General features: G+C 36.1%; 2 protein-coding genes across 9 annotated transcripts; one reads left to right on the top strand and one right to left on the bottom strand.

Annotated features, from left to right (window-relative positions):
- Positions 1–459: 459 nt before the first annotated feature.
- On the bottom strand, positions 460–3,931 carry LOC110445173 (filaggrin-like). Its single transcript, XM_021489637.1, has one exon. It carries the CDS (start codon positions 3,805–3,807, stop codon positions 1,720–1,722), a length of 2,088 nt encoding a protein of 695 aa, XP_021345312.1. The 5' UTR covers positions 3,808–3,931; the 3' UTR covers positions 460–1,719.
- A 26,165-nt stretch (positions 3,932–30,096) lies between these two features.
- Positions 30,097–47,998, top strand: LOC110445174 (serine/threonine-protein phosphatase 6 regulatory ankyrin repeat subunit A-like). 8 transcript variants are annotated; one of them, XM_021489642.1, is made up of 2 exons: positions 30,097–30,407; positions 46,355–47,998. In XM_021489642.1, the coding sequence occupies exon 2, from the start codon at positions 46,409–46,411 to the stop codon at positions 47,516–47,518; it is 1,110 nt and encodes a 369-aa protein (XP_021345317.1). In that variant the 5' UTR covers positions 30,097–30,407; positions 46,355–46,408; the 3' UTR covers positions 47,519–47,998. The 8 variants fall into 8 exon arrangements, with proteins under 8 accessions (XP_021345317.1, XP_021345319.1, XP_021345318.1 ...); XM_021489644.1 differs by lacking the exon at positions 30,097–30,407 and adding an exon at positions 33,464–33,551; XM_021489643.1 differs by lacking the exon at positions 30,097–30,407 and adding an exon at positions 33,584–33,657.
- Positions 47,999–72,089: the final 24,091 nt, after the last annotated feature.

Genomic DNA, 72,089 nt, shown 5'->3' on the forward strand with positions numbered 1-72,089 from the left:
AAGGATAAGATATTGTAGAGTCAGGGCCGGGGAGCGTGATTCACGTAAAGTTCCCTTAGTAGCATGTCATTTAGACAAAGGCCTGCGAATAGGCCAATGTATATAAGCAATTAACTTGGTAAAATGTGTGATTTATGTTTTGTGGGATTCAAATGTCTTTGATACGAGAAGCAACGCATATAGACACACATTGTACGTATTGCATCTAAAAAATATCCATTTTTGCGCTATTTCCATTACGATTTAAACTGCAAGAAAAATAAGTTTCTAATGGGATTTAAAATGAAAATCCTCAATTTATATGCAAATTAGTTTTATTATTTCTCCTAACATTAACCAATTTGGTAATATTATTTTTGGAAGTGTCATTGGAGGAGACTATACTATAACTGGATCATATGACAAGATTGTCCTAGGTAACGACTTTTAATTAATCCGTCCAGAGTAACACCCTCTAATTAATTAATCAAGACACACATCTATCTGAAGCTCGTTTAATTTGACACTAACACATACTGACAATATCAACCGTACGATCATGAGTACAAACAGTTAGAGGTCATCTCAGTTACAAATGATTTAGCGGTAAATCGTGTTAACTCAGTGCTTGTCTATAACTGTATATCAGCAACAGAAAATAGAACGGTTCTTATTTCTTAAAATTGTGAAAATGGACACGTGGAAGATACAAAATATCTTCGATGAAAATCTAACAATTGCAAAAAAAATTGCAAAGATACCATTGAACACTAAGACTTCAAACGATGTCCGATTTCGGTGATAGTACATTTTGGAAATACTTAGTTACACGAGACACAGAATACAGGTATATGCACTTGAAAAAGTTTCAAAATCAGCAAAACCACTAAGATTGTACAAGTGTGATGTTTGTTTATAGATAAGATACTTTAGATAGTTTTCACATTCGGAGTTTATCTTCGACATTTTCCACAGTTCATATGAGTGCTGTGTAAATAAATACCTACAATTCGTATTTCGACATCCAAGAAATACTTCTAGATACACTGTTTAGAGTCAGTTTAACTAAACCTGCTTATATTTCATATTTTAAAATGGTTAGATGATTTCTTTAACAGAATGCAAAACTAATTTACCAATTCAATGAAAACACAACCACTAATATTAAACTGCTTTTGAACAATGTGAACGGTTTTAAACTTAAAAAGTTTGTGATTTCGGGTCTAGCATCAGCAAAGTAAGTTGAAATATACAAAATACACAAAATAACATAGAAATCCAGATTATACATAAACATGGACAGGAAGTGGCGTACATGACGCATGCTCTTTAGTCAAACGCTAGGTTTTAAACCGAATTGCAAATTCTTTCTCTATCCGAAAAAAGGAACATTTTTTTAACAATGTATTATATATTCATATATCACAGAATTACAAAACTATAAAAACTACAAAATGGACGGACATGCTCATTAGTGAGACGTCTTAGAAAAGTACATTTCTGTACTTGACAGAGTATCATTACAGAGATCGTTCATATTGATTGAATAAGCTCTTTAGATCTTATCCAATCTATAAATGTTATACTCAAAAAACCTAAAAAGGAAAGATAAGAGAGAATGTTCTTTTACTTTTTCTTATAGACCTTTCGGACACGAGATAGCACTCAGTGTCTATTGTCCATGTGTTGGGGTTCTGGCTGTTCTTTAGGACTGTTTGCTAGTTGGAATCCTCTGTTTACTCACAGCTGTGTGAAGTCCTCATCAGACGACTGGTGCCCCACGATCGTCTGGCTGCCGAACTGACTCAAGCTAAGTTGTTCTTGGAGGTAGCCTCCGTCCCTGTTCTCGTATACAGTGTCTCTGCCCATCCCTGTGTGTGATGAACCATCCCTTATCCCAGGTTTAGGTGACGTCAATCTGCTCCCACGTCTGTGTGTTGTGCCGTCCTTATGACTGTCTGGGCGCAAAACAGGAGATTCGTCCCTGTTTCCAGGTGATACAGTCCTATTCTCGTGTCTTTTAGGGGACCTTTCTTTGTTTCCTTGGGATACATCCCTGTTACCTTCTCTTGGAGGGGATACATCCCTATTTCCGTGTCTTTGAGGAGAGCTGTCCTTGTTCCTTGTATTTGATGCTGATACTCTGCTCCCACGCCTGATTGTTGTATCAAAATTTTCCTGATGTCTAGGAGGGGACCCTTCCCTATTTCCATGGGGCCCTTCACTGCTTCTGTGAGATGTTTCCCTGTTTCCATATCTGGGAGGAGATACATCCCTGCTTTCATGTGACCCATCCCTTATTCCATGAGACCCTTCTTTGTGTCCGTAGGACACATCCCTGGTCCCATGGGACACGTCTCTGTTTGCATGTTTATTAGGTGGAGATACATCTCTTTTCTCGGGTCTTGGAGGAGACCCATCTCTGCTCACATGTCTTTGCGGAGATAAATCCCGGCTTCGTTGCCTATGAGATGCTGTACTGTCATGCCGATGGGAATTTCCGTCCTTGTGACTTTGCCTTGGAGGCGATCCATCCCTGTCATGCCGATGGGATGTTCCGTCCTTGTGACTATGCCTTGGGGGCGATCCATCCCTGTCATGCCGATGGGTTGTTCCTTCCTTGTGGCGATGCCTTGGCGGCGATCCATCCCTGTTATGTCGATGGGTTGTTCCGTCCTTGTGGCTATGCCTTGGCGGCGATCCATCCCTGTTCCAATGCCTCGGAGGAGAACCATCCCTGCTTCCATATCTGTGCGAGGTACTATAATCGTGGTCTTTGTGCGGCTTTCCGTGGCTATGATGCCTGTGGGATGTACCATGATCGTGATGTCTTTGGGAGGTTCCGTGTCTATGAGAGGACCCTTCTTTGTCATGATGCCTATGGGATGCTCCACTCCTTCCATGCCTGTGAGATTCATGCCTATCTTCATGCTTGTAGGACGTGCCATCTTTGCTCAAATGCTCTTCCTTTGCTTCCTCCCTCAGATTATGAAGAACAGCTTCATTATGCATTACTCGCCTCCGTAGCTCATCATTGCGTAGGCGCAGCATATCTTTTCGATCTTGCTGATCCTGGACGTTTTCTCGCAACAGATCATGTTCCTTCCGCAGGTCAGATAACTCCTTATCTTTAGCTCGCCAGTCTTCTTTGTCTGCCAGAGACGAGAGCAAGGTTTTAGGGTGGATATCTAGGGATTGGAGGAGCTCTCGTTTGCCTCTACTCTCCTCCCAATCGACCATCAGGTTTTTGAGGTCAGCCTTGTGCGCCCGACTTTGATCACCTCGTGCCTTCTGTATAGTATCGCATTTCTCCTCCGCACCGTCTATGTTTTCTAATATCTTTTCTATCTGTTCGTCAGCCTTTTTATTCCTCGTTTCTAGCAAACCTCGCTCCTCACGATAATCCCTGATCTTTTGGATTCTCATAGCCTTTTGATAGTCATCATCTTGCAATTTCATTGGAAATTGTTCCCGCTTTTCTAACAACCAATTCCTATCAAATTCGACTTCTTTTTTCAACCGTTCCAAGCGCTGTTCTTTCTCTCGAAGTTGTTCTGCGTCTGTTCGTAGATGGCTTCCCCATTTGTTTAGAGACGAGTCGAAATTGGTCAACATGACACCCATCTTCGTCAGGGTATCATCTGTTTCCCGCAGTTTGTTTTCGCCAAACTTAACCGTGCCGGAATATGCATCATAGATGTCTTTCATTAGATCGGTACTTTGGTGGAGTTGCTTTATACAGGTGTATATCTTGTCTGGATCCGTCACCTGAACACTGATATTCTGAGTTGGCGGACACTTAAGCAGGGATAGCAACTTTTTAGCCATCCTCCGACACTGAACTCACCGGTACTGGCCACCAAGCCGGCTTACCTGCTGTAAGGAAAGTATGTTCGTTGCACACTACTATGCCGCCGCCATTTATGTTGTTGTTGGTTGAACGATAATGACGTCACCAATATTGTGTCGTCCCCAAGTATTATGACGTCATAAAAATTGTGGTAAACAATGTCGATTGGTGAACGCATTTGCCTACAGGATACAAGGAGCTATATTTTTCTTGGCACAAATGGTGAGCTATAATTGCGATAAACAATTGTTAATGACACGTCATAAATTACCAGGCGTTTAACAACTTACATGTAACATAGTTTTTGTTTAACACTATGGTAATACCGAGTGGTTTTAAACACCAAGATACAAGATACAAGATACTTTATTTAACGTCGCATACAGGTAAACAAGGAACATTAGCTCTTGAAAGCTATCATTGCGACAAACATATGTAAAATAACAATAACGTATTATATTTCAAGTAAATGGAGATAATCTCATATATTAATAAAAAGCAGGAATAATCATCACAGAAAAAGAAAGTTTCCATATCCCAGGATTCTAAGTGATTTGGAGTCCCCTACCTAAAAGCATTAAATGTGATCACAGATAAGTAGTATTCAGAATAAGTAAATAATAGACATAGTTAATAGTGAATGAATACTTGTATATCACACAAGAATTACTTACGACTTGGATTAAAACACTATGAAATGGAATATACAAACATGGTAATATAGCAAAGAATAAAGATTGACAGAATATGCACTATTATAGTGTGAATTAAAAAATGATACCGAAATCAATTAACATTTTTTTGTAAAAAAAATATATTTTAGAATATATGGAATTAAAATACAAATAAGATGCTGTAAAAATATAGAATAGAATTAAAACATCAGAAATGAAATAAGACAATAAAAGTATCACACAATCCAAAATGTCAGGTGGCAGAGGTAACCAGGGCACAGTATGAAGTATCACTCTTTGCAGATATTGCAAAGGCAGATGGGGCCATCCCAGGGATGTACCAGCCACCGGAATTCTTTGAAGTTTTCAACTTTTCGGAAGTCATTTGGGAGACTGTTCCACACCCGGGCGGCCTCAAAAGCAAACGATTTATGTCCATACTTCACAGTGTTGACCTAGGCACCTCTGCAGTATTTTCCTTCCTGAAGTCATAATTAGACATCTGAATATTTACACGGTTATGAATATATTCAGGAGAAATTTTGTTTATGATTTTAAAAACCTCACAACCCATATCTTTAGGTAAGGTAATGTATCAAGGAACAAATATACCGAATTTGTAGTGTATGTATTGTATTGTAACTGTTGTATCTATTGTATTAATTAATAGAACAGTATAGATTATATATGCTAAACTAGTATTTTGACTAAAAGTAAACCAATTTTGGGAATAATAGATGACAATAAAGTTTAAAAGTTTAGTAGAAATTAAATTGAAATAACAGATTGATCACTTCAAGTGGTAAACACTTTATTGCAGTCCTAGCAGCGTTCAATGGAAATAACGACTTTGGGATCTGAATTTAACTACGGTTACAATATAAAATGTTTACAAGATGCAATAATCAATTACGTAGAAATAAACGTATACATCTACCTCGGAATTCCTACACTGTCACATTATCAGGCTGTCAGAGGTAAATAAATCATACAAAAAAAAAACTTAAACAGGCTGTAATTTCAAAAGGTTAGCAATTATATATTATTTAATATACCTTTAAGACGTTTTTTCGTTTACTTTTACCGCAATTACCTGGTTTAAATTGAAAGGTTTCCCAGGTTTATTCAATCATTCCGTACAGAACTGGACGTGAACAGGTAAGGGAGATCACCTGCCCGACTACATGTACTTTGGGGTTTCTCCCGGTATTCCCGTAGGCCAAGTGGTTAAGGCGTCTGGCATTCTGCTACCACTAGCCCTCCACCACTGGGTTGCGGGTTCGAGATCTACGTGGGGCAGTCACCAGGTACTGGACGTAGGTCGGTGGTTTTTCTCCGGGAACTTCGGCTTTCCTCCACCACCAAAACCTTGCACGCCCTTAAATCACCATAGCTGTTAATAGGACGTAAAAAAAAATCAAAAAAAGCTGGTATTCCGATTTTCTCTTATAGTAAGACCCTCTGCACACTTCCATTTCCACAGCAACAGTGATTGTTATAAGCGTGTTACTTAATTTGATCAAATGAGCACTCGAGACCCTTTTAGCGGTTCTATCACTTGTTGTAGCGCCATTGTTATTCCTAGTTTACGATATTAGTTTCCAAAGCAACCAAGGAGACACGTTGCAATGCCGGCGTATACATTTCTGAAAAATATGTTTTGGTAAATTACGTAAAAAACAAATCTGGGTAATGTAAATTGAGTTTATAGCGTGTCATTGTAAATCAATGTATACGGTGACATTTTAAAACATACCAAAGTTTTAAATGAACCATTACCTAAACATCAAATATCAAAGTTATTTGAAAATTTTCGTCTCGTGATTTTTCACCTTTGAACGTTAACTACTTCTTCTATTTCTTATGGACATTTACTTTGAGAAATGATTTTCCGCTGACATTCGGTTTCAAATATAATCTTAAATAACCGCGTTTTTAGTTTTGTTCAACGTCTTGACATTTAAATCAGCTATAGATCACATCTGTCTTTGAACACAGTGAAACTAATATATTACAGGATAAAATATCCCACGTATACAGCTTACAAGGTTCAGACCTTCAGCGTTTTTAGCTGTGAAAAGTTAATAATTCTTGATCTATTGGATAAACAATTTCACCTGTGATTAAAACTATAGATCTGCTCAAGGACAAACTAGTACATTTCTAATCCGAGTTTCCTTTCGCATTTCTGTTTTATGGCTTCAGGGAAGCGCTTTGGTATCGATATTCTTCAACGTGTCGGGAGTTTTCCTGACAAGGTGTGTGACAGGAGAAGTACAAGTAGAAATACAACGCTCTGTTAGAGCTACGTGATGTTTTTGTGAACAATTAATTAAAAGGGTAGTGGTTTGATGAGTTGTTTCTTCACACTGGATCGTCTATATCAGATACATATTAATAATCCCAGTAATCATTCCCTATATTATATCTATTTTGAAACGGGTTTAATAAGAAACTCTCGACGCGGACAAACCCGATATTTCTATTGCACTAAAGGTCAAGATTTCGGATTTATTTGAGATATTTTCCTTTTGCGTTTCACGATTTCTTTTCGTTTCCAAGATTTAAAAATGTACATATTGTTACCAATTGAAGATAAAAGTGTATAACAGTACATTTGTAAGTTCTGATGTCTTCTGTTGAAAGTTTTGTTCGCAGCATTCTAACACTATACATTTGTTTGACAAGTTTCGATTTTCTAATCTTTATTTATTAAGTTTAAACTAGATTATATCATTTTTACATTCAAGTAAATATGCTAATCCCATGATTATCGTTTATTGTTTAATTAATTTCACACATCCGTAGACGTAGACGAACGTTGTTTACGAGAATGATGTGCACGCTGTAGCGCACTTCCGGTGATCAGTCTACAGGACACACGGAGTTCCGGTACGCTTGACGTTCGTGATGAGTTTTATGAAATGGAGTGTGCAATAAAATGATGCAATCTACGCATATGGACACTCCCTGCTTTAATATAACTTTGGCATTACGGTATTGCAAATAAATTAATCTGTTATGATATTGATTTTAAAAATGGTTCTTTCCAAAAATCCCTACATCAGTCAAATTTCTAACAAAAGACATTTTATTATTTATCAAATTGAAATGTCAAGGACTAACAGCGTGATTATCACGAGATACAATATGCCAAGAATCTCGGAAGTGCAGTCCCATGACAAATTAAAGGTCACAAGTGTATTTTACTCTATACTTCATGCAGGTCTATGATGACGCAACCAAATGGATATCCTGGCCACCGTCTCTAGAATATTAAATAATTAAGAAAAAACTAACTCTAATAATTTTGATCACTTGGATGTCTGATCCTAAGTTCTAAACTAGGGGGAGATAAGCTAGTAGTAAAATGACTCCTCAGTTTTCTGTTTGCTTTCATCTATTTTCAACCTTTCAATTTTCAAACAACTATAATCCCGTATAAGGCATCGCCAACATGAGCTGTTTATGTGATACTCATTTTGAAATATTTTACAACAGTGACAACGGTTCTAATATAGTTTAGCGTTATGGTACACTTTACGTAATTTTTTTACCCTACTTATTTACCAGAGGCCTTTCCCCCCAATTCCGGGCCTGGAAATAACATCCTCGAACCCACGACGACTGGACTGCTATAGTAAATGTCAAAACTGACGGAGTTGAAAGATTCAATAAAGATACGGCTTCGGGAGATTAGTTTATATATATGAATTACGAACACCTGTACGTTTTAAGTAACAGTGGAAAAAGTTCTGATCGTGTTCGCTTGACCTGGCTAGTTGTACACGACTACTGTTGTGTATAACACACTAAGCTTGTACAACAGGCTCCAATACTTATACCGTCAGGTAACCAAGCACCAGCACGATCAAATTAACGCTCGAGGATCAACAAGTATAATAATTACACTCATGTATTAGACAGCATTAAGTATGAAGTTTCTTTTAGTTTTGATGATAATGTTAGCCAGAATGTACTATCTTGCACATTAAAGCTGCTATATATATAGGTGCTATCTCGCTTCAAACGTTTTAAAAGAACATTAAACCTGCAAATTAAGAATGCATGCATTCTATTGCATCTTCCACGTCAATACAACGTTTGCATAAGGCCTCTTCTATCCTTAATGGAATTACTCTCAATGGCGCTTAGCATTTTAGGGATTACAGTCATGCATTATGCAACGCAATCCGGATTGGTGGGATCTGCCTCACCACGCGATCCTCTCTAGCGCCTCTATACGTGTTGAAGGTTATGTATGTGTTCGTATCCTTGTGGGTCTGTATCTCCACCTGCTCGTTGTAGTGTCATACCACCTAATACCACAATGTTCGTCACATTGTAATACCAAACCCCGACTATATGACACTCTAGGTAGGTGTAATGAGCAGCAAGGGTTAAGTGTACTGTTGAAGGACAACCATATCCTCATGATCCTGCCGTTTGTGGAATCCTAACATATGAATTTGCGTGCAATAAACCAGGACACTACCGACTTCCGTCTTAATTGCCACTCCTTAAATATGTTTTGTATAGGTTTAACTCTTTCCGCAAAGTATTTGCACATCACGGTACTATAGTATAGAGCCTGAATATGTCACAATCTCACGAATCTAGATCTATATATGTCTACATATATAAGTATAATCCACAGAGACCCGAATGGCTTTAATGCGGAGATAAAACCATAGGTACCCAATAATTTATTTTACTAGGTATGTTAAAACCTACATTGTATCATGATGTGCAAAAGGTATTATTACATGTATACCTCATGACCTTTGTAACAGCGTGTTTGATTCGTTTATATTGATCACTTGACGTGTTACTGTAAATAAAACATCGTGTTTTGTCTAACGCGCTCGAGTATCATTGGTCATATTTCCCTTATTCGAAGTATCTCTAGTAAAATGTGGAGGAACCATCAAAATCGATTTCTGAGTGACTGAAGCAGACGACAACAATGGTACGTCATTTTGATCCTCTTTACTAACGTGTTATTGTTTTATTTTAGCATAATAACTTATTTGTTTCCCTCGTGGTTGGGAAAACGATTCTTTGTTTCCCCTCGATTAATTATTTTGTCATACAACAAGGAGAATACATGTATACAATGTAACACTGGACGTTTAAGGGGTTTCTTATAACAAGTGGGATCCATGTACAACCCTGGACGTTTAAAAAAATACAACCCTAATGTTATAAACACTGGTGTATAACATCAAACCCCAAAAAGCCGACTGGACAAGTATTACCGTTAGATTGGGGCGGGAATTTCACCGAATGTTGAGGTTTGAACTTCAAATATTACTTTCTGCACATCACGATAGGACCAAACATAGTAACGGTCACACATTTCATGTCATTGTCGGTGAATCTTCACCACATTGCACTTCTCTGTCTCTTTGTAGACGATATAAGATGTAGTTATGTTAGTTAATGTAGAAACATAAAGGAAATTCTCATTGAAAGAATCATAAGATACCGAATTGAAGAATAGAATGAGAAAAAAATAGATATAAATGAATAATAAAGAAAATACAAAAAAGTTAATGTAGCACTGGAGCGTGTAAAAACAATCCAAACACAACATTTGTTTTTGTGTTCTGGGAATAGAACCAGTAAAGCTAACAGAAACGGAAGTTCTGTGATGTTGATATTAATTCCGATTATAACGTTATTAAAAGTCAATTGTTTGATTGTTTGTTTTTGAGATAAGTCGGGAATTTCCAACGACTGGAAGCTGTGTACATTTCACATACCACTCTGTCCCAACAAAGAAAGTAGTTTTAGCCGCTTGATCACACGGGTAATGGAGCGTTATGACCCGTGACAAGGTCTGACAACACTTCAAACTGAAAACTGTAATACGTACAGCTTCGATTTTATCTTCAGTGATTGTCAAAAAATGGCGACTTATCTGGTGTTGTTTGATTTAACGCGACAACATTTAAGTAGCTGACCTCGTTTTGACTTAAGATCGGAAATAAGTTTAGTAGACTACTCTCCCGATCACATAATGATTTACAATTTGTTTATCTGGCGAAAACCAATATATTTTTTTATTTATTATACACATAACATTACGATTTGTCACCTGCAACTGGTTATGAAGTGATCTCGTCAATGACACGTCTCCATAGCCTTTTCTAAAAGACAACACAGACGTCGGACTGATAAGTCCGGATTCCGAGCCTAATGAAGCATTCATTTTTTTTGCAATTACTCTTGTGGTTTTACACCGTTGAAAGGATACAAACGTTACAGTAGTGCAGTATACCTTGCGCAGAATCAGATAGGGACTGTTTTCTATCTCGAGTTTCACTTGAAGCTGTCTGTCCAAGGCTAGGCAGATCTATATCTCAGTCGTGTTGCTTTGGAGTGTATTAAATGCTATCACTAAGCGGCCCTCGCTTATTTTTACGATACTCAACGAGTTATCTATTAATGTTTATTACAGTACAGGGGGTTAAGCATGGTAAAGTAATGATTAGATCTTTCGAAAGTTGCAAAACGTTGGTTCGAAAACTGATAAAATACCCGCAGAAAACAATGAGTTATTTTCGTAATGCGGTTCAATAATTTAGGCCGCGCTAAAATTTAATTCATATATTTGAAATTAAGTCAACAAATAATGAATCTTGCCTTTGATGTAAAATACTTGTCCAGGGTTGATTGAGAGGTTAACAGTTATACAACCGGTGAATTTTGATCAAACTTTATAAAAGTAAATGTGGGTCATGTGTTAATGGTTCTTAACGTCACACCTAGATTACCTCACCGGTAGTTAAAAAAATGTTATGCTGTCAACCTAGATCTTAAAACCTGTATATCATGTTTCGTTTTATACTTTTCTTTGTAAGTTTATTGAAAAGAGTGAAGTAATTCTTACCGGCTCCCCGGCTGCTTCGCTTTGAAACAAATGCAGACACTAGCAATTATTAGCTTGTTATAAAAATATGACTATCATGGCGAAGGCTAATGTGATCAAACAACACTAAACTTGCCGCTAGTTTCATTTTTAATCTCCTCCGGGAAGACCTACTGTAATTTAAATTTGTAAGAAGCGATTTTTTTCCGTAAATATTTCCCTCTCTTCTACCGGATGCAACAGCTGTTATTTACGTATTCATAACACAGGTGTGGAAATACAGTGTTTTCTAATTCATGATATTCGTTCACACTGTTACTACTAGACTTTGGCACACGATGCGCACTTAATCCTCACAATACGGTTACTTAATTTTAATACCTGATAGTAAGAATCGTGTATGCTTACCCATATCTACAAGTTCCTCCTCCAGAAATCAGAACAATTTTTTATCATTCTACCACATCGGCGATATAACGACTCATTTCATTGATTAATAACCATGTATTATCATTGGACAAGAATACACGCGCGTGATTGTATCATTTTCGAATAGACTCCCTGCATTGGAAGTATCAACCAGTGAGCCGGGTGTTTCTCGACTTAGGTGAATTTATGTAGCTTATCGATCCTTGTTTAAGAAAGTATGTGATTAGTTGATCTAATTCACGTTGTCTTACTGGCACTGTCGTAGTCACGTCTGTATCATCAACATATGTTTGCATGTTATCATGAAAAATATATCTAACTCTGAATCCGAAAATATATGAAAAAAAGTTTATTCAGACTTAAGTTGTCTTCGTTAATAATTTTTCAAATATTTTCTCCCCCTCATAACATTTTTAACTGCGCATTTGCTGAATATTTGATATAAAGTGGCAAATAGTACACTTGTTTAAAGTAAGAGAAACTATGAACGTATCAAACAGGGTTTTCACTTACATGTATTTCATAATTCATACTGTACCTTACCTAAAGGGCTGAGTGTGGTCGACAGGATCGCATTTCTTCACTTAGGTTTGAAGGGAATAAAACTCTCGTGGTTATTATTAATTTCCTTTGTATTCATGTTACACATTTAAAAGCTAACTATTTATGTCACCCTAACCCCCAACTGTAGTGTACGTTACACATGCAATGTAGTTATGCACCAGCTATTTCATAGCTAAGCATTTGTTGTGGACGCTTGTCTACGTGATATTTTTTAGTAATAAGAGTTATCTCCCGTCATTTGACTCTATTTAGAGTCTGACAAGCAGTCTTTACATTTTTTCAAAATTATACCTAAAATTTGTAGCTTTTGAACCTGAATGATTTATAAAATAAAAGCACAAACGCAGACACAACATTCCTCACCCTTCAACTCCAGCACACATCTATGAGATGAATTTCTGTTTTTCTTTTCCTTTATGGCTAGATAACTCAGCGCCACTTAAAGACAGGTAAATTTGATATACAGGTAACCCTGCCCTCATTAAAGGCAGGTAAATCATATACAGCTACTCACTAAATAGATAGGTATATTACGTGCAGGTAACTTTACCTTCATTGCCTGTCAATCAGACATCAGGAACGATAACTCTGACAGACTCTGTAGGAGAATATGGTGTCGATTTCAACACTAAGGTGAAAGACTCGATTGATTTATGTAACAAGTGTGTATAGCTTACACCATACAGAAATAAAGAGAAAATATCGAAAGTATTGCATGGCAGTCGCGACCCCAGAGAGGTTTTATGGACCTCCCAACCTGCCGTATTTCTTTTTAAAAATCATGATCCCCCACTTGGAAACCCCAAAATTATTTTGGAACCAACTCACCCACCACTCTCAGTGGTCTCTATAGTACACAACACACCTTCATCCTCTTTCTCTACTGGAAATGTAATGGAACGCAGTTAATTAATTATGGGTTATAGAGTAACACTGTTAACTCAAATTAACACAGTTACACTGTCCTCTAGCTATTATTAACATAGTTACGCTGTCCACTAGCCAGTTAACAAAGTGAAACTGTTCACTAGCTATAGTTAACAAAGTGAAACTGTTTACTAGCTATATTTTACAGAGTAACATTGTCAACTAGCTAAAGTTAACAAAGTAACGCTGTCCACTAGCTATAGTTAGCGTAGTAACATAGTCTGTTAGCTATGAGTAACATCATATCACTGTTCATTAGCTAAAATTTACATTGTAAAACTGTTAATTGTTTACAGTTAACATACAGATACTGTTTACTAGCTATATTTAATATAGAAACACTGTCCACTAGATACAGTTGAAAAGTAGCACTGTTCACTAGTTAGCTATAGTTTACATAGTTACACTATTCACTAGCTATAGTTTACATAGTTACACTATTCACTAGCTATAGTTAACATGGTAACACTGTTCACTAGCTATAGATAATTTCGTAGCACTGTTCACTAGCTATAGTTAACATGGCAACACTGTTCACTACCAATAGTTATTTTTTTAGCACTGTTCACTAGCCATAGTTAACATAGTAACATTCTCCTCTAGCTATAGTTTACATACTACATATGTAACACGGTCAACTAGCTATAAGTAACATAGTAACACCCTCTTCTAGCTATTGTTAACATAGTACCACCCTCTTCTAGCTATAGTTAACATTCTAAAACCCTCTTCTAGATATAGCTAACATAGTAACACCCTCTTCTAGCTATAGTTAACATAGTAACACCCTCTTCTAGCTATAGCTAACATAGTAACACCCTCTTCTAGCTATAGTTACCATGGTGACGCTGTCCACTTGCTATTGGTTACAAAGTAACACTGTTCACAACTATAGTTAACATAGTGACACCTTTCTCTAGGTATAGTTAACATAGTAAAACTCTCCACTAGCTATATGTAACAATGTAAAACTGTCCCCTAGCTATATTTTACATAATAATATGGTCAAGTAGCTATAGTTAAAATGGTAACACTTTCCACTAGCTAAAGTACACATAGGGAAATTCCCTACAGCTCTAGGCTTGTAAGGCAACCTAATTAATCCACATCTTTTACATATAGTCACTCAATTCACTATCTTTAGTTACATTTTGTGTAACATAGTAACACTGTCCACTAGCTATAGTGATCATAGTAACCCTGTTCTCTAGCTCTAGTGAACATTGTAACACTATCCTCTATGTTTAGTTGGTATAGTAGTATCATCCTCCGTCTATAGTAAATATAGTAATACTGTCCTCTAGCTATAGTGAACAGAGTAACACTGTCCACTAGACTATAGTTAACATAGTGACACCTTTCTCTAGGTATAGTTAACATAGTGACACCTTTCTCTAGGTATAGTTAACATAGTGACACCTTTCTCTAGGTATAGTTAACATAGTGACACCTTTCTCTAGGTATAGTTAACATAGTAAAACTCTCCACTAGCTATAGTCAACATAGTAACACTGACCACTAGCTACAGGGAACATACTAACACTGTCCACTAACTATAGGGAACATATTTACACTGTCCCCTACCTAGAATGAACATAGTAACACTATCCACTAGCTATAGTAAACATAGTACCACTGTCCACCCGCTCTAGTAAACAAAGTAAAACTATACACTAGCTATAGTGACCATAGTAACACTGTCGATTAGCTATGGTGAACATATTAACATTGTCCACTCGCTGTAGTGAACATCGTAACACTGTCCACTAGACTATAGTTAACATAGTGACACCTTTCTCTAGGTATAGTTAACATAGTAACAGTGTCCACTAGCTACAGGGAACATAGTAACACTGTCGATTAGCTATGGTGAACAAAGTAACATTGTCCACTAGCTGTAGTGAACATCGTAACACTGTCCACTAACTATAGTGAACATATTAACTCTGTCCACTAGCTATGTTGAACATAGTAACACTGACCACTAGCTACAGGGAACGTAGTAATACTGTCCACTAGCCATAGTGATCATAGTAACCCTGTTCTCTAGCTCTAGTGAACATTGTAACACTATCCTCTATGTTTAGTTGGTATAGTAGTATCATCCTCCGTCTATAGTAAATATAGTAATACTGTCCACTAGCTCTGATGAACATAGTAACACTGACCACTAGCTACAGGGAACGTAGTAATACTGTCCACTAGCCATAGTAAACATAGTAACACTGACCACTAGCTACAGGGAACGTAGTAATACTGTCCACTAGCTACAGGGAACATACTAACACTGTCCACTAGACTATAGTTAACATAGTGACACCTTTCTCTAGGTATAGTTAACATAGTGACACCTTTCTCTAGGTATAGTTAACATAGTAAAACTCTCCACTAGCTATAGTTAACATAATAACATTGTCCACTAGCTGTAGTGAACATCGTAACACTGTCCACTAACTATGGTCAACATAGTAACACTGACCACTAGCTACAGGGAACATACTAACACTGTCCACTAACTATGGTCAACATAGTAACACTGACCACTAGCTACAGGGAACATAGTAACACTATCCACTAGCTATAGTCAACATAGTAACACTGACCACTAGCTACAGGGAACATATTAATACTGGCCATTAGCAATAGTGAACATATTAACTCTGTCCACTAGCTATGGTGAACATAGTAATACTGTCCTCTAGCTATAGTGAACAAAGTAACATTGTCCACTAGCTGTAGTGAACATCGTAACACTGTCCACTAGCCATAGTGATCATAGTAACACTGTGCACTCGCTATAGTAAACAAAGTAAAACTGTCCACTAGCTACAGGGAACATATTAACACTGTCCACTAGCCATAGTGATCATAGTAACACTGTCGATTAGCTATGGTGAACAAAGTAACACTGTTCACAACTATAGTTAACATAGTAACACTGACCACTAGCTACAGGGAACGTAGTAATACTGTCCACTAGATACAGTTGAAAAGTAGCACTGTTCACTAGCTATATGGAACATAGTAACACTGTGCACTAGCTATAGTGATCATAGTTACACTGTTCTCTAGCTCTAGTGGACATTGTAACACTATCCTCTATGTTTAGTTGGTATAGTAGTATCATCCTCCGTCTATAGTAAATATAGTAATACTGTCCACTAGCTCTGATGAACATAGTAACACGGTCCACTAGCTATAGTGGTCGTAGTGACACTGGTCTGTAGCTCTAGGGAGCAGTGTAACACTATCCTCTATGTTTAGTTGGTATAGTAGTATCATCCTCCGTCTATAGTAAATATAGTAATACTGTCCACTAGCCATAGTAAACATAGTAACCCTGTCCACTAGCTACAGGGAACATAGTAACACTGCCCACTCGCTATAGTAAACAAAGTAAAACTGTCCACTAGCTATAATGAACATAGTAACACTGCCCACTCGCTATAGTAAACAAAGTAAAACTATACACTAGCTATAGTGAACAAAGTAACATTGTCCACTAGCTGTAGTGAACATCGTAACACTGTCCACTCGCTATAGTAAACAAAGTAAAACTGTCCACTAGCTATGGGGAACATAGTAACACTGCCCACTCGCTATAGTAAACAAAGTAAAACTGTCCACTAGCTACCGGGAACATATTAACACTGTCCACTAGCCATAGTAAACATAGTAACACTGTCCACTAGCTATAGTGATCATAGTAACACTGTTCTCTAGCTCTAGTGAACATTGTAACACTATCCTCTATGTTTAGTTTGTATAGTAGTATCATCCTCCGTCTATAGTAAATATAGTAATACTGTCCTCTAGCTATAGATTTTTTAGTAACACGACCCATTGCCTATAAATTGTATTGTAACATACATGTAGTAGATAGTTTGGTTGGGTTTTGGGATTTAAGGACGTGCTTTTATGTTTGTAATGTATGCGTTCGTGTGTATGTATACTGGAGGTAGTGTATGTTGATGTATTTGCAAATTGCCTATCTGTGATTCTGTGATAGCGCGGATCTGATGCAAACTTTAGAGTGTTAGCTCACTTAAATAACTGTTACGAAGGCACCTAGTACAGTATTCCATCCGGCCACCTTAAACTGACAACGGGTGAACCAGATGTTACGATAACCATAAATGCTGAATGTTAAGCAAGAAATAACAACTAAATGTACCATTTTTTAAGGACTTCAGTATGCCCCGGCCAGGGGACAGAACCCATGAATTGCCTACTCCACTTTGGCGCACGCTCAACACTGAAAACGTGATCAAGTATTGGTAAGCAAGGCACTAGGAAACAAAAAGAAGATCCAAAATTATACAATGGGTAAACAGATCAATTGTGGTATTTTCAATGTCTCCTTAGCAGAAGAAAGGTCCCCGATTTGAAGGGGCTCCCACATTAGTCGCCTTTTATGACGTGTTTTGGGACACAGCAGGCCTATTCTTTCTCCAAACCTACCGAGTAACACACACTAACTATAGATACTACCGAGTAACACACACTAACTATAGATACTATCGGTAACACACACTAACTATAGATACTATCGGTAACACACACTAACTATAGATAATATCGGTAACACACACTAACTGTAGATAATATCGGTAACACACACTAACTATAGATACTATCGGTAACACACACTAACTATAGATACTATCGCAGCACAGTCTGACTAGCTGTTACACATTAACATGGTGCCACTAGTTACGTTTATAAAACACGGGACACAAACTATAGGTTGGTCATTATGGATTATAAATTGTAATGTAGCATCTAGACACAGTTTCGCCTTTACTTCAAACTAGATGTTTCGTAATCTCAAATAAAAATATTTGGGAATGAAATTTACGATTCGAAAATAAATCACACGATTTCATTTGATCAAATTCTTTCAAGAAAGTGTTTCCGGAAGTCGGATAGAAAGATAATTAAGTTAAACCAGCAGACATCTTCTAACGGCCCAATAAAACAACGTCGTACCACTCGCTATCGGCGGTGATCAGGGATCTGGAGATTTAAACATGAAACGATTTAAAGCGTAAAAAATTCTCTGTGATAAAAAACTAAGCCATCTTATTTCCTGGATAAATATATTTGATACAGGGTTTACTGTTGACAGCATGCCTGACGTTCTTATCAAATTTTGAGATGCTTTTTCATTATTACAGTAAGAAGTGATATAACGCATGGTATAATCTTGCTACATCTTATCTATGTACATTTTAAGAGAACGGACTATTACATATGTAGAAAACGTTTATGTTTGGGAAAAAAAAATCAATAAAATTAATTGTTTTATAGATGTATAAAGACACCACGCTTAACACTAATAAAACTAGCAAATGTTCGCCTTTAAATCCACTTCAAGGCTGTCACAAGTTATACATCATCATATATCACAATTCCCGTCCTCCAAGGGGTTAACTTCTATTAGCTTCAATCGATGACATCAGATAATGTAATACTCTATTTAAACCACATGTGTAATAATATTTACTTTTAAGAACATTGGTTTCCCTTGATGCATTCTTATTGTTATGTATGTCTAAACGCCAGGAACCTTCTAGAAATACCACTATTGACATCAAATTCCAAGGTAAGTATTCCAATGCTAAAGAAACAGTTACAAACAAAGATATCAAAAATAAAACAAAAAACCATCTGAAACTATAAATGACTTATTTTATTATATAACGAGTTTCTGCTTCGCTGTGATTGGCCGATACCACGCTCAGGTTTTATTACAAAATGCGATGCTGACCAGCTGCGACTCGCAATCACCCGCGCGAGAATTGTCAACAATACAATCCGGTAACCTCGACTAAAAATAGCGACAGGGAATATCCTTTGCGAATGGCATTTTGACCAATCAAAACGCAGAAGTGTGAATCATCGGGCAAGAAACAATGGCAGACAGCAACAGGTAGACGACCGATAATGGAATTAAGGAACGTAAAGGTTAGGTAGTGTAGCAGATGATTCCCTCCAACACATCTTAAATAATATACTAAAAAAGGCACTGGATCAGTCTTAAAAGTTACCGGGATTACATAGAACAGAAAGAACACGAACAGATTTTGAAACTTTGTTAAAAAAATGTAAATTATGAAAACATATTTTGCATGTTATGTATCATGTTACAAAACAATCTTTGATTTTGTTTTAGGTTGACATGGGTATTATATTTCTGTGTGAATTTATAGTAAATTAATAAGTCTTGACAGACAAATAAGGAAGTTAAATGAAGTTAATTAGGTGTTGTGGCTCCCAATACACCTCATTTATTGATTCAATTTTAATAGATCCACGTTGACCGTCATCCACCTTACATTTACGCCTTTGGCGAGACTTTGCGAGGCTGAACTCCCCAACCCTTTTTTTCGGAAGTGACAATCGATTCAGTAAAGTCATAGAAAGTCAGGTCAGAAAAGCAAGGTGTGTCAAGATGCAAGTATAGCACGAAAATAAAAAGGAAATAGCCAGAAGTGACCATCAAGGCAGTTCAACAATTTGGTATAAAACGTTTCCTTTACCGTACCAGATACCTTACTCGAGTATGTGATGTTATCTGCATGTCGTAATTTCCTTATAGATTTGTTTTTTATTTATTAAACATGCTCATGGAGACAGCTTATCAGGCCCCGGGAGTCGTCCTCACATATCACGTGATTTACAGTGTTTACATGAATACTGCGTCACTACTTACTGCCGACGTCATTTTAGTTTGAATCTGACATCGATGTCCATTGCTGTCATCATATTAGGTATATTTTACACATTCTAAGAGCTGCCATGTTTGGTAATGAAACTACAGATATACCTTAACAATAGGTTATGTAATGTAATTTTGCTTGAGATGTATGGTTATATGTGTAGGCCCTCGTAAGAATGTTGAGATCTATATCAGATCAGCCCTTAGTTGATTACAAAGTTTACTTAGCTGTAAGATAAGCGTGAAGGTTTCGATTTTCTCATCGTGAACTTTCCCTTTCTCGACAGTGACATTGCTGGATCTCAACATTCGGTGTTTACATGTTGCAGTCGAAGTGGTAATCAATGCTTTCTCCAAATATCACGATTTCCGTTAAAGGTGTTGACTGCTGACAAGCTTGCGACATAGGGTTTCCAAATGCATGTTGGTGTACACTGTGGACAGGTTTTATGGTAGCTATCACGATCACATTAGGGAATATGATATTTCATTGTTTGATATGATGGTTGATGTTTTTGATTATGCTCATTAGTCTGTCTTGTTATTTCGTATTTTAGCCATGAAATATGTGACATTACTTGAATCGACCTAAATTTCGATGGTGGTTGTCGTTCATGAAACAGAAGGCGTTTGTCCTTCTGGAACACTAAGTCTCATTCTCCTTTGTTTCAAGGGTTTCTGATTTATAGGTTTTGTTGACACTCTCCCCCTCCTCCTCCTCTCTCTCTCTCTCTCTCTCTCTCTCTCTCTCTCTCTCTCTCTCAAACCTTTTTAAACAGAAACGAAGTAATATGCATAAACAAATTTAATCATCATTAAAGTGACGCATTTTGCAAGAGTATTATATTTCTTTACCAAAATTTCAGCATCCTAAAAACGTGTCTATTTTTGTTTAAGAAGAGGTACTTATGATGTCATGGACAAATGACCTATGCCAAGATATATCTTCTGCTGAATTGGAAGATGAGAAATATATATGTATTGCTTTCATAGTGATACACAAAAACGTCCAAGGGAATATCAAATTATATTCTGTTGTCTTTTTACTTGATCAACTAAAAAGGAAACCCTATATGATTTTTTGAAATATCTTCCTCAGTGCTGATTTTGTTTACTTTGTTCATACACATGTACCTGTTTTGATGTCAAGACATATTTAGTGAACTTTTAAAACCAAACTGTTATCAAAGCTACATCAGACCCAGCTGCTTTCTTATCCGTTTTCCATTCAATTCGTGTGTATTTCTATAACATCACTAAGACAATGCCACCAACATTAATATAACGTATACGTACGCTGGTGTTTATATCATGATGCGTTAAGATTTGCCCTCAGAACCACTCTGAATGGCTTACAGCCTTTTACGTTATTACGACATCTTAACAGAAATACATTATTTATAAGATTTGTAACGTGATCGAAGGTTTTTATTTCTGCGTATGTTTCGGAACAGTTTAGACGTTTTGACATTTGGTAACATTGATGAAGTTAAGATGGACGAAACGGCCATATTGTGCAGGAAATTTTGATCTTGTTCGGATCTTTTACATCGAGTAATAACTTCCTAGTATGTGTATCGGTTCATTGTTTCTATTGTGATCATGCAGATAACGTGAAAGAGAAATATAAAAAAAAGACAGGTTGAAGTTTTATTAATTTGATGGAATTGCTACAGGTGTCTTGGAAATGAAAACGAGGCTTCTCGGATTTCCAAAGAACAAAAATGCATATATAAAAGCTCTTCAAATTACGCTATCAACTTTGTAAAAATATTATATTCATTTTCATTCCAAAGGCGAATTTATTTGACAGATGAGCAGGAAGGAAACTTCTTCTCAAATTTCAGAGCCAAAGAGCGGATGAATAAACTTCATTGAAATAAAGGACCTTGTTCGTATGCCAACTGCTGAAGAAGGTAAAAAAAAGAAAGCTGCAAGCCATCAACGTGCCAATTCTGTTTTATCTTCTGATGGCTGTGGAACGCTGAATGCGAATATCAAAGCTTGACGCTAGTTTAATAACGAATTCGATATGGTAGAGAACTAATAATGTAAAATTTGTCCTAAACGCATAAGTGCACAAATCGTTGCTATCGGTATCAAGGATCTATCTTAACCCTCGAGAATTTAGATTTCAAATTTCGATAGATCGTCTACATCAGATATCTCAATAAAGAGGAAAGTAAAAATAAATAACTTTCATTCGCGTTTTTTTTTTATGATTAATATGAAGACAATTTATTTATAGGGTTGAAACCGTTCATTTACGCACACGAAAATGTGTGTTAATAATCCATTATGTTCTGTATTCTGGTAGAAACACTGGTGTAAATTCATGAGGCATCAAATTGTTAAAATAAATGTCTATCATTGATGATATCCTGAACTGAGGTAGTCTGTGTTGTAGTTACCACGTCCCTATAGCACGGAAAGCCAGATGTTGGAGGTAATTGACCGGAACTTCACGTGTCTGCTACCTCCACAAATACACTAGACAAGATTGGATCTCTACTTAAGTTTGATAGACACTTAGATAACTAAATTAAGCCGTACTAACCGTCCATCGTTTACTTGTACGTGTTAGACTATTGTGATGGCAGTACTATGCGCTCAAATGCAATGTTTGCTTGTAGGTATGTGAGCGATTGAAAATGCTGGTTGGTAATTTAAAATATTATGCTTGGAGACATGTTGGTGATTTTATTATAATAAACAATGCATAATAATTGAACAACCTTTAAAAGATATGGTCAAAGCGAAATTATGTGGAATGCTATTTTGAAAACATTTTACCAAATATATTTAAGTTCTCTACATCCAATATCTTTCTTTAATACAAATATTTCCTCGTCTTCCAACCTAGATCAGCCTATGTAAGTCGCATGCCTGATTTTGTTATTTGATTTTTTTTAAACATATTTTATTCAATAATGAAAAGGACAAGAAAGCAGTCGAAGCAAAAGTTGTTATTTATATCCAATGTACCAATGAACTATACCGAAGTATAAACTTTATTCTTTCTGTTAGAAATGGTAAACAAATGGTGAATTAGTAATATAGTAAGGCCTGTTTATAAAGGTCGGTACAGTGAGGGAACTATCGGTCTTAACAGACACAACGTCTTAACTAGCAGGTCCTTTAAATAGAAAACACTTTTTTGGTATCTTTAAGATGGTAGTGATAGTCCTCAATATAGGGTTCACTGTAGTTGAAAACGATCTCAAAAATATATTAGAAGTTAAAATCGTCCCAACGAATTTCGTTAATAGTATTCACAGACTTCAGGAGTTGATGAGCATTCTACACATTTCTTCATCAATCTTTTATTTCAAAACGTGAACAGACTCACATACATCAACTCCTCACGTTGATGTGTATGATTCAGCTACTGATGCTGGGGAGAGTGATATGGTGACTACACCGCCGCATTTTAAGCTATTTCAAGTACATCATTGAAAACACCACGGTGAATCCTGATAAACAAATTCCTCGATAAAAACAGACGGCAACGCCATTATAACTGTGTTTTCTTCTAATGACTTAGCCAATATTTTAAGGAATGCTAAGGTCATCATTGTTTATCTGACATCTTTCGATCCCATTCAACTTAACGCGTAACACCCCACGTGACATAAACAAAGTGATGCCTAATTTCATTCCAATATGATGCTGACGCGTCTAATTGCTTTGGCTATTAGCGCAATCTCTAGCCTTTGTAAAAATGTTCATGATTTTGTAACCACGACTGCATCCGACACTTTCATCAGAAATTAAATTAAAGAAGGACTTTGCATATGTTTGAAAGGTTAGAGTGAGTTGTCATTGATTCCTTGACTTGTTTTTGCTCATCAAATTTCTTTCTTTATCTTGAGTTTGCCGCCTGTATTGTGCTTTCTCATTGAAAAGCAGATATTTCAAAATAATATAAGTTTTTTCAACATAGTCATCCTTCGACAAACTAAACTATATCAAGCAAAAGGCACAAGTGCAATCTGTCTGTCCAAAAGCACAATTATCAAGACATCAGTGTAATCTGTCCGTCCAACAGACATTATTGTCATCTGTCCATCTGTCCGTTCAACAAATATCAGCGCAATTCGTCCGTCTTACATACATCAGTGTCAATTGTTTGTCATCCAACAGACATCAATGTCATCCGTCCGTCCTTTAGATATCAGTGTCTTCTGTCCATTCTACAGACATCTGTGTCATCTGTCCGTCCTTTAGACATCAGTGTCATCTGTCCGTCCTACATACGTCATTGTCTTCTGTCCGTCCTACAGACATCTGTGTCATCTGTCCGTCCTTTAGACATCAGTGTCTTCTGTCCGTCCTACATAGTCAGTGTATTCTGTCCGTCCTACAGACGTAAGTGTAATTTGTCCGTTCTACATACATCAGTGTCATCTGTCTGTTCTACAAATATCAGCGCAATTCGTCCGTCTTACATACATCGGTGTCAATTGTTTGTCGTCCAACAGACAAAAATGTCATGCGTCCGTCTTTAGATATCAGTGTCTTCTGTCTGTCATATAGACATCAGTGTCATCTGTCGGTCCTATAGACTTAAGTGTCATCTGCCCATTCTACAGAAGTCAGTGTCTTCTGTTCGTCCTACAGGCGCCAGTGTCAGCTGTCCGTCCTAATTACGTCAGTGTCTTCTGGCCGTTCTACGGACATCAGTGTCATCTGTTCGTTCTACAAATATCAGCGCAATTCGTCCGTCTTACATACATCAGTGTCAATTGTTTGTCTTCCAACAGGCATCACTGTCATTCGTCCGTCGTTTATATATCAGTGTCTTCTGTCCGTCCTACAGACACCAGTGTCATTCGTCCGTCCCATATACGTCAGTGTCATTCGTCTGTCCCACATACGTCAGTGTCATTCGTCCGTCCCATATACGTCAGTGTCATCCGTCCGTTCTACAGACTTTAGTGTCATCTGTCCATTCTACATACATTGTATGTCAGTGTCTTCTGTTCGTCATACAGACGTTAGTGTCAACTGTGTGTTCTTCGCACATTAATGGTATCTGTCCATTCTACAGACGTCAGTGTCTTCTGTCCGTCCTACAGACATATGTGTCATCTGTCCGTCCTACAGACGTCAGTATGTTCAGTTCGTCTTACAGACGTCAGTGTCAGCTGTCCGTCCTACAGTCATCAGTGTTATCTGTCCATTCTACAAACGTCAGTGTCATCTGTCTGTCCTACGGACATCAGTGTCATCTATTCGTGCTATAAAAATCCTTGGAGTGCTTCAGTGAATGCATGTATTTATGGTATGAACAGGTGTGAATACATCGTACGTTGTCATTCATCTCGTAGGGTTGATAATACATAGATACTAAACAAGACAAGGTTAAGATATTGGTCCATGCGGTAAACAATAGTAACCCAAGTACTGTTGTTTTATCGCATGGGCCGACATCTTGACCCGTATCACAACATGTAAGATAGGTTGATGAGGCATACGGTGCAAAGGCCTTTTAAAAATTAGTTATGTGTTATAAACTGGCTACCTACAACTGCTTCACGGGATACAAACCGACCTTTTATCTGATTCCGTAGAAATATCATGTGTATAATGTTCCCGACGATCGTGCATATACGTGTAATTAACACATGTTATTACCATATCCCAACACGAAAGAGCAGTGTACTGGAAATGAATACTAGAGGATAGCATTTGAAAATTGTCTTAGAGATAGCAATGCAATGCTTGCATGATGTGCAAACTGAGCTGGGCTGGCTGATTAATGTAATACTTGTGTTTGTATACCACAGACAGATAAATATAATACCTGTGTCTGTTTTTGAAACAATCTTCAATGCCGACTGTTCCTCACACTCATCCGGGTTACAAGAACGTTTGTAACACAGTTGAATGTCAAACATAGATAATGACACCAGCTCACAATGAATCTGGATATTCTTGTACGATTGTACACTTAACCTGACATAATGATCTCATATACCGAATAACTCTTTATAGAATCCGTTTAGGAACGCTAGTACTGCTGTTAAAACGTCATATCTGACATGAATAAAAAAAGCCGGGTACCTACATCAGCAGTGAAAATCCCACCTGGACTTTATCACGTATGAGCTGACACATTAAATGAATTCCTATTTTCTGTGTAAGAAAATTGGATTGATATCGGTCATTTGGATATTTGCCAACGAGCATTTTTGTCTGTGCTGATTGACCGTGTCGTCTCATCTTACAAATAATACTGCAACAAGAAACAAGCCCGTTACCACTTTTGCGTCACTATGTCAACAACTCGGGAGTATTTCTGTTTTTCCTGATTGAACAAGTCGTCTTATTTTGCAAGTGACACTGCAACATTTAACGTTTTTATCAAGAATCGTCAGAATCAACGTCATTCACCTGAACCACAATGTTGACCACTCGGATCATATTGGTCAGACCATTGGAACAGTGTAAACAGAAGCGGTCTTTATGTCAATGATAAGTCTCAGTCCAGTCAGGCATATTTGTCACTGGTAAAAGACATATGATTGGCTCAGAATATACAAGAAATGGGTTGTGTTTATTTGAACATTATCGATATTTTATTAAAAAAAAATGTATGACATTCTGGTACAAATATGTTGAGATTCATCTTTTAACATCAATTCAACACAGTTCAATTCAAACATATTATCAAAGATGTAGCATTGTGAAGCATAGGATGTTTGAACGGAACTATTTGTTGCAAAACATCATAAATGTTAAAAAGATGAATTTCTATTTTTTATATTTACGTTCAAAACAACAATCTTTTGAGATTTCTTTCTGTTCATGATATACGTTTAGACAAATTGTGCTACATGGCGGACCAGCCATTTTTGGAGGACCAAGATCGTGTTTCTATGGTTACCAGTTATATTACAGCTAGGGTAGTACAGCCTCTCCATACTATCTAGAGTTGTCTCTCTTTACGCCCTAAAACACACTTCTAACTTCAGAATGTTAACAACACTTTCTATCGGAACTTTAAAGGATATGTTTGTAAAAGCTGATGCAAATGTTAAACATCATGTTTTTATTCACGTTTACAAGAAGTATTACTCTTGTTACTCTCTTCAAATGATTCCCCCGCTAGTTGGAAGATCTTTATTGTCTGGTTGACATTTACAAACAGCGTATATAATAACATTATCTTCATTAACTTATGTTGTAGTTTATACATATTGGAGTTGCAATATTGTGCAAAACGGATGGTACATAAGGTTTATCAATTGCCTTGTCTTGACATCGCAATGTATTAATACTTCATACAAATTATTACTTAATGTAGCTACAACAAATTTTTTTTGTAACATCAACGAAGGAATCGGAAAAAGAAGGAAAAAGCATGAATTCATGTACATTCTAAATGGAATTAGATGAAATAAGAGTTACATATTTCATCATCATTATTCATCACAAGTCATTATTTATATAATCCTTGACCTGACTGGACCTCGAAACAATAGCTAGCAACAGTTCCCGTACTCATTGCTTCTGTGTCCTCCAAAGTCTTTCCGTGGATACCGCCAACAGGTCGTTCATAATTCAGCCGTTTTTCACAATATCAGAATTGTATGATATCAAAGTTTTACTTCTACACAAACAATTTACACGTGTTAAACGTGTCTCAACGTTTCAAGACCAAATGGTCCCTTTGTCAAGCTATATGGCTGAGCGAGCGATTTGTATTTTTACCTGTACAACGATGTGACGAAATTGTATATTGTTTATGTCACTCGACCTGGAACGTTTCGCCTATCAATAGGAAGCGTATACACACTGCATCAGATAGGTTACATCTAGGGTGTAGATACAGCCCCCTCCCCTGTTTTGTTTGTGGAGAAAGTAAAACTTTGATATCACATATTTCCAAACTGATGAATCTTATTGAAGATATCAGATTGTATGCTTTATTAAAATTATTACCGCTAATTTGTAGCATTAATTCTGTAGTTGAAATGCCATGATACAAGTACAATGGCGAATTCGTAATTAATATCAATCGTGATGCAGAGAATTTGGGGGAAATAAAACGAAATCAAAAGTTTTTCCAAATGGTGGCCCAAAAATATTTATTACTTAATTGTTACGTTTCATTCTGTACCTAGCACGATGTCTCATTTTCTCCAACGATTATGTAGGATATTAAGTTTTCGAGTGCTGAGGTTTTAAAACATTTTCCTTGTATTTTTGAATTATTTAATGATACAAAAAAGCAGTCCAATAGAAAGAAGAGAGTTTTGTGCAAAGGTAGAAAAAAGCAAATAAATACATTAATAAAAAGTTTTTAAATTTTAAATTTCGAACACGTATGTTCACTTTCAACTTTTGATGCAATACACGCGGATAATGACACGAAGTTCACCGATTATAAATAAGAAGGGATATAGTGGATTTGACATAAATTAGCAAGGTGTAAAAAATTAATTACAATCGAACTTTAAACACATAAAACACTTTCATGGAATAGAAATCCAGCCTTTCTAAAAGAAAATGAATAAAGAAAAGAAGAGGGAGTGGAACAATCAGGTTCTGTTTCCTAGGCGACACCCGACAAGATAATCTATGTCACGTTCACGCGATGTCATATTCCTTCCCAAAGAGAGAACATGAGTAGTGACGCCGTCTGTTAGACGAATACACTGTCAGCAAGTATGTAGCCAGGTGTTCTATTGGTACGCGTATTAATATGCTTCATATTGTTATGATAAGATCATTTTAATCCATTTAATAGTTAATAATCACCAAAGTTGAATTCTATAAACATTTGAGTATGGATTTGCCTAGAACTATTATTTTTTAATTTGCAAGGTACATTGTATAAAAGTGAGAGTATACATGATGTATTATTTGAGCTATGTAAATATAAAGATAATATAATGAGGTCTTTCATAGCCTGTTGACGTTAAGAAGGATTATGCTCGTTTTAAGCGGACGATCACCCAGTGATAATCCTTACCAGGACTTAGATGTATATTTTATATTTCTTATCGACCCTAAGCAATAGCGCCTGCTATATATTTCATATGTGAAAACAACATATATCAAAATCTATTTCCATTGTGCCTAAGGTTTAAGCTCGCATGTCCAATAAACTTGCAGCTCATACCGGTCATAGCTCGAAGTCCGTCGCCTGTCGTAATTTGTTAGTTCTTTATTTAAAAGACTTCAATTCCAGAACAGCTGATTGGGTTTCGAAAATAAATTTGTTTTGAGCATGCATTGATCAAAGGGTATTAGCGTTGAATAAACAAAAGATGTAGCATATTTCGACAGAAAAGCTGGACTCAACAGGAAACATAGTGGTAAATCTTCACTACTTCAGTACATATAAAAAAAAATAACCTAATTTTGATAGAAATGAATCCTGGGCTGATGTTAAATAAATTAGGAATAAAGAATACGCGGGTCAAGTCTATTCAACATTGTATGAATGAAGTTTGTGCCCTCTTGTGATGGAGTGGCGGTATCTTATGAAAGAAATACAGGTACAATTATATTTTTTTTTCATTATAGCTCTCAGCTTGAATTTATTTCGCTGTTTTGACATACATGTTGTACTGTCCTCAGCATGCTATAGGTAAAGAAAGTGTTAGTTATTTAGGTCTTCCTGCCTTCCTTTATCTTTCTGTATATTTCTGTCATTTTATATGACTCATTTTGAATAGTTTATATTGTGTAAATTAAAATCTCAAAATTTTAACTCTATCGGATATCCAATTTCTTTCATGATCTCATTTCGATAACAAGTAAGGTTCATCTAGGTTTTAGCTTAAAGTGAATCATCGAGTACGACATGTAATATATACAGAAAAGAAACTAAAAACGCACTTGTTTGGCATACAGGAGTGCTGGTTAGGTACAACTCTCAATGACTTCGTTTGTCCAAATATTCATTTTATCCATATCAATATCAACGACTTTTACATGCAATTTGGACAAACACCTAAACTGAACAATGGTGTACGTGTTACCGTATAGGTTTCAGAGTAAGATTTCATCGGCTTCAGTATCCCTTGTTTTCGCTGGCCGATGAGCTGGAGAAAGGCCAACAAGGCTTTAGGAAATGATTTATGCAGCAACTCACAAAGCTTGGATTAGTGTAAGAGGACAGAAAGAATGTAAACGAAAACAAGTCATAATCCTTCAAGACTCCACAGAAATGTTATCCGGAAACAACACAGTGCTAAACTTCACAAACTTCATTATTATAAAATTACAGATTTTCTGAACTGGTAAATATTTAACGAGTTTTTACTTGAACTTCTAGTAGTGTGGTATTCCTTTGGCACTCGTTGTAGTCTCCAACCGACTCAAGACGATTTATTTAGGAGAAAAGGATATAATCTGAACAACTGCACGTGAAGGGTAAGATTTAAATGCTCCTAATTGCATGTAAAGTGGAAGATTATCTCCAAATAATGGACAGAGAGGGAAACATTTTACTTCTAACACTACCTACATACGGTAAAGGGTAAGCGTTACCTACTTGCCTTAAGTAAAAGGAAACATAACTACTCTGATATTATGTAAAAAGTTTAATGCTACTTATGATGCACGTTATGGTAAGATTTCACTACTCATAATGTGGTATTTACGGTAAAGGGTAAAGCTTTACTTCCAATACTTAACGTAAATGGGGAAAAAATACAAATAAAACTAGGCGGAAAGATAGTGTTTCACTACTACTAATGTACGTTGTATATTAAACCACTAATACTGTAAGTAAAGTTTAAGATATTACCACTAATAGTGTACGTACGGGGTAATGTTGTTGTACATGGTAACACATTTTACTGGTAAAGCTTAATGCAGTTTGGTAAAATTTTACCCTTTTCTTGATTTATTTAGCGAAATCCTTTTTACAAGCTTTTATTTTATGTTAACAGTACAGTATCATTGCTCATTTTCACAAGAGATTAAAGTTGGAGTTTCTGAAATGTGCAAAAGACTGCGAATTCAAATGTTTATACATTTAAGAAAGAAGATAAAACATGAAGGTCAATAACAATGGTTTTAGTCTCTTTGTTTGAAATAAAATATAAATGGAATAGGAAAAAAACACTTAAAATTGTATATAGGGCAAACGTGCTAACGACTGCATTGTTTGGTACCAATAAATTATTTGGTCGAACGTCTGTGATAGCTTAGAACTTCTACACTGAAATGCTTCTTTATTTTGCTTGCTTCATTTGCTGATTAATACACGTATCTAGAGGTATGCTTGTCTTGGTTCAAATAGCTTCAGGAGTACATCACCTTCACGTTCTTTTCTACTGTAGGAGGCAGATGTGACTCTTACATAAGGTGCATGATTGCTTGAGAACTAAATTATTTCGAAAACAAGTGCTTTGATAACATAAACCGAGTGTTTAGTTTTATGGCGTCGCATGCAATAACGTGATTGGTTTATGAACCCCACTGTTACTTGTTCTGCCTAATTTAACATGTATACCGACTCGTGGTATAAACGACGGGCACGTTGCCCCTGGAAGATATAAATACAGGAAACATTACTAACTTCTCACGATATTTGGCATCTAGACGTTTAATAAAACATGGGTGGGCTTTACTAATAGCAAGTAAATTATTGTTTACTATCACAAATGAACAAAAAATGTCATCATGTATTTGAACCCTCACTTGCCTCATAGCAATCTATGTGTTGTGAGGAAACTGATGACAGGGCAAACCCGTCATTATGTATATAGCTAAGGATATGTACAATGGAAATTCGATCTATCTTTAACTAACGTCTGCGTAACATGAACAAATCGAATGTTCTCATCTGCGACTGAAAATGGCTTCCAGCAATTGAACACTTTTTATTACAATGTACTATGATGTTATTGGAAAACAAACTACAAACTATTATTTTTCTTCTTTCTAGTTGTTTGATGTAGAATAATGTTCATATAAGATTTCCAAAGTGTACCTTTGATCTAAACGGCACGAAAATACACAAGAAAAAATTATTTTAATAATAGTACTTATTGAAAAATCTAGAGCAAAGCTTTTCATTCACGTATCGTTTTGAGAAGTAAAAATTTAACCTAAGATATAGAAAAATAAATATCACACACACACACACACACACACGGTGAATAAACTCATTGATTTATCCACTCCTTTTCATTATACCAGACACCGGTAACTACCGATTACCTGTAATTACCTTTGACACCTGAGTAGGGAGAGGCCGTGTGGATTAGAGGTATCCACACGGAATATTGTAATCATTTAACCTTGGTATAATTACCTGTTTATAGTTATAGGTATGCTAGATATCTGTAATAATTAATTCCTTAGAACTAGTGAAAGGACATTGAATAGTGTATATAAAAACGTCCAGGTAAATGACAGGCCTTTTTCTGCACGATACTGTTTATTTGACTCCCTGTTGAACTAAAGAATATGTGAGTAATTATATACTACGTATTTAAAGTACCGTGAGTGACGTAAATCAGAACACTTGCCCATGACGACGACTTCGTTTACATGTATAATAATTATAACTACAGATGTTGATGTAAATAAATTTACAAAAACGATAGCTTCGTATCAGCGATCGATCAAATGCTGATGCTGCAGTTTCAGAATCATTTGGTTTGAAGAATAATCTTAACATAATCTTTATGCTTTTTCCGAAGTATCATCATCATCATCATCATCATCATCACAGCAAAATCTCGGTTTTAAGTTCAGCGGTATTCATTTAAATAACTTGCTAGTACAAAGGTGCCAAGACAATGTTTGTATGTAATTGGCAGTGCAAAGGGGTTAGGGCAATATATGTATGTAATTAGCAGTTAAAAAGGTTAAGACAATGTTTGTATGAAATTTGCAATTTGGAAGGGTAAATACAATGTATGTAAGCAATTGGCAGTACAGAGGGGTCAAGATAATATGTGTATGCAATTTGCAGTATAGCGGGGTTAATACAATGCTTTTATATAATTGGCTGTATAGAGAGTTCAGACAATGCTTTTATATAATTGGCAGTATAGAGGGTTCAGACAATGTATGTTATGTCAATATTTTTCAGTAGAGCCAGGTTAAAACAATGAAGCAATCATAACATATATATATGATCAAATAACAGGGAGAAAATATTATTTGTCATTAGAGTTTCTGATCTATCGCCTTTCTTGAAGATGCAACATATATCTAGACATGTGTATATAAGATCTGTCTGAGTACAGAACAATACTTGAACCACCCGACACGAGACACCTGTGTATTAGATAGCACGTGACTTAGAATATTGTTATGTGATACTCTAAAATGGAAACATATGTAAGATAAAAATTATTATTATTGAAACAAGAAACCCAAACTCATGTGCATCAAATCAGACCAGAGTTTGCAATCGATATCTCACTTAACGTCCCGCGTGGTTCTTACAACAGGTTTACATATGATATTCAAATATGAAAAAAACATGAGTTCGTGATTTGTTATAAACTTGTTTGGTAATGAACAAGGTTGGTGTCCTCAACTGCCAGATAACAGGTTTGTAATACATGCATTTTACAATTACGTAAAACACTGTCGTTGATAGGTGGTTATGCTACTGAAGTGGATCCAGTCGGGTGTAGTAACATAGCAAGACTTTGAGGTAAAGTTGATACATCTGTAGTTTTCACGGTGAAAGAATTCTCCCAAACAACGCACGTGAGCTTTTGTTTTCTACTTCTATATCAAGTTGTTTGATGTGTCACATAAGATCAATGCTTATGTGATGTTAAATACGTATCATTGCTTACAGATCCGATAAAACATTATAGGGATGCATGCTGTCATATATTATATTTGTATGTCTTCACGGCTCGTGTTATTAGTTTTGTATAGCTCTCACTTCATTCCATGCGTATGGATATCAATGTATATGTTTTATTCTACTTTTAAGAGTCCAGCTAACTATTTCAGCCAAAATTACAAATAGCAAATGGTCTGAAGACACTAAAAACTGTATATGACTATTGTTCCGAACATAATCATGCATGCCAGACGTTTTCTGCACTGAAATGTTTTGTAAATTATCTACCCTTCCTTTTTCACTTCCCTGCTACGTCCTCATTTGACGTTAACTGTTCCGAGATCGTTAAACTTCATACAAACAAAAAGTTATTGAGAGCACCATAAACCTAGTAGTCGATTTATTGATATGATAAATAGCATTTTCATTGAACACTTTTTTTTTTTTAATTTAGATATTACTTCTTTTTACGTATCTCTTGGGACCTGCTCAGTGGCACCGAATCTTACCTTAATTTCTGCCCCTTGATTATGTAAACATTTGGAAACAATAGCTACCAATTGATCTTTTTAAAGAATTAAACCCATACAAAGGGAACAGGTTATTGCACCATAAAGCCAATTCTTCCATTTAAACCTCAGCAGCGATACTGTTATACTACCGGTAAAAAGGGGGACAATCAAGAGGTTCCTTTAATAGGAACACGTAGGCCCAGTCCAGTTGGTATTCCAGTGTATTTTTTTTATTTTTCATTACATGGTAGCTAAAGAAATAAATGTGTAAGCGAACGGCATGATATATGTTGTTAATTTGTTACAAAAGATACATCAGATTTCAAATTTCAAAATTCAAAAAATGAACAATTTCAAAAATTAACATACTTTTACAGTAAGCGTATTAAGCTTGAAAACAAATAGATTGTTTGAATTTTAAGTCATTTTTACGATAGGTGATTCGAGACCAGATTTGACGGTAGATACAATAGAATGTATTGTATTGTGTGTATTACCGGCTGGTATTAAACACCGTATTATTAAATGTATGCCCCCCACCTGGCTTGAACATTAGAATACACAATCCCTACATAGGTACTTAACGAAAAGCACTGCATATGCATGAATAATTCAAGATTGTACCATCGATTCGGGAGACGTATTGACTTGGTATCACTTGACTTGTTTTCAATACGGCTCTATAGAGCAATGGTTTTTACTCCTAAGCAATCTAACAAAGCATTGTACCTCTCAACACAAGCCTGCTAAAATACAGCAAACAATGGAACAAAAGAAAGCATCGATATATCCCCGCTTAAAAATAATGGTGGACGGAATGAATAAAACCAATTTAATTCGTATTATAGAAAATTACAGTTCGATAAAACGATATTATGCAGGTAAATTTTTTGTTGGTTTCATGGATAACCGATGTTTCATACAGATTTCTCTTGCAGTTAAAGATATATAGCTAAAATTTAGATATTTAACGATATTGCTTGAACTAAAGGGATATTAAATGTCAAACTTGCAAATAAACAGAGAAAAAAACAGCAAACATGACAATATATAGAACTGCGAACTTATATTTTCTGCTTTTGCTCCTTTCAGTTTTGACTTTTTTTCTACAGTGTTCTTCATGTGTTCACAAAATGAGAAAAAATGACAAATAAATCATCAAAGCTCTTTCCCTTATCGATACCGAACCATTCATTAGTAAGAAACACCCTGGCAAACAATAGTTCGTTCTCTATTGCAAACGTTGTTCGTAGTATAGCAAATTAAATTTTCGAGATGTTTTTCACAAAATCGGATAAGATCGCAAAAACTTAACTAGTTACACTACGAACAGCGTTTGTAAAAGATGAGATACTATTATCCGTGGTGGATAATAAATGTTGCCAGCCTTTAGCAAAGGACTATACAACTTTACCGCTGTGCATCATACACCAACGATAGTATTCAAATAGAATATTGATGTTGACATTGTGTACATTATTCTAGTTTTGTTTGGTATGGTTTTATATTGTTTAACGTTCTATTCTAAACGACAATGACACGATAGAGTCGGGCTGTCAATACATACAACACAATGCGTCTACATCTGAGCATTAAACGTTTAATGTACACGAACCATTAACTATTTATTACATACAAGTTGTAAAAAGGTTACTCAACAATCGAAAGTCCTGCTTTTGTTGTTGATTTGTGGACCATCAAAAGACAGTACCGTTAAACATTTAACGGACTGGAGAAGTGGTTTAGATATTCTCATAACATAGTTGTGGCGTGCTATTTACAAACGGGATGTCGAGACATCAGAGTTACACGATAAGCCTATGATATTGAGCCCCTTTACGTTCTATTGTAGTGTGTGACTGGCCAGTGTTAATTACCTGCCCTAAGGAGCAATCGGTGCGGTTATAATGTTCTTTTTCGGCGATTGTCCATATCACATTATTAAATGATTGGCTTTGTTGTAAGTAATACACACCACTGTATAGGTATATATATCAAACGAACTGCCAAGTGCAGTGGGTCAGATTTGTATATATATATATATATAAACTGCACGTGAACACGACAAGCCTGCAAATCTACATAGCAACATATCCGATCAATGAACGTCTGTGATTGGTTGATCGATACGTGTCATTGTAGTTGCGCTGAGATTTGGTCAAATCTCGTTTTTGTATAAAACTTTTATATTTTGTAAGAGCTGAGTACCTTTAAACTACGCTGATATATAGCAAATCTGTCCAACGTTAAGAGTGGTCACGCACATGTGCCCACAAATTATCTCATGTATCACCAGTTCTAGCTTGTTATATCAGTATATGTGGGTACAAATGTTAGACATTTAAGTATCATTGTGGACTAGGCTATCTTGGCTGGATTAAAGTTGGTGACACTTTTGAACTAACATATAGAAGTCGTCGGTTCGGAAATACAGCCAAGCTGGATACCACATCAGATAAGGGGGGTAGCTCCCTCGCCCATATCGAGGTAAGTTACATATAGTGTTGCCTCTTTATTGTTTGGCATATAGGGCTTACCCTACATAGCATTGTTTTGATTATACATGTATATGAATTATTTTCCGGCCTGTATATTTCTGTTATTGTTATAGGACGTTGTTGTATGCTATAGATATGGTGTTTGGCACAACTGGAACATTGATAAATTACAAACAAATAGTACAATGATTCTATTGTAGCTGTTTTATACCTAAACATTCCTTAACATATGTAAAACGCAGCCAGTCGCCATTAACGTCTGCATGTAGCACCACAAAATGAAAAATGCCAGGAAGGGAAACAAGAAGCCTATTCCTATAAAGGAAGAGAAAAAACAAGAAGACTTACATTTAACGGTAAAATATGACGTCTTAATAGTTACCTTTCATCTATCATATCATTTCTTGCTATATTGTTAGTTGAGTAAATTATATAAACAGAGTGCGTATAGGCAACGAACCATCTGAAGTAAGAAATTGTCATGATATCGTACATCTTTGCTTGAATATAGTTCTGAAATATTAGACAAACTACATCAAATCTTTGATATACTCGATAGATTAAACATTAAATATACTTCGGTATTGATAAAAGATACATGAAACATGCATTTTGTACCATCAGCACGCAAAGAAGTACGTTGCATGACAGTGCATCGTGGACACTGAAGTTAGCCATCTAGCTCATTCAAGCTACAATTTCTATTCGGATGCTTATAGCGGTATTATGTTTGTGAAGACTTTATAACAATACATCTATATCCTCAGGCAAGGGATTACGTAGTGATGCTTGTAGAGTTGCCACTGTAAGAATTCTTCCATTTATTTTTTAGCATATGTGGCAAGCTAATTTTAATTATTTCTCGTCATGTGACATTTTATAGCCATGCGCTAATGCAATATTTTTAAGTACGTTTTATAAAGATCAGCAATTTAAATCTTTATTTAAAATCATTTACTAAACAAAAATATCTTGTGTAAAGTAACTTTATATATGACTCGCGTATTATAGAATGGACATTATGACCATCTTAATGTGTGACAACTGTACACTAAGTTTGTTATGAGCTTACATATAATGTATAGATATAATGCTAGCTTTTCTTTGAGATTGATAGATAATTCATTGTCATAAATATGTTAATTATACACCATAACAATAGCAGAATCCTATCAAGCTTCGTATAACAGGTTGGCCCGTAACATGAGATGCCTTATACCTGTAAAGGTCGATAGTAAGATTAGCTGGCTGTATAAAGTCATTATGTTAACGAAATATAAGTATATGTCCTGTAGAGACACAATACATAAATAACAATGGCAGTAGGTTACATACGTGAGGGACAGATTTCGGATCTATCACTTGAAGACGTTCTGAATACAGGTATGTTGTTATTCTTCTATATCGACCTGTTAATATAAAATGAATTCAATGTATATATAAGTATATCAGTAACAGACGACAATGAAAGAATAAATGTCGAATTTATCAGAAAACTTTGCTCAGTTTTAAAAAACAGGACGAATTTTACATTTAGACATTAGCAATCATTAAATATAACATTATTGGGAAACATCGGGCGAAACCAAGCTGGATTTCTTTAATGATTAAAATATATTTCGAGGAAAAAAATAGCAACTTTTCAATGATATTAATAGGCTAATGGATAGCGCGGTGTCTCCTATTTGGCTACTCATACATCACATGAACAACTTTATGTCATGATGAGATGAGAAATTGCCTCTGCATTGTGTATTAAAAAACTAATTCTAATGATATTTTCATCGCTGATACTTATTTCTGTTATCGATATGCAAACCTTTTAATTAGAATAGATGAGTATAACAACTGGTATGTCGATAGACTCCTGTTACAATCATCTAATCTAGTTATAGGTAAAATGTTTTGTAACCAGGCATGGACGTTGATAAATGGAACTCCACGGACACCTGTTGAAACAGGGTGATGTGTGATAATGTTAAATAACAATGCTTATTTCATTGATAATCTGATTGTCAGAGTTCCATTGACCGATCGTGTATTAGAACGTCAGCTGGAAACAACGATACTATGATCATATACACCATGAAAAATCAATCTTAATCTATTTGTGAGCCCAAAGGGTACATTAAAGAAATACAAATTTTAAAGCACGTTAAAGTCAAATATTGATTTCCTGTTGCATATTCACAAAGTATGGTGTGTATATAATTAGAACCACTTTCGTTTAAATGGAGTATCAACTTGTGGACTATATCAAATTTTAGACAAATAGAAGTTTCGACAGAAATAGCACAGAAATAATTGACACAAAGAGACAAATACCTTCAGTAAACTTCAGAAACAGTAACGCTAGATATTTTTACTGCATTGTCACAGTGTAAAATCATTAAAACAAACATTAGCTATTAGTATTTACACGTTTACTAAAGGAATCAAATCAATTATATGTGCCGTTTCCGATTCAATACAGATGTGTCCGACCTACACATATATGTTAAGTGTTGTATAGATAAATGTAAAGTCAGTTCAACTGAAGAAGAAATAGAAACCGCCCGCTCTTTAACCCGTAACATCTTTTCATTTCATTTAAACAAATGGTATTGTTTTATAACAAATGGATTGGAAAACAGGCTAACCTATATAAGTTTTCTATTGGTTACATCTCCCTGTATTTGGTAATGTTTTCGTGTTTCTAATTAACTGATAAGCAATGACATGTATATTAGGGATATATGTTAGTTACCTTACTTTCCATGGTTTTCGTTTCCAAAATTCCTAACTAAAACAATTGTCAAACAATATTTACGAATGGTGCTTAAAAGCTTTCTAGGTAACTGATGATAACTTATGCATTTTTATTTATATGCATGTGTTGCTATGTATTTTGGAAAGGATTATATTAAGTTGTAATAACTTGTGCCCAATCCATTTGTGATGATTGAAAATTAAATATAATTAAACTAAATATATGACACCTTTGAAATGTGTTGAAAAATGTAGGCATTGGTAAAAACTAGCTAATTCTGCATGCTTAGATCAAAGGGAGCTAACTCTTACAGAACTAACAGGTATCATTGTGTTGCACCATGTTGCCTTAAGAGGGTATATACAAACATTAATCAACCGGAACCAATCAATATAATTAGCCTAAAATAACGCATGTTTTTTTTTATCAAACTGCATCAATGATGAACCGCTCAATAAGCTTTTAACACCTTTTACGGTACATAATCATTAACAATTAAGTTTACTGTACATGCTTCTTAGTTGACTCTACGTACCCAGCATGAATGTAAACGGGTAAAATATATCAAATCACGTTTAAACTTTCAATATCATGATTGTCTTTAGAATTTCTCCTGATAATGTTAATGTTATATGCTTCGTCATCATGACATGCACATCTAATAAAAAAATATTCAAAAGAAAATCATTTAAACCCTCTTTTGCAATCCAAATTATTGCCTTTTTTAAGCACCTATCGTGAGATGGATCCCATATATATACATTATGCACGTGTATTTGTACCGCTAAGCCAAGTACTTATCATTTGTAGATAGTTGTTTTTCATTTGTAGCGCTAAGATAAGTGTTTATTATTTGTAGTGCTAAGATAATAACTGAACATCTGCAGCACTAATATACATTGAATTAACAGTTTGTATTGGTGAAATAATCAATTAATTTGTAGCGTTAAAATACTGTTGATAATTTTTAGTACTAAGATAATAACTTAACATTTATACTGGTAAAAAAACAACATAATCCATGTGTAGCGTTAACAAATTGGTCATTATTTGTAGCGCTAAGATAATATCTTATCATTTGTAGCGCTAAGATAATATCTTAACATTTATAATGACAAGATAACATTTATAATTTTGAAATTAATTAAAAATAACTTTGCCTCGAAAATTGAACTTTGTTAAAACTTGATGAAAACGTTTATTTCCATAACCATTTTTTATCAGCTTACTTCTTTTCACAAGCTGAATATTCAGACAGAAAGAAATTATAATGAACAAATTCTTAAAAATTTAGGTGATGCATATGATTGAAATCCCCTTAGCAAAGAAACACTCATCATTAAGTGACATTTAATACCGTGCAGTATAAATCAATTTCATACAGACATGTGCTTTTAAAATGGACATCAACACATAACAAAGGACCGATTTGCATGTACCTACTAACCGGCTCATCTATACATATTAACACAAGCGAAAATGACATCGTGAAATGAAAGATAAGATAAGTGGTTTTTTTGGCCACACGCTAGGAGAAGATAAGTGGATGTTTATCTCTTAACGTCAAATTGATTTCGTAATGGGTTCGTGTTCGTTTATCCTCTCATTTTAAAAAAAAACCACTTTTTTTAAATCACCGCTAATTGAAGACTTTCTAGACGTATGATGGTTATTCATGAACATTGACAGGTATCCGTATATAAACTATTACGTTACAATAAGCTGTATATCAGCTTTAGACTCCCGACAGCTCATTTGAGGCAAGATAAGATTACACTAAGTCATGAAGGGTATCCCTATAGACGTTTGGTCGATAGGTCACGTGTACCAAGGACAGTGGTCTAAGACAAAGCCAGTCACATATAGCAAGGACTTGTATATATATGTGTGTGTTACCTGCTTAATCTCTCACACCTGTTATAGAAGATATATGCTACACGAGCCGGGGGACTACGTGCATAAAAGTTGATTTAAATCTTGGATAAAGTCACATAAATGCATAATACGATGTAGATATATGCAACCTGTGGTATAGACATTTAAAACTCCGCACTGGGATTCATTTTGACTTACCTGTGTGTTTTGGACTTACCTGTTGATTAACATACCTGTACGAAATGGAGGGTGGAGGAGGTGTACATGTGGCTGTTAGCTACAGATACTCAAGTGCCAATAGGAGACAAAGCGTGGCCTCCTCTAACAAAACGGTAACGTACTCGCTGATTCTGATCTCTTTGTCGTCCGTATCTGATAAACAATAGATTATGTTGTCACATAATATATCAGGATCACACTACGATATTACGATTTAAACAAGTATACGATTTACCTGTATATTGTACATTTATGTATGCGTTTGGTCTCTAATGACTCAAAAGATAAAGTAAATGAAAAGATAAGTGGAAAGACCTGTTGATAAGTGCTCAAATTCACCGAAGACATAAGAAACCATGAATACCATGTATATGTTTTGTATGTTATTTGAAAGAATATTATGTTTCTTATGAATATTTATCATGAATAACCTTAGGATGTTATTGATGAGAAATAATCACCGACTGCTTTTTGTTTAAAACATTTCATATTGTGTGAAATGTCTGCCATAAAATAATAGGATTCAGAAGTACATATAAGCAATACGCGTGGATAAGAAAAGTATTTGATGCTGGATGACCAAAACGATAACGGCCAAATTCCAACTGTTGCTATTTACCGTATGTAGGTATAGCAACGATACACTGTTTGAGTCATTCTATAATGTATCCTATTTTATAATATACCTGACTTAATATCGGACATAAATCTATACACCGAGTATGCAGGCGACACGAGAAGTCCCTTACAACATAGTTATGTAGGGACATAGAAACGTACTGCGTATGCCTTCAACAGTCATTGTTAATAAATATGACCAAGGAATTCAAGGCGGGCAGTGGATATCATAGTCTGCGGATTTATAACGTTACACGGAATAGGATTACTGTATTAAAATACATCTGCTATTGGTTTACCTTTAAATATGGATTGAGTGTTCCTTTTGGGGGTATTAATTTTCTTTTATACAAATCAATGTATAGTTTGGGTTCGTAGAATATGCATAGAGTTCGTTCTGCCAATGTAATTACTGGGTTGAACATGGAGTAGCATACATAGACGAGTGTAAAAATTGTAATCGATATCTAACATGTAATTATCACATATTATAAAACCCCGTTCCTTCTCCTACTCTTAACATCACAGCTACCTACCTCTCTGTCACATTTTTAAAGTTTGAATACATTTGCAAAATTTTCTTTTAATCTTATTTTAAATTTTGTGAAGAATTTTCTTCAGATTTTTATGTCAATGATTGGATAACAGTTTTCTAATGGAGACCGTCACATAGGTTAGTAAAGTTTCTCTACTATGCTTGGTAATGTAATGCAATTCCTCCCACCACTCCTCAGAATTGTCTCCTGTTTTACCGGTAAAGTTTACCTCTATCGACCTGAATAGGATATGGTTTATCTGTCTTCTCCTCTATTATATCACATTATAGCACATTAAAGGAAATAATATTAACACGTTACGAAAGAAATACAAAATGACATGGAAGCCATGTTTTTGACAGATGAGTCTTTGTGCAAATCAAAAACAGATTACAAATGCTGAAAATAATTGTTTTCAAACAAACTTATAAAAGAATGGCAGAAAAAAAAGTTCCCCAACGGTGAGAGTATGCAAAAAAATCTTAATTATCTAGGTGAAATTCTGGAAAGTCGAACCCGAAGCTTAATGCAAAGCGTCGGGTTAGACAATCAAGATAATAACTCCTCTGTTTGTTAATTCTTTGTCTTACCTTAACGGTAGAGGACCATGCTATATGCCATTATTTACCAACTATACTTTCCTTTCCTGGGGCTGTCCTTTTAACTCTTATATCTAATATAACTTTGTTAAATTTCATTTTGACTTGCTGTGTGTTGGTGTCAATATGTAGAACTTGGCTTGTGATGGTACAATGCGCCTTCATTGTAATCCCTCGGGGAAAATATTGTCAATGTCAGGCGTTCCCATAACACAGAACTATGTGTATTACGATTGATCATGACCAAATGCACTAACGGTAACAATGACTACATATCTGATTTAAACGTATATGAAATATCGCCAAATAAAACATGTTTTCACTTTTTATGTTCATAAATGGATACCATCCAAAATTTCAAACAGATTTGTAATTGATTTTAAGGACGTTGCATCAAGGACAAAATTTAACAATATGTATTGACATTGTAATACAGCTACATAGATTTATTTGTAGACTGTTGCTTTTGTTTCAACTATCATCAGTGGTTGGTCCATATTGTCAGACGATGAAACTACATCCATTTAAACCGTAGCAACAGCATAAGTGGGGGATACATACAATCGGTAAGAGGTACCTGACGCATCATGGTGATAGTAGATCAACCAGCCATTGTTTTATACAGAGAACTATTGACGTGTTCCTTAGTTGTCCCCGTGAAGAACAGTATCGACCCAGCACACTCCAAACCTCTGATGCATTATCATTCAAATGGTAAATGGACAGCGCTTGATCTATAAAGAAAATAATGATTGTTAAGGGGAATATATTTAAATACTAGTAACAAAAGTGAGTGGTGGCTTTTATCAATTATTCACCGCCGCCATCACAAGTCTGTGAAATACAGTTTGTGGTCGGGTCCTGAACGGTTATGCATAATGGTTTACTCATTCAAGAACCCACTAGGTTCTATACCAGAAGCACAAGTACAGGTAGGTCACAATATTGCTGTATCTATGCTACTTACGAATATATTTTATTATGATGAGGATGAGAGGTAATAGAAAAGCAAATAATATTTGGTGATGACAATGAGATTCTAGTCAAATGCATTGTGTTTGCTTGTACAATTATTTGCTTAGGAAACTTATACTTAATTTGACATGAAACTTAGTTAAATAGAATCACGTCGATTTAAAAAACAATATGTTAGTACAAGTATCATATCTTAGATCAAGAGAATACTAGTATATTAAAACAATAGCTTGAGTGACAATATTAACATTATGACTTCTTAATGTTTAGGAAGGTCCAAAAAAGACTACTGTGGTTTAAGAATCTGTTTATGACTGACCTATCCTAAACTGATCATTATAAGATGACATGTTGCTTTGGTAACGTCAACGTGATCCTGTTGTTTTTCGTGGATTCGGTAATCATGCTAGTGAAAGTGACGTAATGACGTTACTGTCGTCATGGTGATATCATAATAAACCAAACGAATATTTCAATACTACTACTTGGTAAGGAAACTCTGATTTTAATGTTATGATAGTAAAATCTGGTTTATGGTAATACATTTGAGAGTGTTAAAAGTAAGGTACGATGTCGACTGACCAAATCGCCAAACATTTCGATCAATAATACATCGTTTAATAGCATTGCTGTCTTTATTAGAACAACAACGTTTAAACGTGCAAATGGTTTATAAACTGAAACTCATTCTGATGAATCTTATATCTGGCGGTTTCACTTTAATGTATCGTTTGAATTTTCAGTTGAACAGTTTGATTTCCGTTATATACTGGTGACGTAACACTCACATATCAATTCTATTTATAGCTGGTAATGGGTTTCGTATGTGAGTTGATCTGGACACTGGTTGTCAGACACTGGTTAATTTATAAAGGGTATATATCAATGGGACAGACAAACCAGCAGATATAGATCTGTTAAACGCTGTGTTTGTCAAGCTCGACCAGACAACATTCATACTAAGTCTTTATGTGCCATGCTCTATATTAACCAGATGCACAGTTCCCATGCTAGTGGCCAATATTTCTATCAAACACTTTAAGGTTTAAATTCCACGGTTGACCCACAGACAAATTGCATTTTAACGATTTCTTATTATGACTGTCTACAGGTAGAGGCGCTTTTGCTGACGTATCTTTCAAATGTATGTTGTTGTAATACATTATGTAGTCGTATTCCTAGCATTGTCTGCTTACCTTGTAAATGTGTGTGCCTTATTTTGGCTTACGTATATCACTCATGTTAATGCCGTTATAGATTTTGTTTAACTTTTGTAGATTCACTATGCATTCAATCAAACATTCTTATCAACAACAACAACAAAACAGAAACAACAAAAACAACAGCAACAACATTTTTTGTCAGATCTGAACTTGCACTGTACGTGCAAAAGACTTGGGAGTCAGCAAGCCAGTTTCAGTTTTTGAACCGTCAGGAGATGACAGTTTCCCGATTATTTATGTCTTATGTAGTTTTAATAATATATGATTTCGGAGCCGGCCAGCTTATCATTTTCAGTCTCGACCCTCCCACATGGATTCTTCTAACCCGTGTCTACAAACGGTTGTTATTATAATCTAATTACATTCAATAAGTAAATACAATTAGACAATGATAACAATGAAAGGAACGCTAATGTGGGGATAGATGGAGTAATACTGATAGTCGTCTCAGTATACTGTATTGCTTACGATAATAACAGAATTGAATACTTGAATGCAATTTGACTCCAACTCTTGAAATATGACTACATACAGGTAATAGATATCAAGAGGTAATAATGTATATCTCGTTACACATAAATCAAGAAGCATTTTTTTTTAAGTATAAAAATAAAATCTGGAAACTGTAAAACGATCTCAGACATTATTTTGTTTCTGGAGATCGTTTAACAACAATACCGAGATCTAAATACTTCCTTATTTGTATATTTAATTACAAATGATAAAAATATATTTCTGCTCCTATGTTTCAGGCGGAAACGGAAGTTAAATCCCAGACCTGTTCGGCCTCTCCCAACTCGACGCAGATGTTCCAGCGTCGTCCAATAAAAACGGCGCTTCATCAGGCCGTCATTGACTGTCGTCTGCATCAGGTGCGCCTGCTGGTGTCAAAACATGGCGTCAACGTTGACAGCAAAGATCTGAACGGTAGAACGCCGATGATGTTAGCCTGCATCATTGAGGAGGAGTTCGGATACCGAATGGCGAAAATCTTGTTGAAGGCCGGAGCTTTTCTGAACCTTCGCGATAATCTAGGAAGAACAGCACTTAGTTATGCATGCATGAACGGGAGGGAAGATATTGTGCGCATGATCATCCGAGAGGACGTGCTGGACATTAACGAGGCTGATAACGATGGCAACACACCGCTACACCATGCGGCGTCAAGCGGCAACCCGACCATCGTTACACAGCTCGTTGACTGTTTTGTGAGGTTTGGTTTGGATGTAGACACACGGAACAGTATGGGATATACGGCACTGTTACTTGCCTGTAAAAATGGTCATTTTGTGTCAGCACACGTGCTTATAAAGAAAGGCAGCGCAAACCCGAGTCTTCGAGATAACGAAGTATTTCTAAATGCGTCTGATTGGTCACAGCGAAGTCATGATGTCCAAAGCAAATTTGCTACACGGCGCGTTGCGCCCATGACTCCTGCGCCCATGTCATTCTCATTTTCGAGAGAATCGACCATGTACCAACGGACAACGACGCCGTCCTGTCATCATGTGAAAGGTCACCCAGATTTCTTCGCCACCTGGTCCGACAACGGTTTGCGACTTCCGGCGATGTTTTCCCCGAACGCACCGGCATTGGAAAGGAGTGAGACTTTCATAAATGGTAAAGACGCGCGTCAAATTGTTCTTAATGAGATAGACGATTACGAAACACAAAACCGGCCATCCTCGTTAAAGCGTTCTCGTGTTAGAAACCACCCACCCACAGCTAAATTACTAGCACTTAATCGCAGAAGCAAGACCACTGTGATACCAGATATGACAACCATATTTAGGATATATTCGGATCAGTACCAGCCCGACTGGAGAAAGAGGTCATCTTTGTCTAGAAACAGTAACTCACAGTTCTCCGTATACAGTTCTCGCACGAACTCTGAACTACCTGTGGAGGGCAATTAAATCAAACAGGATGCTTGGAAGTAATTTTTTCCGAGAAATTCAAAAAAGGGACTGATTATGTGATTTTATGAAATAATTTCGCATTGCTGAGTCATGGACAGTGTAGCTTTTCTGTCAATGTTTTTCTTTTGTCGGACGATGTAGACTTACATCATTTCGGACGCTGTCGGACAGTAACAAAGTCTGCTATATCAGGCGATGACAATTGAAATCAACAAGAATCGATCAATAGGTACCAGGATGACACGAACCCAACTAGTTCGATTAAAACATGTGTCACTGTACACATTTATTGTGTACACACGGCACTTCTGCGATGAAATCATCTTTATGTTTGTAACTTATGCCCACGTTCCACAGTCTGACATTGTTTGAAAAAGCTTTAGCACTGCTTTAAATAGTGCTTTGACACACTAACTGCATTTTCAAATTTATTTATTTATTTATTTATTTAATTAAAACAGACAATATGTGAACATGTATAGGTATTGTATTTTTTTATTACCAGAAACAATGACATTTCTATTTATAACAGACGGTCATGTGTGTTTATGTATTGTGTGTTTACTGGACATTAAGGCTGCGACCATGCATTTGATACCATGTATCCTACTCTAGGAAATACTTTTGATCTACGTTGATGTCGGGATACAATGATCAGGAAAACAAAATTCCGGATCATTACATTTATCAGTTTTTGTTATTCCTACCTTTTTTGGAAACAAAAATGACTGGACAAAGAAGGTTAAAGTTTATATACGTGTCCATTATCCAACGACATCCAGTAGTTTTATTGTACAGCAACTTAAAGAATCGAACGTTTATTTTCTTAGACGTAAGCAAATGCATTCATGTTCTTGGATTGTGCATTTTACGGTCCTCATCAAAACTGGGAGAAATTCCAGGATAATTTTCCCCAAGCGATCTACTTTGATTTACGATTCAAATATTTGTGTGTAGCATTATTTAGTGATATTTTTGTTTTTTATAATTTAAAAGTCATTTACACAACTCGCTATCAATCACTTTTAGCGAGATAACTAAATACGTATTGATATTGTAACGGCAGTACGTGCTTATTGTATAAGTTATCGATCAGTTCTATATCATCTTAACAGAACTGTCGATCGGTATTTAACTAAATCTTACACGTGTTGATAGGTCGATACTGGTTTAGAACTACGGGTGTTGTACTGTACGTGATCAACATTGTAAACATGAAATATCTCCGGTAATCCCCTGCGTTGTACATACGTAGAATTATTTCGTTGTTGAGGACTTTTCAATAAATATATTTTTGTTTATACCGTCAATCAATGAGTCTTTCCCTTTATACACAACAGGTTGTGAATAATACACGTAGTTTGACCTAGGTTAAAGGTCACAGGGACAACGTCAGCATATAATCCCTCACGCGAGCAGAACATCGCCCGGTATCCCCTGGGCCGATTATCCACTCCAGGTGCTTGTGTATCATACATTGGCGGTAGACTTTCGTGTTTAGCTTTGTTTTCAGAAGCACAGTAATCAAGTGTTTACATAAGATCAATGGGTATTGAAGCTAGGCATTCAGTAAGGATTATATTCGTTAATCCATTTTACCCTTGGAAATGCCCGATTATATTTCAAAGCTGTTGAATACAAGGACTGTACAATAAACACATTGTAATATACACCGTTTACTTACTGTTTTCGCAACGATGGATAGCCAGAAGAGGCTATTTCTGTTGGCTTTTCATTTTTGTATCCACACGATTCCGGGATCATGAAATTAAAAGACTTGATATTTACAAAATTTTAAGAAATACATGTGTAATGATATTATTATTCTCAATTTATTGAAGCTTGTTATTGTCATTATTATTGTTGTTGATGAGTGACGAGGCATTCTCACACACTCACAGGTAAATGTGTATTTTAAATCAAAATTTAAAAAAAAAAAGTTGTTTCAAGTGGCTATTAATTATAATAAAAATATACTATTAATTAAAAAGAGGGGGTAAAGTTGTGTGGGCGGTCCTTTCAGACTTCGTTTAGGCGGCTTTTGAGGACCTCTTTTATGCTATTAATTATACAGGTTTTGTGCTGGTAACATGGGCTCAAATTACCTGTCTGGGTTTCATATTTCCCGAGCCGAACAGGCTGTACAACGATACGGCAAACTCTAAAAAAATCATATAAATCAAATTCAAATAACAAAATATTTATTCGCTGAGAATTCTTAAAATTGTGTGGATTGTTGTTTCTCCTCCAAGTGTTCCTTTAGAAATTTTGAAGCCATTTCGTTGGTATTTTTGGTGGTCCTCGGCGCTGTCAGCCATTGTTGTGTTGTGACAGACGACAGGTACTCGGAACGCTTCGGGATGTTCCGCAATACATACTCGGCTTCAGCCAATGGGAGTTGTCCCCCTTAGCGCGTGCACTTATATTACCGAACTAGAACTCCAATATAGTAAATCACAGCTAAGCTGTTGACAAATGAAAACCGTTAGAATTTCACTAGCAGTATGACAAAAGGTAATATACCCCTCTTATACGTTGTAATATATTATCTATATACATTGTAATACACCCCTTCATACATTGTTATATACAACACTTATACATTGTTATATACCCCTCTTAAACATTGTAATATACACCTCTTAAACATTGTAATACACCCCTCTTATACATTTTAATTTACCCCTTATACTTTGTAATATACCCCTCTTATACATTGTACTATACATGTACCTCTATTATACAAAGTAGTATGCCCCTCTTATATATTTTAGTATATATATTGATATATGCCTCTCTTATGCATCGTAATACCCCTCTTAAACATTGTAATACACCTCTTATACATTGTAATATACACCTCTTATACTTTGTAATATACACCTCTGATACTTTGTAATATACACCTCTGATACATTGTAATATACACCTCTGATACATTGTAATATACACCTCTTATACATTGTAATATGTCCCTCTTATTCTTTGTAATATACACCTCTGATACATTGTAATATACCCATCATACGTTTTAATACATACGTCTTATATTTTGTTATATACATCCTTATAAATGGTAATATACCTGTTATGCATTGTGATATACCCCTCTAACATATTGAAATACACATCCTAAACTTTACAATAAGTACAGCTTTACAGCCGGTAGAGCTGTAACGGTTTGTTTCTTGATAAAGCGTGTCTGAGTGGTAGGAAGTCGCCACTGTTCTGTTAAACAAGACGGAACAAAAAAAAAAGTTGAATCAATAACACGTTGATGACAATAGGTCACAAACTAAATCGAAACGAAAACGACTTGATAAATGTCTCTCGGTATTATTTTGATATCACGAGATCTGTCGGCGTTGTGAGGTTAGGTTAAGTGCAGTTTTAAGATTATTTCAGACCGGATTAGAGCCACACCATCGCCTTCACATAAATGTGTAATACCAATTTAAACATGGGTTTCCGCTGTATATTGATAATTTAAAGCATTATATTATCGTAAGATATATATAACACAGACAAACATTTATCTAGCGTCCTATGTTATTTGCTAAATTCCTATAAAGCGCTTTACAACATATGAATAATAGTATTAGTTATAATTGATAAACAAAACAAAACAATTACAAATCACCATTATACATTAAATAATATGTATGTGTGTGTGTACATGACGTCTGTGGAAAGAGTCTAAAATGCTGACGTGGAGAGGTCAGTATTTAGTGTGATTTTTATAAAGTCATTGCATTTTGATGGGTTTTAAAATCTACTCTATATGGGATCTTATATGGTACATTACGACTCTATTTTCAAATTCAGGGGTTATAAGTTTTTACCTTGCCTCGTCGTGTACAGTCAGTACATAAACCAACAACCCTACCTGTTACCTCTTAGTTAATCAAATGAGCCGTATAATAGCATTAGAATAAATCACTCCCGTTGGATGAAGACAGAGAAATCACAATCCGACGGTCCGACTTTTGAAGTATAGCACGAGGTTTTGTCGGGTGCTATACTTCAAAAACCTTATCCAGAGAGTCGAAATTTATCTTTGACGTCACATTACCAAAATCGGGACACTTGAAGGGAAAAATCACAAGAAATTTGCATGTTGTGCAAAGAAGTATTTTTAACTTGAAAATATCGATTTAAAGATCCTAATATACCAATAAAACATTATATGAACTTTATTTACTGCCTCTTATGGTAACAATCACAGTTTTAGTTTGTAAATAATGACAAAAATGTAACGTTCTAAATTGATGCACCATGCGACGTTGTTGATTTACAATTTTTGTATGTGATTTTTCGCAATTCTACTATATCACAACTGATGGTAGTTTGGAAAAGAATTTTATTCAGAACGATCATTGACTCTTATATATTCCAAAGATATGCCATGTTCTGCTTAATACTTTTTTTCGTCTCCAAATATAAGCCAAAGCTGGTGCGGGGGTCCCGATTTGGGTACAGCTACAACTGTTTCGCGATTATGTAACCATGACTATATTTCCGGTTCTATTTATAGAACCAAGCGCCGAAATATCAACTTGTTATCAAAATGAAAAGACAGTGATATCTATTTAAGAAAGGTGAAGTAAAGTTACTGGGATCGGTACTATGGTATGAAATACATCAATATTTCGCTAAAAGGTGTCCCGATTTGGGTACAGCTACAACTGTTTCGCGATTACGTAACCATTACTATATTTCCGGTTATATTTATAGAACCACGCGCCGAAATATCAACTTGTTATCAAAATGAAAAGATAGTGATATCTATTTAAGAAAATTGAAGTAAAGTTACTGGGATCGGTACTATGGTATGAAATACATCAATATTTCGCTAAAAGGTGTCCCGATTTGGGTACAGCTACAACTGTTTCGCGATTACGTAACCATTACTATATTTCCGGTTATATTTATAGAATCACGCGCCGAAATATCAACTTGTAATCAAAATGAAAAGATAGTGATATCTATTTAAGAAAAGTGAAGTAAAGTTACTGGGATCGGTACTATGGTATGAAATACATCAATATTTCGCTAAAAGGTGTCCCGATTTGGGTTCTGTGATGTTTCTTCTGTCACACTTTACTACCATTGCATCCCGTTATTCGTCAAAACCGCATGAAATGTGTGACAAAATTCAAAACTCTACGCTGGTTACTCTGCATAAAGTGATATCGCGATGGTGACGATTTCAGAAGAACAATGTATATAAGATAGGTTGTTCTCTTCCCTAGCGGGAATGCTTCAATAAAGAGTAAGAGGGGATTGTTCCGTCTACCCATTTTCAGGGTCTGAGCCCATCACTCCTCACCCGTCTATGGTTCGTCTGGCCTTTTGATTCTTCTCAAGAATGACGAAACACATTCCTTCAAAATTTGGTCAGAAGAACAAGCGTTGCAAATTTTTAACTACTTCTCCAGAACATTAATTTATTGATTTTGATATAATACACTACACATTGGATATTATTCTATGGTCAAGTTTTCCATTTATGTGATTAGTATTCACATATTTCCTGAAACTTAGATATTTTTTTATCGCAAATGGTGATGACCTTGGATATTACATAGTGAATTCATATATACCGATAATTTCTATATATAACCCCGAATTTATTAAGAATATGTAAAGTTGTGCATAAATCACTCTTTATTAAAAAGAAAACATCTACTCTACAATACACAGTATTGATGATAACGACTGAAACATCAGGCTCCTGTGGAACCACAGTGTCGTCGACGATAGATCACAGGAATGTTTGTCACCCCAGGACATTCCTGTTATCACATTTATCAGTTCGGTTCTCGTTTTGACGGTGTTTTAGGAATTAATTCACCTTCACACATATTTTCCAACGAATTGTGCAGTTTAAATTATCAACGTCACAAAGGACGAGTTGTCTCTCTTTGCACTGCGAAAATGTTGCCCGGTTTGGTTATAATAATCACCGAAAGGTCTACGAATTTGCTTTGCGAATGGTAAGAATATGGAACAATCCTCTGTGTTTTAAGCACCGACTGTAAACACTTTTAAAACTAGACTGGATAAGCATTGGAAGAACCAGGAACTCCTACATAATTATAGATCTGAGATACGTTAATAATCCAAGTAACGTCACATTCACATTGTTCAATATTTCAGTGTTATGAATTTGAGTCCGATGAAGATGATTTTTATAGATCCTGTATCGGTAAATAAACTGAAGTTATCTTGACTATGACAATTGGAAAGCCCTGGTGCTCTGTAAGGTATTTTCTTCGAAGTACTTGTTAGGCACATTTCGGTCTTTAATTTCTTGTCCATGTACTGCAACATTTAGTTATAAACGCTCTGTAAACGAAGTTTCTACGATATAAATTTAAATTTGTCAGTTAATACAGATATCTCGACAAGTATATAGAAACGATATTTTTTTTATATTCGAAAAGCAATGGTTAGTGTTTCGTACATTCAATGTTACAGTAGAAATCAAGAATACAACGCTAACGTGTTTCCCGAAGCGTGCTCCTGAAACCCATCTTTGACCAATAAAAGCATGTCCTTAAACCAACAAATACGATTGGACTCCCTGGTGTGATGTTTTGATTTAAAGATATTCTGATAGATAGAAAAAACAGAGACGTATTTATACATAATTAATCAAGTGTAAAATAAGTGATGTGTACTGTTCTATCAGAGGAATACATTAATGGGCCGCATTAAGACTCGGCCATAAATTGTGTTTAATAATTAATATCACCGATTTATTACACAGTGGATGATTATGTATAGATCATTCTCATAATCATCAGTGGAAGATAATGACATCAATAGCTTTAATGTATACGATCGGAAGTTCTAGGGAATATAAATCAATGAAACCATTGGAAGCGTGATGCTTATATATGCAAGTGTAACCTACGTGGGTTGAAATTCTTGACTTAGCAACCTGGTGCAATTGTTTACAGTAATGACAATGACAACCGGGTACACGCAGGCATAACTGTTTCTCGGAGTGGTGACGTTATCAAATTTCCTGACAAAGTTTTGTTGTGCTTGATCCACAAACAAATCAAGAACATAACTTGCAGCTTTAACGATTTTCATGTAAATTTACAAAGTGGACTTTTGTAGATGTTTTAAACACGATTTTAAGGAAACATTTTGTTAAAATTCAGAGCCATGTTCCGAGTACCTTATATCATGTTCATGGTAGTCTGTCTACATACCGTCAGTGCTAATACGATGGACGACGTGAAAACATTGCTGGCGGACCTGATGGTGAACTATTCGGTAGAGGTTCGACCTGTAAAGGACCAGAGTATGCCGGTATATGTTGACGTTAGAATGGGTATTGTGTCCATCAATGGCTACAATGAAGTGACCGGAGTTTTTTCAGTCGCTGTCGTTTTCTTCCTGTCATGGATAGACGAAAGTCTGGTGTGGGATTCAAGCAGTTACAACAATACAACATCTCTCACATTTTCACACACAAAAATTTGGGTTCCGAAGATGTACTTGATTAACCAAGCGGACGATTTCAAACCCATCAGCAATGACAATTTTAAAAGTCACAGTGGCATCCACTGGCTTTGTCCAGTGGTTCCCCGGTGGCTTACTGAAAGCGACGTGTACACCTGACGTTTCCAACTTCCCATTTGACCAACAGACGTGTACAATTGCAGTAAATGCATACGGGTACCTTGGGAAACAGGTTTCCCTCACAACAGAACAACCTGCCATTACGTTTGTTCACTTTTATTCCAACAGTGCGTGGGATGTTATATCAACTAAAACCTTCGTAACCAACGAAATCAGCGACATTGCTTCATTTCCCATCACCATGAGGAGGAGACCGTTGAATTTCATTGCAAGTGTTGTGACTCCAATCATCATGTTGGCGCTTGTTAACCCGTTTGTGTTCATTATACCGTTCAATTCTGGTGAGCGGACGTCGTACAGTATAACCGTACTACTGGCGTTCACGGTGTATATGACAGTGGTAAGTGACAGGATGCCGGCCTCATCCGATCCAATCTGCCAGTTATCGTTCTATCTACTCTTAATGCTTGCCATCAGCGTCCTCATTGTAATCATCAACATCTTTCAAATCAGAACGTACGAAAAAGAAGACAGTAAGGAGTCAATTCCACAATGGCTACGTAGTGTGGTTCTCTTTCTTCGTAAAAACTACCGCCCTCGCCAAGTAGGACCGACAGATCAGAACAAAGTAAGTTATGACTCCGAACAAATTGTAGACTTGGAAAAACAAAATACTCTACATTTGGATCCGGTCGGTGCAGACGATCAAATGCTAGAAACATCTTTAGAGGGGAATAAAACTGCTTCGGCACAACAAGAAGCGATCACGTGGTATACAGTCGCTAAAGCTACAGACAAATTGTATTTTACTGCTTTCTTAGTTATCACCGTTGTTTCATCTTTGGGATACTTCTTGTCTGTGACCACATGACTGAGTATAAACTATTGTATTATCACTGGACTGAAGAAAAACGATTATATACACGAACAAACACTATTTTACCACTTGACTGATTCACAAACAGATTAAAGCGCAAAATTTGACGAAGAGATCAGATAAAGTTGTTTTTGTTAACATTAGTGATGTACTACAGGGATCAAGATATTCATTTTAATATTTAAACTGTATCTGCACAGTAAATAACAGAATTCACCGATTATAGGGTTGACTGTCTGACGTTCGTTGTGACATGTCTATGTTTATTGCAAAGCACTCATAGGGCTGACTGTGTGACGTTCGTTGTGACGTGTCTATGTTTATTGCAAAGCACTCATATGGTTGACTGTGTGACGTTCGTTGTGACGTGTCTATGTGTATTGAACAGCACTCATAGGGTTGACTGTGTGACGTTAGTTAAGACATATCTATGTTTATTGAACAGCAGTCACGTTCGTTGTGACGTGTCTATGTGTATTGAACAGCACTCATATGGTTGACTGTCTGACGTTCGTTGTGACATGCCTATGTTTATTGAACCGCACTCATAGGGTTGACTGTGTGACGTTCGATGTGACGTGTCTATGTGTATTGAACAGCACTCATAGGGTTGACTGTGTGACGTTAGTTAAGACATATCTATGTTTATTGAACAGCAGTCACTTCGTTGTGGCGTGTCTATGTTTATTGCAAAGCGCTCATAGGGTTGACGTTCGTTGTGACGTGTCTGTGTTTATTGAGCAACACTTATAGGGTTGACTGTCTGACGTTCGTTGTGACATGTCTATGTTTATTGAACAGCACTCATAGGGTTGACTGTGTGACGTTCGATGTGACGTGTCTATGTGTATTGAACAGCACTCATAGGGTTAACTGTGTGACGTTAGTTAAGACATATCTATGTTTATTGAACAGCAGTCACGTTCGTTGTGACGTGTCTTTGTTTATTGCAAAGCACTCATAGGGTTGACGTTGGTTGTGACGTGTCTTTGTTTATTGAACAGCACTCATAGGGTTGGCTGTCTGACGTTCGTTGTGACGTGTCTATGTTTATTGCAAAGCACTCATATGGTTGACTGTGTGACGTTCGGGGTGACGTGTCTATGTTTATTGCAAAGCACTCATAGGGTTGACTGAGTGACGTTCGGGGTGACGTATCTATTGAACAACACTGACAGGGTTGACTGTGTGACGTTCGTTGTGACGTGTCTATGTTTATTGCAAAGCACTCATAGGGTTGACTGTGTGACGTTCGTTGTGACGTGTCTATGTTTATTGAACAACACTGACAGAGTTGACTTTGTGACGTTCGTTATGACGTGTCTATGTTTATTGAATAGCAGTCATAGGGTTGATTATTATTCTTATTATCATTATTGTAATTATTGATTTATATTAGTGAGTCTGGTGAAGTCCTAATGATAGGCTGCAAGTACTAACTCGCCTTAGTAACCACTGAGTTTTATTTTTGTTGTTGTTGTTGTTGTTGTGAAAGTTACGAACGACGAGTTTTTTCTTTGTGTATTGTGTCGTATTTTTGTTTGTGACCGAAAAAAATCTATTTTATGAATGGCATATTAGCCTATTAAATTGTACCAGTGTAATGAACATTGTAATTATTTCCTAAATGCTGAAATGCATTGACATATTATATACATTCGTACATAGTCTTTAAAAATGACTTATTTGTGAACTTTAAGCACATTTCAATTGTTGTGCGTAATTATAAAATATTTTACATTTTTTCCATGTAGTTATCTATTATGGCGCATTGGTTTGTTAATGAACTATATGACTATTTTGACGCCATCGTATTTTGACGTCGGTGTAACTTCTTAACTATACTTTATATAAAATATGCGTTAGATCACTTCTTTCATTTGGATCAAAAAGGATTTTAAAATATAACATTTAATTCTATTTACCTTATTGAGCAACGCCCTACTGCTCCCAGGGGAATCAGACCTTCAAGTTACATGAAATTGAGTCCTTGTTGCTGAAAGATTTGTCTAATCTGAATTAAGTTAATATCCTTACTTTCTCAAAGAAAGAATAATATTTTAAAGATTTACCACCACTTCTCCTCTTGTCGCCAGGGGGACCACAACATCTGTTTATAATGCAAATTGAGTCACTTTTACCCAAGGATGCTCCACACCGAAATTCGTTAAAATCTCTCTATTCATACAGAAGAAGGAGGCTTTAAAACAATTATCCTCATGATCCCACAATTGGACTCCCTCACTCTGTCACCCAGGAAGGCAATACCCTCTCTTTGCCTTAGAATGCTTTAGTTCAAATCCCTCCATTCGAACGGAAAACGAAGTATTTTAAACATTTTTCCTATTGGCCCCGTTGGGCCCGCCCTCTGTCCCATGGAGACTCACAGCCAATGATTATTCAAAATTGAATTCCCTTGCCAAAACAAAACAAAATTTGGTTCAGACCCCTGAATTAATACAGAAGGAGTATACTTTTTGAAGATTGACCTACATTTATCCTATTGGGCCATGAAGCTTTGCCCAAAAGAGTGCATACCTTTTTATGTAAGACTTATTCCCCTTTGCACAAGGATGCCATACACAAAAGGGCCTGTTTCCAGTAATGTTAATTCTCCATAGGAGCCTGCCCCCGTATAATTTCTTATCTAGCTCAACTACTGTTTTTTTCTTTTCCGAAGAATAATTTTACACCTTTCCGACACCCAGATTTCATAATTTCAGTGAAAATGTATTTTTATAAAGTTGTCAATTTCAGCATCAAAGACATAAGTTCGTAAATAAAAGAAGGTTATCTCGAAATTGTAATTCGCAACATAGTATAAATTTCTTTTGATAAATATTTCCAAAACATCGTGTTTATTCATAAAACATAAAAAAAAATATTCTCGGATGAAAATGCACTTGCAGAGACACAATTATGAAGAAAAATGCCATAAAATTGCAATTTTCTCCCGTTATATAGTTTTGGATGCAAATTTCCATCAGAAAATCGGATAGAGCTTTACTTGTTTCATATGTGTACCAAAAATCAGCTAATTCCATGTGGTGGAACGTTCTCATATCGCCGCCTGAATGTGGTTGTAAATTGAAAGAAAAGGGGAAATGAGTAACAACCTTGTCTGAAACCCTATTATATAGCTTATTATATACAAACTTTTATATTGAATATCAGAGCGGATATTTTCATGACAGTTTTATGATGTGTAACGACTAAATAAACAGTATCGATATAAAGATTTACACTGAGGACACCCTGATACATGAATACTGTTCTATCTCAAGTTGTCCTCTTCTGAATTTTCTGATCGTGTGGCCTTGTACATTTATCCGTATCTTCTTGTCTTTGTCTATACGTTTACGGAATCATTGACTCGACGCTAGCTATTCTTGTCTCACTTTCCTTGTTTTATTGTCCCATCTCCAAAGCGTTGTGGCTCTGTCAGGGTTGGGACCCTGACTTGTCTCACTTTCTTTGTGCCTGCCGACCACGCCACATCGAATAGATAGATTATCCATATGAAATACTTTATTTTGTTCTAAGTAATCAATCAATTCTGCGCTTCTTGGAGGTATTGAATGTGATTTATTATATTGTCTTGTTATTTTGTGTAATTAGTTGTTCGTTATTTATCACACATTTTCGCATAATTGTACCAAACTACTAAGTATTAGCTGTTTACAGCAATCATCGGTGGCTTGCTATTTTGTTACTTTATCGACGCTTCATAAACCAATCGTTATTGTTTCAAGATGGAGGGTAAATGTGTTGGAGAAGGGTGTCAAGTATACTTCAAGAAACGTAGTGGCAATAAGAACAGAAGTGCACGCAATGTAAATAGTCCACAATATAAATGGCTCCTAGATACGCTGGTGCAACAAGGATTGATGTCAGCAAAGGAACAAGCACTTATTTGCCAGAAGTGCTACATGAAGTATCTTCGGAACAAAAATCAGCCTGAACCTGAACCCGAGCAGAACCAGGAAATAGAGGAAGAAGACGACTCCCCGTCCCATATCCTGCCGTTGCTGACCCTTCATGATCTTTTGAATGGATCATCTTCACACAAAAAATGCTGTCTCTGTCTTGTTACCTTTGCAAGAAATGGAACAAAATCATCAGTCTTACCAAAACGTGCAAGACATCACCTGATCTATTCACACAAACTGTGGTGTCCCACCTCATCCCGCGTCTGCTCCATTCACCTTATTGGTAACGACTTAGATCCGTCTACAGAGGTTGTCCTTGATGGTAGAGGTTCCTTGGAATCTCAGTTACCATCAAAATCGTCCGAAATCATTAATGACCTCCTAGAGGTGTCGCACGTCCTTTCACAGAACCAGTCTGCGTTTACAATAAGCTTTTCTTCTCTTGATGACTCGGCATGCATGGCCTGGACAGGTTGGTCCAAAGATCAGTTCCTCGAAATCCACTCGCACTGTTCCCCATATCTTTCATCTGGTATATATACCAAGACTACACACGATGCTCTATTACTGTTCTGGGTAAAACTGAAAACCGACATTTCCTGGAGTCAGTGTTCTTCTCTTTTTGGAATTTCCAAGTCAAGTGTGTCCAAAACTTTCCACTCCATAGTACAGGCATTAGACACATCGATAGTCCCACAATTTCTAGGTCCGGATCACTTGACAAGAGAACAGTTGCTCGGGCACAATACTGTCTTTTCAGAAGCATTTTTTGGAGATAAAGCCACTGCCATATTAGATGGCACCTATATTTATATCCAGAAAAGCTCCGACCACAAGCTCCAGAGAATGTCCTACTGTGGCCAGAAGAAGAGAAACTATCTCAAATTCATGAGCATCGCCTTACCAGATGGCTACATTCTGGACACAGTAGGACCATTCACTGGCAGCGAAAATGATGCTACAATTACAAAAAAAGTCATGGACAAGCTAGTTACTTGGCTACAACCAGACGACAACGTTGTCGTTGACCGAGGTTTTAGAGATGTCCTACCAGTTCTCGAAGCCTCTGGCCTCAATGCTAGCATGCCGTCATACCTGAAACCCGGTCAAAGTCAACATTCTGACGTCCAAGCAAATCTTGACAGAACTATCACCAAATCGAGGTGGATTGTGGAATCCTATCATGGTCGTCTGAAACACTGGACGTTCTTCCGAACGCAATTGGTGTCTAACAGCTTTATCAATGTCATCGAGGCTTTGCTTCGAACCGTCACAGCCTGTCTGAATGGTATTAGAGGACCGATCTACCAGAGATCTCCAGAGAGAGATGCCAAAGATAGGCTAATGGCTGAACGTATGAAGGACCGTTTGACAACACCGAATGGTTTAGCTCAGAGAGTCAAGACAGATCCGGATCTATCTAGACGGGCAAGGTCCGAGTTTGTCAAGATGGATGCATCTTCCGTACTGTTTCCCCGTCTCGATCTTGATTACTTGAGAACCATTACGTGTGGAACGTATCAGATATCTCTGGCTCCTGGTTACATCGCCGAACATTTAAGTGATGACGGAGACTATGAGGTGTGGCTTTACCAGCACTCCCCAGACCTTCTCCGATGTCAAATACATTCTCGACACAAAAGCCAAACGAAATATAACGTTTGGATACGGTTCACCGTTTCACCCGATGTTGAGGCCCCAATAAAGGACTACTACTGCCAGTGCCCAGTTGGAGAGAGAACGATGGGAATGTGTGCGCACATCTCCAGTATCTTGTACTACCTTGGGTATTACAGGACGCTGGAAAACCCTCGACCATTACAACCACAGGTAAAGAAATTCCGACAAAACTTGAAATAGTTTTCCATGCGGCAACGGAGTGCATATGTCGAAAGTATGTTTGGGGCTCGATATGAAAGATCCCCGTTACCATGTGACTAACCAAACTTATAAATATAGGTATTATACAATCGCCCGTAGCTATGAACACTCCCGTAAATGCGAAAACCAACCAAAATCATAAGGAACACGTTTTGTTTGTTGTTCTGTCTATTTGTCAGCCAATGTCTTCAACCACGGGGACTTGTGAAGTAGCCATCTTGGATTTTTTTTATGAAAAAGTGTTTCTCTCACTTTTTTTCATATCTGTGTACATATTCTCAACATACCGAGCAAATACTCTCGTTTTTTTGTTAATTATCTAAAGAAAGTCGAAAATCGGCAATTCAACCATAGGCTAATTCAACCCAACATTTGAAAATGTTCCACCACTTACATTTTGATGATTTTTCCTCTCATCAATAGCATATTACGTACTGTTTAATAGGATAAAAATTGGTTTGCATCCAACGCCCATAAAAGGGTGTATTCTCTAAAAAACACAGTTTTTGTGTCTAAAATGTTATCATCGAAAATGGCATTTTTGAGATTGTTTCTTCCATAAAACAGCCAAATGGCGCGATGGAAACATGATTTTTTGTCACAATCATGCCATGAATGTATTCTTTACGGTGACCATCATTTGATTAGATTTTCATTAATATTTTACATAACATGCACATTTTATCAACACTTAGACAGCTTCTGAAAGGTACAACTTTGAGGAGCCATAAAAAACAAACCAAGTGACCTAAATCTTTATACTTTATAGATTTGTGACCACAACGGCATGGGCAATGCACCACCAACAGGAAATTTGAATCAGAGAAGGGGCCGTTTTGGAAACCGGCCCTTTGGGTACCGATTTTAAAGATTTGCCTCCATTTTCCCTTTTCGGCATCGCCCCTCTGTCAATTTTACATTTAGTTTTAACTTCAATTCAAGATGGCAAAACTACGTATTATAATAGAACTTACTCAGAGCACACACGTATTCAACCACCACTCGCTCGCTCATACACGCACTCACACGCACCAACACACGCACTCACAAATACTTTCAGACATGAGAGAGAATTGCCGACACAGACGGCTCCAGCGTAGACTTTGTACTTTTCCATACACTCCACTATTCAAATGTTCATCATATCCCGTGCCATGGTTAGCTTCCTCCTTGTCATGCCGGTCGTCCTTGAATATCCTTTTCGCCTTTGCCGTTTTGAATCAGGAAAGACCAAAGACACAACCCTCACAGTTTCAAAACAAAATTACCTAACATAATTGACAATTGTTAAAAGTGTTTAAACAGTATTGGGAGAAGAGTAGATAGAGGGAAAGGGATACTATTGCTGAGTATGCATACATATAAGTTTGTTTTCATGATAAGTGTCTCCGGACAGAAGAAGGTGCAGGGTAAGAGACATATATTTATTGAGTTCTCGGAAAAGAGTTGCTCTTTGTACGACATACATATTACAGTTTAAATAGTAATGGTAGGCATCTTCAAAAGCAGAACCACAAGTACAGCGCCGGTCATTAACTAGGTTAGTTCGATATAAATCCTTTCGTAATGTACTGGACTGGTTTCTCAACCTAGTATGTAGAATATTGTTTTTCCTATCGCCGATGAGAAAGTAATAAGGTAATTTAGGTAAGTTACTACCTTGAATAGCGTTTTGAATGCCGAGTATGATGCATAATGTCGAATAGCAAAGGTTAACTGATTCCAAAGTATTATTGTAGACGGGAAGAAAGACATGTTAGATGACTCAAATCTATTGTTAGGCAAGTTATAAAGGTCAGAATTCCTTAAACTGTGTTGTGAATTTTCTGATACAAGAGGAGTAAGTAGGAGTAAGGTTGTTATGAATCTTATAGAATAAATGAAATTTACGACAGGATCTCCACTGAAAGAAAGATTCCCATCCTGTAAAGTATAAATCGTCTGCTAGTACGTCCAGCCTCCAGTTGTAACTTCTCTAATTTATCTGCATCACCAAGAGAACAACCATCCCATAGTTCACAGCAATATTCTAAACTAGGACGAATGTAAGAACTTTACATTTTATTTAGTGTTTTTAACAAATATTTTCAATATGACAGTCCTACTTACAGTTTCATCAATGATTACCGCTAGATCCTTATGATTGTCTACAAAGTCGATATTTACATAATTAAAATCAATTTCAATGATGTGATCCATCTTGATATTGGATACAAGTAAGGCCTCTGTTTTAGCAGGGTTACATTTAACTAAACACCTATCAGCCCACAATTGTATTTTTCCGAGATCCCTAATGATGTTTTGTTCGATTACTTTAAGAGATTTTTCAGAGTATAAAAGAGAAGTATAATCGGAAAAGAGTTTCGAAAAACATTTTAGATTGTCAGTTATATCGTTGACTGTATAGTATAAACAACGGACCCACAACCGAACCCCGAGCATCTCCTACATGTGTTGTCTTTACAGAGGATTTACTATTTCCAATAAATACCTGTTGAGCTATATTTGTTACATAGTTCATAAACCAATTCAACAACTTCCCTGATATTCCATAACTTGACATTTTCATGTTTAGCCCTACTGTGCAACACCCTGTCAAATGCTTTAGAAATGTGGCAGAAAACTAGACATGTGGATTTGTACAGTAGAATGACCTGGCTGAAATCCTGAATGGTATTTATGTATTAGAGATAGGTCTAAAAGATACTTTCAAAACATTTATCAATGGTACTAGGTAGTACAATGGGTCTATAGTTTGAGAGGTCTTGCTTATCTCTCTTTTTGAAAAATGGCATAACCATATGGAATGTTTCCATTGTTTGGGGAAAGTTTCAGTTTCCAAAGAATAGCGAAACATTAATTGTAATGGATAGGCAATTTCATTTGCAGAGTTCTTAAGCATAATGTGGCTGATTAAACCGTTCCCCATATAGCTTTACCAATATTTAAAGATTTAAGTACGTCAGTAATATCATTGATATTAAAAACTATGTCAGAATGTTCGAGTCGGATCTAGATTCTATGACAGGTACGTCAGTGTCAGTATCGTCAATAGTGGATACAGAAACAAAGTCGTCATTTAGTATGTTGGTATAAATGTCGTCAACCATTTCTATACTACATGTACCAGTCACACTCCTCAATGGTGGTACAGTATTAAAAGTTTTTATCAATCTGCGGATAAGTTTCCAAACGTTCGAGGATTTATTTCGATGTTATTGTCTAAAAGTCCATTAATATCCGCATAAAACATTTTCTTTATCCGTTTTTTTCAGATTATTAACTCTATTCCGCTGTTTCCGAAACTTGTTTCAGTTATGAGGAGTGCGAATAGTGTTATAGTTCTGGAGAAATCTGTTTCTTTTCCTTATTTCACGTCTCGGGTCATAATTGAACCAGGGTTTGCCATTGGGTCTAACAAAACTATTTATTATGGAATGCAGTCTTTGGCTATTTCTAAATATCTGGATGTAAAAGTGTCACACATATCGTCCGGGGTAAGAGTTTTCGAAAAAAGTTTTTCCCGGTTAGTTTCTTCTAATGAGCGGTTAAAACGCTTGTAGTCAGCGTCTTTGTAGCGTAGTATTCCTCTCGTATAGCTCCTAATGATATTTGTCCCTTTTTTCAAATCTACTCGTGTCGCTTGATGGTCTGAAATTCACGGTCTATGTCAATAGTGTCCTATATCGTTAAAGTACATGGGGTCAAGGAGTGAGCAGCACGTGCATCCAACTCTAGTCGGTCTGTCCATTACATTCGAGAGGTGGAAAGAGTGTATAATAAATTAAGTGCGTGGTTATTAACTACCACCAGAAGGTCTGAATTTATATTACCAACTATTACACTATACGGCGTCTAATTCAAAACTGTTTCAAAATCCAGAAATTGTGCGTACAATTTGTAGGTCTATAGACTGTGCATATAATAGTTGTTTTATTTGGAAACTGGGTCTTTTTCTAAACAACTTCACCTATCTGGAATTCTAAGTCTGTTCTACGACGTGTGCACTGGTGGCTAGACGTGTAAACATTTACACCCCCCCCCNCGAGGAACATGCCACCATCTACCATGGCTAAGTCAGTGCGAGTCTAGTGTACACCATTACTAGTAGTAGTAAAATAGTTTATTAAAGTATCACATATTTTAACATATATACATAAAATACAGCATTTACACACGGTAAAGACCATATGTACGTAGATTACAAACACCTTCAGATAAGGGATTTTTAGGATCGGTGTACCGACCAGTTTTATATTTAGTTTCAATTCTCCTCATCTAAATTTTGCTAAGCATTTACGATGACATACCTCTCTGGTTTCAGTCTAGTATACATCATTACTGGAAGGAGAGATTGTAGAAAGAAACAAAATCGAATTGTCTATAAGAAAAGATAAAATCCAATGGACAACGTATTAAAGTTTTGTAACAGCAAACATCAAACTAGACCTGCATCCATTGAATAGGGTTATTATTATTATTATAAGCTAACCGGTAATAAGATTTATATATATATTTAAAATGCCGCCGTGACTATTCTCAATAATTATGTTTATTGAAAATTTAAAAGAAACTGTGGTTAGGTATACATGTAGCAACCACTAGTGAAAGCAAGTTTTATTTTTGTAAAAGCACTGGATAAATTCTTGAGTGTCATCAGCCCAACATAACTCAAAATATAAGTAGTGTATTTTATAAACTGATTTTCTATTCATATAGTAACAGAGATAGAGACCTAACCCCCGGGCCTGGAAACTTATCCCAATCAAGCAGGCACTTTCTTTGAGGAAGCACTGTATAAAGTCAAGAGTGTAATCAGCCCAAGAGAAATCAAGATATTGTGCATTAGTGCATTAAACAGATTTTCGATTGATAGTGACCCATTGACCTTTGACCACTGGACCTGAAAAGTTATCCCTTTATTCCAGGAAGGACTCGATAAAATCTGACTGTAATCAGTCCAACAGAATTCAAAATACAGTGCACAAGCTGATGTTCTATTTATAGTAAGTGACCTTTACCTTTGATATCAAAGACTGATAAGTTATGCAAAAGCTTAAGCAAACATTTTATTACACTGGATAAAGTCCATGTATGCACACACACACAAGGTTCTACACTTAAAGTTGATAAGTTGACTTTAATATTCAAGGTTTTTTTTGTATGTTATTACCATCTCCATAACAGCTTGAATGAGGTTGCTAAGTGTTTAAATTGACTCAGTTGTTGATTTTCTAAATATAGCAACAGTGACCTTGGCCTGACCTTGGAACCCTGAAACACAAGGGTATACCCATATTTGACCTGTCTATAAAGTTTGACCAAAATCCGTGAAAGAATGAAGTTGCTAAGTGTTTAAATTGAATCAGTTGATGATTTTCTATATGTAGCAAGTGTGATCTTGACCTTGGATCCCTGAAATACAAAGATGTCCGAAGTATACACATACTTTGTATAAAATTTGACCGACATCTGTCAATGAATGAAGTTGCTAAGTGTTTACATTGAATCGGGATGCGACGCGACGTGACGGGACGCCGCACCAGGGCAAAAGTTCACTTGTCTTTGGCAGGTGAGCTAAAAACAGATAGAAGGACAGACAGACGTAAAAAGATGTGCAGGGGTCCTAACAACAAATTGTGTAATTGAATTGGAAAATCCCCCTTTGGGACCCCACTCCTCCCCCTAGGGAGCCAGAGTATTATGAGAGAGACCCTCTGTTAAACGGCATTCAGTCTTCTTAACCAAGTAATGCTCCAGACCATTGGTTTGAAAACATCATCAAGCCATACAGAAGGACTTCAAAGGATGCACTGTATCAGGTGATTTATGTCCTCACAACAGCCAGGGTCATATGAGGATGGTCATCACCTATAGAAGAAAACTTCAATTCGAAGGAAGTGCATGTGTTGACGGAAAAAATGCTGTTACTTATAAGTATTTCCTATGTGCCAAGGGCTATAACTCCAGATAAAATAGAACATGGACACTGGATTCTAACTCAAACTGTAATCCATTATACATGTACTAAGTTGCAAATAATATGGAAAACAGTTAATTATGAGGCTTTCCTATGTGCAAAAGTGCCATAACTCCAGTCAAAAATGGAATTTTAATACATGGTTCAAACTCTGTAATCTATAATGATAAAGCCACAAACAAAGTTTCAAATTGATATGGCAAGATGTAGCGAAAGAAGTCCAAAAAATAGTTTATTTTGATAATTCCTATGTGCGAAGGGCAATAACTCCAGCAAAAAAAGGAATATTAACACGGGATTTGAACTCAAACTGTAATCCATTATGACAAAGCTACATATTAGGTAACAAATTGATGTTGCAAGTGGTGGCAAAAAAAAGTCCAGGAAATTATGAGATTTCTTATGTGCAAAGGGCCATAACTCCAGCAAAAAATGAAATATTGACACAGGGTTTGGACTCTAACTGTAATCCATTATGATAAAGCCACATACTAAGTGGCAAGCGGTAATGAACAAATTAAGTATGCGAACAGTTAATTTTGAGAACTTCCAATGTGCGAAGGGCCATACATGTAACTCCAGCAAAAAATAATAATATTGGCACGTGGTTAGAACTTGATCTGTAATCTATTATGATTAAGCCACATACAAAGTTACAAATTGATATGGTAAATGGTGGCGAAAAAAAAGTCTGGAAAACTTAAATGTGACTGCCGTCGCCAACGACAACGTGTGATGACGGACAGACTGATCCTTAAGTGTTCGCCATGCTTCTCAGGCGGCACGACCGAGGAATGGCAGAACAGTGAAGAAAGAAAGGAAAGATTTAAGATCCCAAGTGTGTTGCAATGGGGGCAGAAGATCTATTTTGGTCTGTTCAACGTCCCTCAAGTAGTAGACATGAACGAAAATCCCCGATTCTTCAGGTGGCCAACTGTATGTAAATTATGGTTTGACAGATTTTGTCAGATTTTGACAGATTCGATGACTTGAGTAGAAAATTGTTTGATTCATGTAATCTTGAAAAAGAAAGTAAAGGGACATAACTCTTTATGTAGACTCCGATATAAGTAATTTGTGCTGATCTGACAGATCTGTCAATTCAAGATCTATCTGTACGCCAAATTCAAGAAGAATTACACATTATTATATGTTTCGCATGTCTGAAATTGTCTGACATTGTCAGTATGGTAAGTTTTAAGCAAAACTTCAAACTTTCTAAAATTTCTGGATGTTTTTTTCCAAAAACAGCGGGAAGAAAATCTACATTTTAAAGAAAGTGGTAGCTATGGGAGCACCCTATATATGTTATAAACCAAAAAATATTGGTACCTTGCAAAACAAAAAGCAAATTTCGCAAAACCACCAATTCTCAAAAATCACCTAAACATGACATATTTTATCTAAAAGGAAACTTGGAACTTATAGAAGTTACAAACTATATCCGATATATAACAGAAAAAAATGCGAGGAAATTATGTGAGGGACACAACTCACAGAAATATTATCCAAAGGAAGACAATCAATCATAACCGCACAAATACTTAAGAGTACCTAGCAAGTGTTCCTAGTTTAAAACAGAGAGTATGAGTATTACTTGAAACAAATTTTAAAATTATATAAAAAATAATTCTCAGGGACACCATCTAAATATAACAGTCGAGATGCATTAAAAATCCTCCCCACATGGAAGGTAAAACAAACAATACAGTAAAATGTTCAAACCTGGCGTGCATGGTGTCAAGTTTCACCTTTTGGCCTTTTGTAACTTTCAGCTTTCTTGGCGAATTTTGTGCATTTTTAAATATCTCACATTCTCATCAGTTGTATATGAAGTGCATAACAAATGGAAAAATAAAAATATGAATGATAAACTGGCAGAATAAGATGTATAGGAAAGCAAACAAAGGGGCACAACTCTTCAAGTTCTTGAAAATCCAGCCCTTACTTTCTTCTATTTTTAGGACGATTCCATACCAAAGTCAAATAACTTTGCCTACTGCAACTTCTGACAGGTCAATGACCCTTGATGAGACTTATTTAGCTGTCAAAAATCAGACCAAAAAATACTGCAGTACAATTTTATGTCAACTTACGTATTAGTGGATTTTAACACCACTGTAAATATGAATGTTGAACAGAAATATTTTAACATTTAAGCGAACACATTTTTTTTTACAATCCTTTTAATAACAGATTTAGGGAATGAAGGGTTTAAATGTTGTTTGTTGATGTTTAGTGGATCGAAGAGATACATGTATAACATTTTTTTTAAACACAGATTTCTAAAAGATATGATTAAGGTTTCAGACTCTTTTTGGTTACCAGTATCTTGTGAGGAAACTCCATGTATTGTAGCAGAAAAACGTCAACAAATAATATGAAGTGTAGTGCAGTTGATATAGAAAGCTCAAATCCTGCTATATATTTGTAGTAAAGTTGTCAAAGAATCAGATATTTGGCAGACCTTTCTTATACATATGACTTAAAAAGGGTTGCGAGGATTTATAAAACCCAAAAAACAAACTGATTCCTATCCCTTATTCCGTCTTTGCGTATTGCAGAGTTATCTTCTCTTGTGAGCAGGTATTGATTGTTACATCATTTGTTTGTGAGAGTAACGTCATCAATTTTCGAGAAAACGACGTAATTATCTCACACAAGCCAATGATGTAACAATCAATACCTGCTCACAAGAGAAGATAACTCTGCAATACGCATAGACGGAATACCGAGAACAGTGTGGAAATATAGATGAACTGAAGGTATTGAAAATAACGTCAGGTAATTCGAGTAAAATGGACTTCCATCATAATTTTACATATTCATAATGTGTTTATACAGACTCCCTTAAAAAAAACACATTCCATACATGTTTTCAGCCTTGTTCTCTAAGCTTTCAAATTATTGAACCTGGCACAGGGACAAATTACCATCCTATGGTCCCCATTTTTTATATCATACATTATATAATACACATATATTAGAAACTAATACCAAGTTCCTGTGCATGTAAATAATAATGGCGGCGCCCAGTACCAAGTTGCCTTGTCGACTATATGTCATGATTTATGTAAAAAAAACAATGGAGGACAATACTTAAAAAAACATTTTCTGTATATGATCAGTTGGTAGTGATAATTGACCATATTCTAACTGTAAATGATAACCAAGGGAAATACATAGGCGACCAGTGCTGAAATAATCTTGAAAGTTTAAAGTTTTGCTAGTAAAGTGTCTATGCAAGGTGGCAGGGGAGGGAAATTAAACACAAGGCTAAATCTGCCAAGGTTGAATAGTACAAATTTAAATTATGAACCCTTGGCTATTAAAGATGGTGAGATAACGAGGTAAGTTCGTAAAATAAGATGTGTCTTCAGCAGTATGCTCCAGTGAAATTACACTATAAAGTCAGCATCGGTCCTGCGCTATCACAAGGAGACAAACATGAACATACCATAGACTCCAAAAACACAAATTAAATATGCACAAACTCACCACACGCATGCATCTAGCAAATGGGGGAGGCCATCCTTAAATGACCATGTATAGCTGTTGATAGGACGTACATTAAACAATACTAAATCAAACCTGAAGTTTATTTTGACATAAAGATCTTATTTATTTGGATAATTTCATGGAAATGATGACTTGTTATTTTAAACAAATGATTTGCTAATTTCAGCTTGCATGCACTGTATGAATGTTATTTTAATAACATTGTACCCATATGAATCCATGATTGTCGTGAAGTGGTGCTTTATTTGAATTTAATACATTTGATGCTCTATTACCTGACCTGGAACGCATTCGTAGCCATACCGAGACAATACAATACTGTGGTATAACTGAATATATATTGTGTACATAGTTTAAGCGTCTGCGAGACCAGCTGTTCTAACTTACAAACGTCCAGGTGACGAGAAAGAACACGAGAGAAATGTTTTTTAATTTTGATAGGAGCTGTAGGCAATTCACACTTTTCAATTTGTACTATTCTTCTTTTTGGATAACAACGCTTTAACCTGTAAACGATAGATACATCACTGGCGTCAATCCGAGCAGCATCTATACTTAAAACGTCTTTTAATATTAACGGCTACCAAACCCTTGCTCCTGGTTACAAATAAATGCTATGTCCCAATCACCTGCCCTCTGGACTGGCTTTTAAGTAAGTTGTTTTAGTGCCAAATTTTGTACAGTATGATTATTTAGCCTCTTTATCTTAATCCATCAAACGTAGGTATCTTGTGATAAAATTTGTTGTTTGCCTTACACTGTAACAATGTTTCAAGCTCCTGA

This window comes from Mizuhopecten yessoensis, unplaced genomic scaffold (assembly GCF_002113885.1).
Source record: "Mizuhopecten yessoensis strain PY_sf001 unplaced genomic scaffold, ASM211388v2 scaffold2091, whole genome shotgun sequence".
Taxonomy (NCBI): Eukaryota; Metazoa; Mollusca; class Bivalvia; order Pectinida; family Pectinidae; genus Mizuhopecten; species Mizuhopecten yessoensis.

What these genes read in the sequence shown, in the direction of transcription:
- LOC110445174 (XM_021489638.1), top strand. Translation starts at nt 41,675, where the DNA reads ATGGAGGGTGGAGGAGGTGTACATGTGGCTGTTAGCTACAGATACTCA. An exon ending in TGGCCTCCTCTAACAAAACG is followed by an intron (nt 41,765 to 46,354) that starts GTAACGTACTCG and finishes CCTATGTTTCAG; the next exon opens with GCGGAAACGGAAGTTAAATC.
- LOC110445173 (XM_021489637.1), bottom strand. Translation starts at nt 3,807, where the DNA reads ATGGCTAAAAAGTTGCTATCCCTGCTTAAGTGTCCGCCAACTCAGAAT.